Source organism: Jaculus jaculus, chromosome 2, assembly GCF_020740685.1.
Source record: "Jaculus jaculus isolate mJacJac1 chromosome 2, mJacJac1.mat.Y.cur, whole genome shotgun sequence".
Classification (NCBI taxonomy): Eukaryota; Metazoa; Chordata; class Mammalia; order Rodentia; family Dipodidae; genus Jaculus; species Jaculus jaculus.
Genome location: NC_059103.1, coordinates 122,747,070 through 122,817,132, shown reverse-complemented (window position 1 = coordinate 122,817,132; position 70,063 = coordinate 122,747,070). Strand labels below are relative to the sequence as shown.

Sequence of the window (70,063 nt, the reverse complement as noted above, 5' to 3'; positions counted from 1 at the left end):
TGTTAAAAATTACAACAGTCTATTGGTACATCATTCATTCTTCAGTGATTTCAGGGACTTTACATGTCCTCAAGAACTGTTTTCCCAGACTACATATGTCACTTTATCCATTCACAATAGTGTGATAGATAATTAATGGAAATTTACAAAATGTGCATTATTCTAAACTGATCTTAAATCCCTAGGAGTTTAGGAATTTGTGGCATAACATAGGAAAATCCAGCTTTTAAGTAGTAATGTTACCCAAGATCCCAGAATCAATGTAAAATACTTCCTTCCCAATGAAAATCCACCTTTTCATTATGGAAACTTGATATATCCAAAAATCAAGCATTATGGTAAGAATAGGTTCAACCAAACTCAGCTTGTAAATAAATTCAGCCTTCTGCCCTACTAGTAATATAACCACAAACCGTTTTTAAGCATCATATTTGCTCACATAAGGCCAGAGCAGGTTGGAGAGATGGTGTAGTCAATAAACTACTTGCTGTGCAAACACGAGGACCTGCGCTTGAATCCCTGGCAAACACACACAAAAAAAATGTGGGGTATGGTGGCACAGGCCTATAGTCCCAGCAATGGGACAGCACAGACAGAGAATCCCTGTACCTCGCTGGCTAGATAAGTTAGCTGAATTTGTGAGGTCTAGGTTCAGGTGTAAGACACCCTGTCTGAAAGAATAAGGAAGACAGCGACTAAGTAAAACCCCTAATATCAACTCCTGGACTCCACAGGCACATGCTCACACATTCATGTGCACCCATACTCACATATAAAAACCCAGAAACACACACACATACACACAAAGGAAAAAAAAGAAAAAGCAGGCCACAATGGCTCATGCTTATGATCTTAGCACTTGAGAGGTTGAGATACCAGTATCCCAGTGAGTTAACTAACAACTAGTAAGTAATAAAGTCTACTTGCACATATCTGTAGCTATAGCAGTTGGGAAATTGAGGCCAATTTGGACTATGTAGACATAGAGAGATTCTGTTTCAAAAATTCATTAAGGGCTGGAGAGATGGCTTAGCAGTGAAAGCACATGCATGTGAAGCCTAAGGACCCAGGTTTGATTCTCCGGGTCCCATGTAAACCAGATACACATGGTGCATCTGGAGTTTGTTTGCAGTGGCTAGAGGCCCTGGCACACTCATCCTCTCTCTCTCTCTTCCTCCCTCTCTGTCTCTCTCTCTCTCTGTATCTCGTAAATAAATATAAATGAATCTTAAGGGCTGGAGAGATAGCTTAGCATTTGCCTGTGAAACCAAAGGACTCAGGTTTGATTCCCCAGGACCCACCATAAGCCAGATGCACAAGAGGCACATGCATCTGGAGTTTGTTTTCAGTGGCTATAGGCCCTAGTGTGCCCTTCTTTCTCTGTCTCTCCTCTCTCTCTCTTTCTCTCTCTCTTTGATTCAAATAAATAAGTAAACCTTAAAAATCCATTAAAATATAATCATAAAATTTATAGTACTGGGCTGGAGAGATGGCTTAGCAATTAAGGCATTTGTTTGCAAAGCCAAAGGATCCAAGTTTGACTTTCCAGGACCTATGTAAGCCAGATGCACAAAGAGGCACAAACATCTGGAGCTTATTTGCAGTGGCTGGAAGCAAAGAGTTAAAGCAGCTGGTTTGCCACAAATTCATATGTATTGGAAGGGAATCTCACCACCTATGTGGTTAGAGGAAAATAGATGAATGACCTTCTTGTCAACTGGGCTTCTAACAAAAAGTGATTGGCATTTTGTTAAGGAAACCTTATCTACAAAATGTCTTTAGCAGAATGTATACTACTATAATATTACTGATCTTAAACCCATCACCTGTGGGTTTATGGTTTGGGGGAATATAATGTGAATATGATTCATAAATTAAATGCTCCCTTTGCTTTTCAAAGTGACTTGTAACTTCATTAGACCCACAGGTTGTAACTTGAAGTAAGAGAGTCAACAATAGGTCTCTACAAAAGGACCAACAACCCACCCTTAAGACTTCAGGCATCTCTTGACATGCTATAAGATGTATATTTCCTATACCCTTTCAACCAAAAAGTCAGACTAGAAATACACTGTTCAAAGCCTAAAGAATGATTGATTAGAGGAAAGTATTAATAAGGTTCCATATGAGGAAACAGTGTTGCCATTGATAACAATACTTTAAAAAATTATATATTTACTGCTACAGTAGGGTTTCTTTCTATTCTTATGAGAGAAAGTGAGAGAGACAGAGAAAGGGAGAGAGAGAGAGAGAGAGAGAGAGAGAGAGAGAGAGAGAGAATTGGTGTGCCAGTGCCTCCTGTCACTGCAACTGAATTCCAGCAGCATGTGCCACTTTGTGCTCATGTACAGCATTGCATGCTTGCATCACCTTATGAGTCTGGCTTACCAGGGACCTGGAGAGTTGAACATGTGTCCCCTTAGGCTTCTCAGAGAAGCACCTTACATGCTATGCCATCTCTCCAGCCCAGTACATGTTTTATACATGCTAAATTAATACTTGCAATAAGTCTGTGAATTGGTTGTATGAAACTTGTAAATGTCAAATTAATTCCCTCACACCACATATTAAATTGTGGAGGTGGGAAAACATGTTAATTATATGAAAAAGGAAGGGAGTTCTCAAGGTCAGTGTTCAGAGAAGGGTGGTGAACTGCAACAGATGCTTTCTTTATGAGATTGTTTCACTTCATATTTCAGCCCCAGGAAAGATTTGTGTTATATTATATGATGCATTACCTTTCTTGAACTTCAGACTACTTTGTAAAACATTGACAAAAATACCTATGATAGTTGGGTTCATACAACAGCTGTAAAGTGTAAGCCAATGTAATTGTTATTATTCTCAATGAGCCTTACTATAAAAATGCTGGATTTCTATGGTTTCTTCTAATTCTCAACTTGAAAGATCCTGAATTTCTTACTGAAGGATTCATATAATTTGACACAGGAAACCTAATTGGTATTGAAGACACAACTTGTTTCTATTGTCACCTTCTTGACACAAGTAGTTGCAAAATAAGGTTTGAACATTGCCATGAATAAAGTAGGTTTGGAGAAAGAAACAAAGTCCATGGATGAGTCTTCTCATTATGTGGCAAGACCAAAGAGCTAAATTATTCATTCCTAAATTATTCACCTACTTTATTCTGGACAACTGGGATTAGCTTCTCTACACTACTTGGCCCCTCTGGAAATGAGTTTGTATGGGGAAGAGGAAAGTGCTGACCTGGTAATTCACTCATCCAAGGAGGTGGCATCTGGACCCTGGTTCACAGGGCATAGGGTTCCATCTGCAGTGCAGCTTAGGCAGCAGACCGTCTCAGATGTCCAACTTGGATCAATTCAATTGTCAAATGATGATGTCAGGGATGTGTTTATCTCTTTATTCTTTGCTCCAATGTCTTCCTTATTGATTTCATGGCCAGGCTGTCTCTTATTGTGCTTCTAACATCTCTAGACTCTCATGGTCTGTGCAATTTATATTAACTGAGGAACAGAGAAGACTCTATTGTTTGGAACAAAATCTCCAGGGAAGAGATTGTAATTGTCCTTCTCCTGGCCCTGTCATTTCTGGCTGAGGGTACAGTTCTCCTCATGCATTGTGCTTGTGTGTGTGTTATCATAGAGTAGTCAGGAAGGTCTGAATTTCCTTGAGCCAGAAAGAACTGATTTCCATTAGAAAGAGGAATTCTATTACTAGAGGAGAGAAGGGATGCTAGGGAGAGGATACAGATGTTATCATGACACTCACCTATGTAAGCAGTCATCCTTTCCTCAACAACCTTACAGAAGGGAAGCCAAAAAATAAGTCTGATGAGGACCAAAAAAATGGAATTTCATCTTTGACAGGAATATACGTGTAATTAGTAACTTCAAGTGGAGGTAGAGAATAAACTGAAGAGGGGATGTGTGGACAGTAGGAACAGTGGTCTTCTCAGCTGCCATTGACTGGAGGCACATGGATTTATGACACCCACCCAGCCACTTACCTTCTGTTCTGGAAACTAGACTCCTGATTTTTGTATTTCCAAAATGAAAACCCACACTAAAATATTTATACTCCTGATTTTGAATTTCAAGTAGCAATTAATATCCAAATTTATAAATTTCCTATTAATAAAACTGAGCAGAAGTTTCTTAAAATTAGAAGTAAACTCTAGAACATAAGCCATAGAATAAGTAAGGCTTTTGAAGGGTTTTATAATTGACAAGATCTTATAAATAATACACAGTGCCATCTGTTATAATTATTTATGTATTTGTAGGCATATTTATAGGTGTTAGTAATAGAAGCTCTAAAAATGGTACTTCGCCATAAAACATGGTGAACAACAGTTGCTGATCTCTGCTGACTAAATGTTTTTGCTGCTCCTTTTGTAGAGATGGGTTCTTAGGCACATGGAACTTTGTCTTATGATAATTATCTGTCCAGGGTTTGTTATATCATGATCCAGTGTAGATTAGGTGCTATTTTGGAAAACATATGCTGAAATACATTGTTGATGGAAAAGATGCTGTTAGTGAGGAGTAAGACATAAAATTACATGTCTCTAGTTCTCATATAAAGAAGAGGGTTTTAATAACCTACTTGAAACCACACACCAAACTAACCTATGGCAGCTGCAACACTTTTCAGTTTGAGTGAAAATTACAGATATTTGTGGTTTGTGAAGTAAAATAAGAACACCAACAAATACCGGCTAGGTTTCATTGTAGGGATGGTTTTGAAAATATAAACTACCAGGTACTTTTCCAGAGCCTGTCCTCACTGTGTAGTTTTGCGCTGATGACACTAGAACACGGTGACCTTCTCGATGGGTGTGCCAGCAGGGCTGCCTTCACTCCACGGTGCTTTCCCCACAATCACATTTTTAACTATCAACATAGATTTCAGTCTTTAAATCATATATTTGAATATTTCTGTTTATATTGTTTAGATATTAAATATCTCTCAAAGTTCAGTATATGGTGCTGAGCTGTGAAACTTTTAAGAAGGAGGCTTTGTGAGAGAATGTGAAGTCACCGGGTATGTGCGATTGGTGGGGATACTGAGATGCTGTCCCATCCTTTCTCTTTTAGCCTCCCCACTTTATGAGGTAAGTAGCTCTGCTCCACCATTGCACTGCAAGCCATATGTTCCGCCTTCCATAGGGCAATGCCATGAGCCAGGAGACTTGGACTGTTACCTCTAAGACCATAAGCCAAATTATTTGCTTTTTCTTTTAAATTATTTATTACAGGTATTCTGTCTTAACCACAAAACTTATCAATATAATTATCATTCAAATATTTATTCAAACATAATGTCTCCTATCTCCTCAGCACACATGCATGTGCACACACATGTGCACACACACATGCGCGCACGCACACACACACACACACACACACACACACACACTATCTTAGTGTGGATTTTTTTTTTTTTTTAATGAGAGGCAACCTTGTCTTTGCTACTGAGTAGTTTAGGTCAACTTTCAATTATGATTAGCTTCCAGGGACAGTCCATGCCATGATATAGATGGTGTGACTAATAGTCTTAGAACATTAATGCTTTTGTGCTAACTTTTTACATTGAGAAATCCTACTGCTTCTAAAATTATACTTAATATTTTAGGATCTGGGATATTGTATGGTACAGAACCATTATCTTTTGTTGGTGGCAATGTAACTGGTGCAGCAATGATGGAAATAGTTATAGAAGTTTCTGAGACAGCTACACATAGACTTACCATATAATTCAGTTATGCCACACTTGGCAATATGCTCCAAGGACTCCACTTTTCCATAGAGGTACTTGTTCTGCTCATAACAGGAATGAAATCAAATCAGCCTAGAACTTAATCAACAGATGAATGGATAATGAAGATGTGGTACGTATGCATAATGGAGTGCTATTCAGTTATAAAGAAAATATGAAATCACAAAATTCACAAGAAAATGGATGAATCTGAAAAAGAATCATACATCACAGTTTTTCTCTCCTATGTAGATCCTAGCTTTAGCGTTTTAGATTTGTATGTGAGAAGTAATAGTTAGTAGTAGAGACCATGAGACTAGGAGAGGGGAGGGCTTAAGGGAAGAGGATCGTGGATAAATAGAGGGTGGAGTACGGAGGTTTGAATGGACTGAGTGGCATCAGGAGAGGGGGATAATGGAGGAATGAGAGGAGGGTTAATCAAAATAACGATGTTATTAAAAAGCTATATGGAAAACCGCTTCTTTGTAGCTAATTTTATAACTATACATATTTGTAGTTACCTTCTCAGTTGGCAGAAAGCACCTGACTAAAAGCAGCTCATGGGAGGAAAAGGTTTACTTTGGCTTACAGATTTAAGGGGAAACTCCATGATGACAGTGGAAAACAGCATGAGCAGAGACTGGACATCATCTCCTGGCCAACATCTGGTAGACAATAGCAACAAGGTTGTGAGCAAAATACCAGCAAGGGGAAGCTGGCTATAACATAAACCTGACCATACCAACACACCTCCAATGCTCAAATTACCATAATCTTGGGATCAAGCATACAGAACACATAAGTTTATGTGAGATGCCTGAATCAAACCACAACTTGGCCTCCATAAACTGATGAGCATCTAAGAGGTAAAATCAAATGTATTGAGTCTAAGTTTAAAAGTTCCCTTAATTTTTATCAATCCCAATGCTGTTCAAACATCTCCTTAGTAAAGATCTCATTAAAAATAATATTTATTTATTTATTTGCAAGAAGAGAGAGAGAGAAAGACAGAGAGAGAGGAAAGAATGAGTATGTCAGGGCCCATAGCCATTGCAAACCAATTTCTGACATACTCAGCTAGTGCATCTGGCTTTGTGTGGTGACTGGGAATTCAAGTCCCAGTCATTAGGTTTGGCAGGCAAACGCCTTAACTGCTAAGCCATTTCTCCATCCCATATTCCAAGATCTGTTAAGTGAGCCATAAACCCCAAAAGATCCTTTATAGCAGAATACAGAATACAGAATACCCACCACATTGCAAAATATATCAATAAGCATAACAAGGAAAGATTGAACCAATACAAGATTTAAAACAAACAGGGCAAATAATCAAAGTCAGTAGTTCCAAGTATAACATCTCTAACCAGTGACAAGATCTGGAATTCCAATTCTACCACTCCAGTTCAGCTGTTCACATCTGGGGAACAATCATTCCAAGCTAGCAGCTCTCACTGGTGGATGTCTTGCAGTCTTTAGCCTTTCAAAATTTCCTAGGGTTACTACTGCAATCCAGAGTTCATCCTCATGATACTATAGGATCTCCACTCAGGGAGTTCCAACAATCCTGCTTCACATTAACCATAGTTATTTCAAAAAAAAAAAAAGTGTAACATATGTAATGACCCTCTTCCACATTTGTTATACTTCATAGTACCAAGTGGGCTACCAACTTGTTAATCCAGAAGGAAAATAAAGCCAAATTTGAAGATCAGTACACTATTTGAATATTCAGGTCCTTTACATTCAAAGGAATCCTCATTCTCTCTGTTGCCCTAATGCAGAAAAAGTGGCTGAATCTCAGTAGTTATAACCTCTCAAACAATTGCATCTGAACTGAGCTGTTTTCTTTAGTTCAAAGCTTTTATTTCTTTCTGTGCCATCTCTCTGCTCACACCAGTCCATTTCTATACAATACAAGCCTGCTCAAGTTCTCAGGATTAGGCAGGAGAAACACAGCAAGCCTCTCACAGAAGCTGCTTCTATCCTAGTCTCTACAAATTCCTTTCTTCCCCTCATAAGCCAAACTGACCAGAATGGCAAATGAAAATCTGCCTTCATCACTGCAAGGTGTTTCTTAGGGTTCAAGGATTCAAATCTTTCCACATTCCCTGAGCAAATCAATTCTGAAAGGCCAAAACCCCAAGTCAGGTTTCTAGCAGTAATGACTCCACTCTTCTGGTACCAATTAACTGTTGCAGTTGCCTCATTGCTGTTGCAAAGCATCTAGTCAAAAGCAGCTTATGGGAGGAAAGGGTTTATTTTGGCTTACAGACTCTAGGGAAAGCTCCATCATTGCAGAGGAAAACATGGCATGAGCAGAAGCTGGACATCATCTCTTTGCCAACATCAGGTGACAACAATAGCAGGAGAGTATGCTAAGCACTAGCAATAAGAAGCTGGCTATAGAACTCATAAGCCCACCCCAAATAGTGCACTCCTAACAAGTTTCCAACACCAAATGGGCATTAACTGGTGATCTAGCATTCAGAGTACATACATTTATTGGGGACACATGTATCAAACCACCATGGTGTGTGTGTGTGTGTGTGTGTGTGTGTGTAAAAGGAAAGAGTTTTGGTACAAGTGCCCTGTGAGTATAGATAATGTACTCCAAAGCCATAGGTTGGTACACAAAAATTCAGTGTCAGAGGATGGATATCTCACCGTGAGCTCAGCAAGACCAGTGAGACCTTAAAATAATGCATTCTATTGTCAAGACTCTTGATTGTCTAGCAGAACTAGATGGTTATAGCCTATTACTGAAGGCTGCAGAATACTGAGAAATCAAGACCGAGCCACACTGGAAGCTTCCTTACTGTCTAGTAGCCAAAGTGTTATGCAGCCTGCTGGGGAAGAAAAGTTATCAATACTCTTAACCTGAAGTGGACCCTACAAGGTACACAACTAGTCAACTAAGCAAGATGCATTCACTAGTGCAATAGTGACATGTCTGTTATAGGGGTATCCATCTGTACTCTAATTGGTTTTGAGGTCTGTCACACAGGAGAGAATTCATACCCTATACTGAAAACCTAATTCAAAGCCTATGGATGGGAAGATCACAAGCTCTATAGGAGAAGTTACTACTGTTGCTTATTCTTTGGCTACATGGATAGACTGTGCCCACAAAATTTGCAATGGTCTCATTTTTAGTTAGGGAAGTCTCTTCTCAAATGGCTATGACTTCGGAGGGCACTCAAAAGTCATTAAAGTGCTAAGAAGATATGATAGTTGAGTGTTCAGCACTTAATAAAACATCACTACCACACCCTTAGTGGCTCAGGAATATGGCAGAAGAGGTGGCATAAAGAATATAATAGCTGGGGCTGGAGAGATGGCTTAGTGGTTAAGGCACCTGCCTGAGAAGCCCAATAACCCAGATTCAATTACTCAGTACCCATGTAAGCCAGAAGCTCATGGTGCCATGTGCATCTGGAGCTCATTGGCAGTGGCCTCTTATTCTCTCTATCTCTTTCTCTCTCAAAAATAAATAATAATATTTTTTTAAAAAGAATGTAATATCCAAAAGATGGCTAGGGATACTTTAGAATGTCTTCCTGACATGAAGTGGTCATATTCATAATCTCACTGTGGCTGCATAAGTCCTGCAGCCTATTGGGTCCACCAAGTTGTCATAGATGATGGGGGAGGGGGAGAAGGTACAAATATAGAATAGGGAATAGTGGGAAAAAAGTAAGGGTTCATTGAAAGGAAAGCAGTAAGAGGGTATCATTAAAAAATTTAAATAATTTTTATTTAAAAAATTGAAATGAGTACTTTTATTTGATGGCTTGGATTAGAAATCAGAAATACAAATAGATATGTCTTTTTATTGGCACCATGGTAGAATATATTTCCCACTGGCAAATTATAAAGTTTCATAAGTTGAACTAAACATTAAGAGTCCTATAATTATTTCTTCACAGATTAATGGAAATTTGTTCTCCATTAATGGCAGGGATTTTTTTGATTATATGATCAAATACAAGAGAAGTTCTATGAAACTTTCCAGAGGAGGAGGGTGATGGGGGTTAAAGTTAGCTTTATAAAAATCAAATTATAGGATACTTCAAATTTACTCTTTTTTAAGTAAAACTACAAAATAAAGTGTGGGAGTAGGGAGAAGCATTTATTTATAACATTTTTATTTATTAATTTGAGGTAGAATGGGTGTTTCAGGGCCTCATGCCACTGCAAATAAACTCCAGATGCATCCATCACCTTGTGTATCTGTCTTTACATGGGCACTTGGTGCTCCAGCCATCAGGGAGTTGAACAAGGATCCGAGGGGAAGTCAACCTGAATGGGAGAAGGCAAACAAACACAAGGAGGAGCCCATGCTAGGTGTTTTTCAAGGCCTCGAGATTTATTCAGGCAGACATAGCTTATATATAGAAGACAGAACTTTTTTGACAATGCTTATGTGCCTAAGGTCATTTTCACCAGGGTCATATGTTAATCCCTCTATCAGGCACCCACGCCACCTAGGCTGTATACTAAACAATGCTTTAGGATCAGGAGCTTACTTTATTTAGGCTGTACACTAAACAATGCTTTAGGATCAGGAGATTAGAGATCACCCTGTGCTCCCAAGGTCAAAGAGCAGCTGCAGATCACGAGATCTCCTTTGCATTAAGAGATAGAGAACACCCTTAGTTCCCAAGGTCAAAGAGCAGCTGTGGCTCCCAATACTTGGGAATTGAACCCAAGCTATTCTGCTTTGTAAGCATATGCTTTCAAATGTTGAACTGTCTCCCCTCCCAAGCCTTTTATTTTTATTACTCTCCACAGGGTCTATAGTTTACCTATAAACTGATTATCTCTGTTCTCCCTCCCCTTCCCTCTCTCTCCTTCCCTCTCTCTCTCTCTCTCTCTCTCTCTCTCTCTCTCTCTCTCACACACACACACACACACACACACACACACACACACACACTCAAATTGCAGCTGCATTGAAGGGGCAGATAGAAGAATCTGGAAGTCCATGCAAATGAAGGTTGAAGCCAGGTGTGGTGTCACACACCATTAATCCCAGTACTTGGGAGGCAGAGGTAGAAGGATTGCTGTGAGTTTGATGCCAGCCTGGGGCTACAGAGTGATTTCCATGTCAGCCTGGGCTAGAGCAAGTCCCTACCCAGGACAAAAAGAATGAAAGTGGACGTCAGAGGTGTGACACATACAGAGCTGAAAGTAGCAGAAGAGGTATGAGTGTGCACAGGTGATGTGCAAATACACGTTAAACAGCAATAAATAACTTGGAAATGATTAAAATAAGCTAACATATCACTTGGAAAATATTTTTAATATTTATTTATTTATTTATTAGAGACAGAGAGAGGAAGAGGGAGAGAGAGAAAGAGTGAGAGAGAGAATGGGCACACCAGGGCTTCTAGCCATTGAAAACAAGCTCCAGATGCATGCACCACCATGTGTATCTGGCTTACATGGGACCTGGAGAATTGAGCCTGGGTCCTTAGGCTTCACAGGCATGTATTTTAACCACCAAGCCAACTCTCCAGCCCTTGGAAAGTATTTTTAACACTAATACACAGTTTTGTTTCTTTAAAAATGAAAATGAATGTAAGTTTTCATTTAGATATTAAGTTTGGATATAATTTACACTATTTAAAAAATACTTCTCTTCAGTACCTTTTCTTTTTAAAAGTCGTTATTTATTTATTTATTTGAAAGAGAGAAAGAGACAGAGGAGAGAATGAGCATCCCAGGTCCTCTATTACAAACGAACTCCAGATGGATGTGCCACCTTGTGCATCTGGCTTTATGGGGGTACTGGAGAACCAAACTAGGGTCCTTTGGCCTTGTAGGTAAGCACCTTAGCCACTGAACAATCTCTCCAGTCCTACCCTTTCATTTATGTACACAAACCTACATTTTGTACAGATATACACAAAAATAACTGGCATCTCTGTGGTAGCATTGACCAGCAGGTAGTTTGATGTCAAAGTTAATATCAATAGTGCTGAATTTAACTTTGTTTAGTTAAAATTGAGCAAAGATCTCTCCAAGCTAACAAGTTCCTAAAATACCTTAGACTGTATTAGGTACTTTTCCCCTATCAATGTCTCAATTTTATGACACTTCTTTTTTGTTGTTTATTTTATGTATTTATTTGAGAGCTACAGAGAGAGAAAGAGGCATAGAGAGAGAAAGAGAGAGACAGAATGGGTGTGCCAGGGCTTCCAGCCACTGCAAACCAACTCCAGACATGTGCGCCCCCTTGTGAATCTGGCTAATGTGGTTCCTGGGGAATCGAGCCTCGAACCGGGGTCCTTAGGCTTCATAGGCAAGTGTTTAACTGCTAAGCAATCTCTCCAGCCCTCAATGTCTCACTTTTAAGAGCCAAGTTACATATTGCTAGAGTTCATAAACTACAGGGCTGATGTTACGTAATTAATTATATACCATTACATTTTATGACATGAGTCTATCCAATTGAATGCCAGAGATAGGTCAATGAATATATCATGAAGCACTGAAATGGAAAATGACTCAGCCGGAAGCATAACTATGAACTGGAAATCTTTAGGCAGTCTTCATACAGATTGACACCTACTTCTGTATGAGAATTCATCATTAATCCCAAATGATATGGGATTATAAAACATTGGTGCTAGAAATGATTTTGAAAATAATTCCTGTTTTCTTAGAAAACCATATCATAGCATAACCATGCAATACAGCAGCTGTGTACTGAGATGTTAACCAAATGAACTGAAAACTTAAGTCCACACAAAAGTATGTGCATAGGCTGGGTGTGATGGTGCATACCTTTAATCCCAGTACTCAGGGCGTAGAGATAGGAGGATTCTCATGGGTTTGAGTTCAACCTGGGACTACAGAGTAAGGTGCAGGTCAACCTGGGCTGGAGTGAGACCCTATCTCAAAAAAAAAAAGTGTGTATACAAATATTCATAGCAGCCAAGAAGCATAGAAGCATTTACACTTCATAATGACTAAAAGCAGCCATAGTATCCTTCAATAAATAAATAAACTGTGATATGCCAAGATAATGGAATGCAATTCAGTGATGACCAAAGAGCTATCCAGCTGCAAATGCATATGGATAAAACTTCCATGCACATTTATATGTGAAAGAAGTGTCATAAAAATAAATACTATCTTTGATTCAATGTTATATGATGATTCAAATGTTATAATGTTCTGGAAAAGGCAAAATTATAAAGATCATAAAAAACCATTGGTGAAAAAAGAACCAATTTGGAAGAATGGGAGCAGCGGAGTTGGAGGGGAATTAAAAAGGCTAATGGTTTGAATATGGTAAAAGTACATTATATAAGTGTATGAAAATGTCACAATGAAGCCAATTATTGTATATAATTAACATATGCTGATAAAAGAGATCACTGGTAGTCAGCATTTCAAAGAGAGAATGAAAAGGTCTAGTAGGTAAAGTACAAGGGTTTTTAGGGCAGGGAAAATATTTTGTTGATTCTGCAATAATGGGCACATGACATTAGGCAATTAAGCAACTAAGAAAAATATATATGATGTAATTTATGATCCTGAAGCATATCGTACAGATATTAAGGATATGGTTAAAATTAAATAAATAAACCAACAATTCTAGGGTGCTGGCAACAAAGATACAAGATATACTTGAATGGCATCTCAATGTCTGTAAAAATTTGAACAGGAAAATGAATATCATAGTAGTGGGGGCGCTGGAGAGATGGCTTAGCAGTTAAGGCACTTGCCTGCAAAGCCAGAGGATTCATTTCTCTGAGACTCACATAAGCCAGAGGCATGGGGGAGGGGGAAGGGGGCATGCCTCTGCAGTTTATTTGTAAAGGCTAGAGGCCCTGGTGCTCCCATTCTCTCTCTCTCTCTCTCTTTATTTCTCTCAAATAAAAAAATTAAAAAAATATATTTTAAAAAATAGTAGTATGTTAACCTTAAATACAAATGAACCCAGGCTGGCTTAAATAAACTCTTAAATAAAAAAAGAAATTAATTCCAAATATTTAAGGCAAATAGTCCCCTCTTCCTAAAATATCACCTAACTTCCAAATCCTTGGGTATGGACACAATATAGACCATATAATACACATAATTACATATAGTAATTATCTTCTAAAGAGAACAATGTGGAAAGTAAAGCTAATGTGTGACTTTTCAGTAGAGAAACCTGACAAATGATACTTCACACAGGTGACCAAGGCCAGCATCAAGAGTGATGTCATGTTGATTCTCAGTAAGGTAAGAGAATGGCACTTGCTTTGGTCTTCCTCTCCCAAGGCAAGTTTATATCCATCAAGTTTGCATTATGCTAAAAAAAAATGCAGACCTATTCCAGTATAGAACATGCCACAAAATACTCAAATAGTATTCCTTACAACTGTCAGGATCATGAAAAATAAGGAAGTTCTTAGACACTGTAACTTTGACCTATGGCCAAGAAGAGCCTGAGAAGACATGACACCATCTCTTTTTGTGAACTCTTACTTGATGCTGTGTACTTAGAGCAAATGAGTCAACAGAGAGCTCAAAGGACTAAGTAAGCTAGATAGCTGACCTCCTGTGAAAAAATCATGTAAACAGACATATGATCTTTCTTGCACTGTTGACAAAAAGTTTTCTCTAGGCATAAATACACTCATAGACAACAATGGAACATAGTAAGCCAGAGTATTCACAAGAGATGAAACATTTAGCTTGTTTTTATTTTTTCTGACCAATAGAGAGGTTCTGTCAACCTCACAAGATGCTAGTTCAGATGTCCATGAAATTGGAATCCTCGAAGCCACGAGGGAAACGTGGTGCCATCTCTACTCACTGTGTCATTTGAGATTGATTCTGAGCTTTGGCTAAAAGTCAAGAGCAAGGAAGTAAAAAGAAAATGCTTTCTTATAGTAGACATAAACAAATGATCATAATGTCAGTATTACCAACAATCTATGAAAGCTGTCATTCCAAAGGAACATAGGGTTATTTACCAGAGAGACAGTGTCTGCTTCTCTTTGTATAAGAATTAACTATATCCCATGACATTATAACTGGACAATGCATTTGTCTTAGATTCACTCCAGTCTTTTGTATCATATAGTACTTAGAAATACAAGCTAAATGGTTTTAGTTGCTAGAGGCCCTGGCATGCCCATTCTCTCTTCCTGCCCCCTCACAAATAAATAAATAAAATAATATAAATAATATACTATAATAATATAAATAAATAATTTTATAAAATAATCTATAGAGAGATAAACAGAGGGAGAGAGAGACAATTGGTGCACCAGGGACTCCAGATGTTTGTGCCACCTAGTTTTCATGTGTAACCTTGCACTTTTCTCACCTTTGTGCGCCTGGCTTAAGTGGGATCTGGAAGGTCATACATGGATTCTTAGGCTTTGCAAGCAGGTACCTTAACTACTAAGCCATCTCTAGCCCTGAAATACTTTTTAAATGACTTTCAGACTATGATAACCCCTATGTTTTGAACCATTCTAGGGAAAAGTGGTTTCCAAGTGGGTAGGCTACTAAAGTAACGAAGCATAGAACATTTACTGAGTGTTGTCATTTTGAATAGTATGTAATTTTTGGCTGTGGCCAATAGTATGTAAATATTGGATTTTCAGCAACTGAATTTAAATGCTGTGGTAGTTTGAATGTAAAATTTCCCTCATCCCTCATAGCTTCGTGAATATATAATTAAGCCTCATACTTGATTCCCAGCTGGTAGCCATTTGGGTGGTGGAGCCTTGCAAAGGGGGTTTTTAACTGGAGGGCAGACCTTGAGATATAGTAGCCCAGCTACAAACACATTACTGAGACTACTTCTACCCAGAGATGTGATATCTAGTTTTGTCTCTGTAGTGCTTTCCTGAAATAATATAACTTCCTCTTAAGACTGTAAGCAGAAACAAAACATTTCCTCCCATCAGCTGTTTCTGGTTGGGTATTTTGTCCCAGAAATGAGAAGGTAACTATAATCAGTGGTAAAATCATAATTGTAAACATCATGGCAGGAACTGTTGCTTGGTACTAAAGAGACTGTCATAGATCAGAACTACCATTGCTGAAGTACTGTGGTGTGCTGGTTACTATTGTGCTTTCATATACTAATGAGCTCTGAATAATGCTATGAAGTAGGCATTCCCTTTGTTCCCAGTTGACAGGCGATAAAATTAATGCCTCAGGAGATTGGCATCTATGCAATCACATGCTTGTGGTAAGTGGCATGCCAATTTCATGTTGTATAGTTTTGGACTAAGCATTTTTTTTGCAAAGAAATGACTCTATTATTTGAGAATTAATAAATGTAATTTCAGATATAAAGTCTGAGATTTTATTGGAATACATGACACTAGAAGCATATGTAGGAAACTTAATCCCCAGTGCCACAGTGATGGTAAGTGGAATATACTGGTAGGATTTCCATCATAAGGACTTCACTGTCATGAATGGACTAATGAGGGTATGGTGGTTTTATTCAGGTGCCCCGTGTAAACTTAGGTGTTCTGAATGCTAGGTCCCCAGTTGATGGTCATTTGGGAATTGAAGGCTCCTGGAGGCAGTGTATTGTTGGAGGCAGGTTTATGGGTGTTATAGCCAGCTTCCTCTTGCCAGTTTTTGTCACACTCTCCTGTTGCTATTGCCCATCTGATGTTGGCCAGGAGATGATGTCCACCCTCTTCTCATTCCATAATTGTCCTTTGCCATCATGGTGCTACCCCTCAAGTCTGTAAGACAGCATCTTCAACAAGTGATGCGGGACAAATTGGATAACCAGATGTAGGAAATTGAAACTTGATCCACACATCTCACCATGTACAACACTGAAGTCCGAATGGATCAAAGACCTCAATATAAAACCAGAAACTCGGCTCCTACTGGAAGAAAATATAGGAGGAACTTTCCATGATATAGGAATGGAAGAAGATTTCCTGAACAAAGCCCCAATAGCACAGGATCTTTAACAGTCACTCAACCAATGGGATCACATGAAGCTGAAGAGTTTCTTCACAGAGAAGCATATAATAAGCAAAGCCAATAGGTTACCCACAGAATTGGAGAAAATATTTGCTGAATATCCAACTGACAGAGGCCTAATCTCTAGAATCTCCAAAGAACTCAAAAACCTAAACAATAAAAAGTTAAACAACCCACTCACAAAATGGAGCAAAGAGCTGGACAGGCAGTTCACAGAGGAAGAAATACAAATGGTAAACACACACATAAGAAAGAAAATTTTCATCATCCCTAATCATCAAGGAAATAAAAATTAAAACAACTATGAGATTCCTCCTTACCTCAGTAAGGATAGCAAATATCAAAAACTCAAATGAAAATAAATGCTGGTGAGGTATGTGGAGAAATAAGAACCCTCATCCACTGTTTGTAGGAATGTTAGATGGTACAACCACTTTGGAAAGCAATATGGAGACTCCTAAAAAAATGCTGATTATAGAGTTACCAACAGATCCAGTTATTCCCTTACTGGGCATGTATCCTAAAATCATTAAACCTCAGTACAGAGAGATTTGCTCAACCATATTTATAGTGGCTCAATTTGTAATAGCTAAGAGCTGGAATCAACCTAGATGTCCATCACTAGAAGAATGGATAACTAAGATGTGGTAAATCTACACAATGGAATTCTATACAGCAGTAAGAAAAAATGACACAATGAAATTTGAAGAAAAATGTTTGAACCTGGAACAGATCATTCTCAGTGAACTTACCCAATCACAGAAAGAATTGCCACATAGTCTCACTCATCTATAGAACCTAATCTGAATCTACCCAAGATGCTGACATACCCAGCAAGCATCTCAAGGACTAGATAATAGGGTGGGAAGGGAGGAAGGGGAGGGTAAGGGAGGGGGCGGAGGACACAAGTTTAGACCCAAACAGCAATGGTACCATAAAATTGTACATCATAAAAGGCAGACCAAATGGCTGAACCTTCACCAGGCCCTTAGATAGAGCACCTGAGCCACAAGACACTGGAGAGGGTACGATGAAGACTGACCTTAATCTTCTACAACTTCTCTCTCTCTCTCTTGCTCACTCTGTCTCTCTTCTCTCTAACTCTCTTATATTAGTTATCTTTTTCTTTCTTCTCTTAGTGGGCACTGATCTGTACTACCAGTCCCAGGAAGTAGCTATCATTCACAATGAGCTTTTGATCAGAGAGACCTAAAAGGTTTCCTAAAAGAAAGACAGATTTCTGTCACAGTATTTGATGACCCACCAAAGGTTAGTGGTAAGACCCTACTTCTGAAGACACCATAGGCAGTTGACACGCAAAATGGAATAACATGGCTGGACTGGAAGAGAGTCAGTCCCCAGACAGTCGGCATATCTAGTGCCAGAAGGTGCTACATGGGTGACTGGGGGAAAATGAACAATATCTGTCTAAGCAACTCATGGTCTAACCTTCTTAGCAGCAAAAAATCTGTCATAATGCTCACACACAAGTGCAATAGTGGCATGCAGCCATGGTGGGAAACCAACTGATCTTGATTTGGCTGATCCACTCAGTGGAATGTGACCCATAGCTGGTTGTGGGAAACAAGTCAGAACCATATCCAAATATAAGCCCATCTCCATTATCAAGCTACTACCAGTTGTGGGCTACAAGCAGGCCTATACCTATTAAATTCTCTATTAAAAAAATAATAAGGGTTATCTCATTTGTCTGGTGCTACCTTTATTCTCCATTGGAGAATCTGCTTCTCTTTTACAGATAGATGCAGATCCTAAGGATAGGACCACCCCATCATACTTCAAAAGGGCCCCAGCTGAAACTAAGAATGATTGGCAAAATAAGCAAGGGTGCTGTTTTCTTGGTGAACTGGGTACTAGCACAAGGGTGAAGTATAAGAAATCAACTCCTACCAAATCAGATATCTAGAGACACAGAGGCTCCCAACACCTCATCACTGAAGTAGACCCAAAATGAACCAAACATGGCTCAGGGAAATTTTATGGAAGAGGAGACAGAAAGAATGTCAGAGCCACACATTGGGTCATGATATGCAGAGACATTTATCCTACCCATAACTGTGGGCTAACTCCACAATGCACAATCCATATACCTCAACAAGGAGGGGGCGGGGAGGGGGTAGGGCATGGAGGAGCCTAACAATCGTACCAACTTGACTGTATTCACTGAGTACAAAACTATTAATAAAAAATATATTTTAAAAAAAAGAAGCAAGAGGAGGACAAGGAAAAAAAGAAAAGAAAAGAACCTGTCCCCACAATCTTTTTTGTAGGATATCTGGAGAACAAGAAGAGAAACCTATAGCATTTCATACTGACTCTATTTTAAATATTTAGTAATTAGTTTTTCCTACACTAGTTTCCCAGAGCTATCATCACAAATAGAACAAAAAATTGAGTAATTTAAGAAAACAGAAACACTTGTCTCATGTCTTTGAAGGCTAAGTCTGACATCAAGGTGTCAGTGGAGCCATGCTGTCTCAGAGGTGGTAGGGAAGTTTTTGCAAGATCGCAGTGGGTGCTGCTCATCCTTGCTGTCTTCTGCCTTGTAGGCACATCACTCTCGTCTCTGCCTCTGTAATCACACAGCTTCACTATGCATGTCCCCTTTGTTTGATTTCTCATCTCATAAGGATACCACATATACTGTATTTAAGATCCAGTGTGAACTTAATTATATCTTCAAAAATTTTTTTTATCAATTAAGTTACATTTTCAGGTTCTGATAGGGGAGGGATAACATTTGGAAGCTGGATAGTTAACTAAATATTCAAAGTCTTCAAAACTGTTGTGGGACTGGAGAGATGGCTTAGCGGTTAAGCGCTTGCCTGTGAAGCCTAAGGACCCCGGTTCGAGGCTCGGTTCCCCAGGTCCCACGTAAGCCAGATGCACAAGGGGGCGCACACGTCTGGAGTTCGTTTGCAGAGGCTGGAAGCCCTGGCGCGCCCATTCTCTCTCTCCCTCTATCTGTCTTTCTCTTTGTGTCTGTCGCTCTCAAATAAATAAATTAATTAATTAAAAAAAAATACTGTTGTGGTTGAGCTGGGCGTGGTAGTGCACACCTTTAAACCCAGCACTCAGGAGGCAGAGGTAAGAGGGTCACCGTGAGTTTGAGGCCACACTGAGACTACATAGTGAATTCCAGGTCAGCCTGGACTAGAGTGAAACCCTACCTCAAAAAAAAAAGGGTGGGGGGCTGGAGAGATGGCTTAACAATTAAGCGCTTTCCTGTGAAGCCTAAGGACCGCAGTTCGAGGTTCAATTCTCCAGAACCCAAGTTAGCCAGATGCACAGGGGGGGTGCACATGTCTGGAGTTCGTTTACAGTGGCTGGAGGCCCTGGCACATCCATTCTTCCTCTCTCTCTCTGTTGCTCTTAAATAAATAAATAAATTAATTAATTAATTAAAACTTTTGTGGTTGAATACAGCAAAGTGTCTGGGATTTGGCCTTTACTTGACAGTGTGGATAGAACAACATCAAGTCAAACTTGAAAATATATGTGGTTTTAAGAGATTCAGTGACAAATGTTTGCAGACAGAACATTGATGCTGATATAAGTGAAAGACTGAGAGCCATGGTCATCAGAGGCATAACAAAGTGCCAGTGTTCACTCAGACCTGAGTTACAATAGCGTTTTAAAGGTTAAGTGTAAAGAATGAAGTTGCTTGATTTCATTTTGATTCTAGTCATTTAAAAAAAGATCTTGAAATCTAAGATAATTCAGACTCATTAGATGTTTAGAGGTTTTAAGCAGTTAATATTCATCCTATAGAAATCACCAAAGCTTAAGTGATAGATGTGCTAAATACCTCAAGTTCATTTTTACTCATTATATACATGAATCCAAAGCTCACATTGTACCTCATCAATGTGTGCTTTAGTTGCTTTTCTCATTATTATGACCAAATATATCACATGAAGCAACTGAGGGAGGAAATGTTATTTCAGTGTATGGTTTGAGGGTATGGTTCAACATGGCAGAAAAGATGTGATAGTAGGGAAATGAGGGTGCATGCCAACTTCTAGATGGGTAAGGGAAAAGAAAGGGGCATGAATGCCAGAGCTCAGTTTGATTTCCTATTTTTCCTTTTTCCCTTCTTATCCAGCCTGGATTCCTAACCCATGGGATGCAACTGTCTACCTTCAGGGTGGGTCTTACTCTTTGGTTAATCCTTTCTATAAATACTAAAGGTACAGGCACACCAAAGGTACTCCTCACTGATGCTGTAGATGTTTTTAAATTCTGCCAATTTGGCCATTGAAATTCTAATGTATAAAGATTATGTGTCTTTAAAAAACTAAAATAACAAAATGAAAAAAATATTCAGAAACAATACCACCATTCTGTTGCCAACAGTTTGCTAACTACATCTCTACATAAAAATGTAAAGGATCACATGAATTTATTTCCACATTAAGTGATCTGAAACCACATAGTGAACAAGAAACAGAATGCCAATGGCTAAATTTCATTTGCTTCTGCATTTGGTTCACAAGGCTATTTGGTATTGTTGTGTTCCCTATTCTCTTTAACCATGAACTTGGCAGCCTCAATAAACCCCTAAATATAACTCTAAGCTATATGAATCTGGCAGTTAAGAGCCTGATAGTTTAACAGAAGTTCCAACAACACCATGGCAATAGGTCTATATATAAATGTTTCTATTTCCTGCATCTGCACATTAGAAGATCACATGTTGTTCTTTGGGATGCAGTAAATTCATCAACATTCAGCTCAGAAGAACAGCAGAGGTTCATTCTGGTCTCTCCCATATATATTCTGTGTCCTGTAGGCATCTGCTTCATTACACAGTGTTCAGGAAATCAGCCCACATAGAACTCCTCAAAGATTAGTCTGGAAGAAATAAGCTCTTTGTCTGATATTATCACTACTGATAAAGCAGTGATGAGGAGGTTAAGGAAAATAGTTCAGTCTTCTTTATATTTATGGCCGTTCTTGAAACCAGGGATAGAACCAACTAGAAAGCTCAATGTAGCAGATACTCCTTGTTATTATTTACAGGGCAACAGTGTGAACAAGTCAATGATGTTGATTTTTCTACCTTTTTACTCTTTCATTTCTCCCTCTGCTTTGTCTAGGCATTACTGTCTGGTAGCTCACCAAATGGCAGAAATGGCCTGTTAGGCTTGGAATGTAGTTGAATGACCAGCATACTTGGTCATTATTAGTAAAAACCTGCATCTGTATTTTGAAGAATGACTCATTTTCATTGATATCACAGTTCCCATGGAGGTGCTAGACAAACATTGTGTCTGACCTGAACAGGTTGCAAGTAGAAAGGGTTTATTTCTGGCTTACAGAATCCAGGAGGCAACACCATCAATGGCTGAAGAAGCTGTCTCACTTCATCATATATCAGTGTAGCAAACAGGAAAACCAACAGCCATTGAGCATGAACATCCAGTGCTCCAATGCCTCTGAACATACCTAGGACTGAAAAACAAAATCCCCCCATGCTCCTCCTTGACATACCTCATCCCCAACAGGGCTTCTCCTGCTAGAGACTAAAGTTGCAAGTTCAATCAAAAATACTATGGGGAACATACATTCATATTCAAACTACCACTGGGTTATGGCTTTTGCTTACAGAGGAAGCAAACAATTGTTTATTTTATGTTGATGCCTTCAAAGAATAATCTGATTAGTGTAATGGGCACACAGATTCTGAAATAGCATACGTGTGTTGGATTCCAAAGACTATATATCACTGAGCTATCTGACTTGTGGGCAATTTCCTTACACATTAAGCAAGGATATGGATAGTAGCAATAATGGAGAACTGGGCATGAGTCAGAATGGTAGTAGCTAATTTATAGGTATATCACAGATCTCTGTGAGTTACTCAGGATAAGTACATTTCTAGTATAATTCGAACTGGACAAATAAAACCAGGTGTTGGTGGCTCACTCCTTTAATCCCAGCACTTGGGATGTAGAGGTAGGAGGATCCCTGTGAGTTCAAGGCCAGTCTGAGACTACATAGTGAATTCCAGGTCAGCCTGGGCTAGAGAGAGACCTTACCTTGAAAAACAAACAAAAAAAGTACATCACATATAGATATCACATAATTTCCTTTTCATTTAAGAATTTTGTGCTCCAAATGTATTTTACATTTATATTTTCAGGGTTAAAAAGAATAATTAACAACTAAATCCATCTTTGCTATTATTTTTGCATTGAACTTGGTAAAGTGCCTTACAAAAAAAAATTGTGCAATGAACAAACATATAGAATAAAATGGAGTGGATCTTAATTAGAGAATCAGAAAATGCATTTGTAAACTCTGAGGCAGAACAGTTCTTCCAGATTATCCACCTGGGTTTTTCATTTCAAATATATTGTGATGGTGAATCTCTGGTTCTCACCTTGACAGGATTTAGAATCACCATGGAAACAAGACTCTATGACAGTCTATGTGGGAGTTTCTAGACAAGGTTAATTGAAGTGAGAAGCCCCACCTAATAGAGGAGGATACTATTTTATGAACTGAGGCCCTTGACCAAATACATAAGAGAAATTCAGGCTGAGCAGCAGTATTCTTTTCTCTCTGCTTCCTCACTATGGGCTGAATGTGACCATCTGCCTCAAGTTCCTACCACCATGCCTTGCCTTCCCCACTGTGATGGATTGTAACCTCAAACAGTAAGCTGATATAAAGCCTTCCCCCACTTAAACTGTTTTTTTTTTCCTCTCGTATTTTGTCCAAGCAACAAGAAGGTAACTACTAAGACACATACTATAATCATAAATAAGATCCAAGCCTTATCCCATCAACATCTGTGAACCTAACGACCACAAATAAAAATCCATGGGTATACTACTTTGTTCTGCTATAGCAAGTTAATTACATGACTCTATCACCACGAATTTTCCCATGATTGTTTACATTTTAATTTTCAGTTTAGGTGTCTTGCTTACAGATTTATAAGGTGCCTGAGCACACCCAGATCCAGGATGATAAAACTTCTGTGAAACCACATGTCCCATTGGGCCTAACTCATATTTTCTTTGGTTCAAGCTTCTCTGTCCATAGGATTCTTTCAATTACACTCATATCCTAAGTCACCTTAGGAAACCAGAGAATGTTATGTAGCATTGACTTATATTTATTGCCATTCTGTTTCTTGGGAAAATTAGCTGTTCTTACCAGGCTATCATTAGCTTGTTCACACTGTGAGGATAAAGGCAAAGAAAACTGAAGCTATTTGTACAGCAAGGTCTCATAGCACATGCCTCTTGGTATTGTCTCATTTGTACCTAACAAATATTTGTTGAACCAATAAATTGACAAATGAATGAATGATGGAAGGTAGAAAGAATATGTGTTGTGGAAGCAGCAGACTTTGTTTAGAACTATTGAAGAATTGAAAAATCTTAGATAAGCTCCTGTTTTTTTACCTAGAAAATTAAAATAATAATTCCTCCCTAGATGGTTATAAAGAAGTGATGGGATGACTTATATCAACATTATTTTCAAGCAGTAAAACTCTTTTCAAACATGTTTTATAGTATTGTAAGTTGTTGGCCAGGGGCTAGTTGCTTCTCAGAAAGAAACCAGACTTAAACTGGTCTGTATGGCCCAAGGGAAGAAGTTCAGAAATTCTGGTTTCCCAATATTGAGCCTAATCCTAGCAAATGTCTGGCTTGGTCTGTATGTCAGATATTTCTGAATAATGTTCAATCAAAATCTATACGGATTTTATGGGCTAGATTACAAAGGGTTTTTTTTTTTTATAAGTACAAGGTTTCATTCCTGAGCATAAAACATTTCTTAATAACATCATCATCCATGAAAAAAGCAATATTCTGAGAAAAATTTTCTTTGGAGTAATCTTCTGTTCATTGTTAAAGTCTCAAGCCCACTAAATGGTAGAAATGATTGTGCTGAGTGATTTTTCCAGACCATTTTCCTCTAATGTGCCTTCATATGTCATAGAGTTCTTAGACTATGGTTAGCTTTCCTGAGAACAGTTTTACAATGGGATAGATCACTGTAATAAAGAAATTGCTTTGTAATTTCAACTCTGCATAATAGTCCTGGCTTTTACTGCTCACTTGGATTTCATTTTATCACTTTATTGTATTTATTTATGGAATACTATATACATGATGTTTGCATATGCATGCATACATAGTGGAGTGGCTTTAAATCATGCTCATTAACATGCTCTTCATCTCATGAGCATTTCTTTTTCTTTTTTTCCTTTCCATTTTTTCAATATTTTCTCTGCATTTCTTGCTTTTATTGTCTTTCTTTTTTTGTTGCCAAATCACCAGTATATAGTATGATATCATTAACTATAGTCCTTGTCTTGTTTGTTACCTCTCTATATTTATTCACTGTGTTGGTTATGTTCTAGTCAGCATTAACAACTTTTTAATGGAGTGAGAGATTCACCTCTTGTGCAGACCTGTGAGGGCATTTCCTGGCAACTTTAACTGAGGGAGGAAGTCCTTTTTCCAAAGTTGATGGCCTTTTCTCTGGGAGACTATATAAAGGAAGCTCCAGGAGAATCCTAGGCTTTTTCTTCTTCAGTTAGGCTTCCTTTGCTACTTGTGGGTTTGTGTCTTTTGCCTGGCTCCCCTTGCCACTCACTTGTAGGTGCTTCTGACTTTCATGCCTGTGAACTGAGCACCTGCCAGGTCCTATGACTCTTCAACCTGCATCCAGCCTCATGGACTGAGGAGCTGGTTACTTCTCAACTTGCAGCCAGTCTCACTGACTGAGCAGCTATCATATTCTTCCACTTTCTAGGCTATATGGTGATTGTTGAGCTGCCAAGCTTGTATCTTATGATCTAATCCAGTAAATCTCCCATCCCCCCTTTAACATATATTCATTCTGTTCCTCTAGAGAACCCCCAGTAATACATTCACTATATGCCTGTAGCATGGTGCCCTTTGACCTTCATCTTCTCCTTTCATTGGAAGTCACCTGACATATGCAAACACCTGCAGAGTGAATTCATAGCTTGTGAGGAATTTACTATTCTGTAAAATATATAGACAATAAACCAATTTGAGGATACCATTATGAGATTATCTAATAGCTATCATAATTACTCCAAGAGCCATAGTACTAACTTTTTTAAAAAAAATTATTTATTTATTTATTTATTTTTGTTTTTTTGAGGTAGGGTCTCACTCTGGTCCAGGCTGACCTGTAATTAACTATGTAGTCTCAGGGTGACCTTGAACTCTCCATGATCCTCCTACCTCTGCCTCCCAAGTGCTGGGATTAAAGGTGTGCGCCACCACACCAGGCTTAACATTTCTTTATATTCTTTAAAAAGGACTTCTTTGGGGATATAGAGAACAACCCTTGGTCTTGGCTCTCCTATGTGGATTTTATTTGTGATTATGTATTTCATACATATAGTGAAAGGCAGGTTGTAAAATCTTAAAGTAAACTTAGTGAGGAAACAGCTGGGGGATAGCCTGAACTGTATATTCAGGAAGGAGTAAATAAAAAATAGGCTAAAAGATAGGCTGCAGGTGGCCCAAGATATGGGTTGGTCTGGTCAACCTAAACTTTATGTCCCAGGAAGAGGAAAAACAAAAATACAGTTTTGAGAAAAACCAAAATAATAAAATAGTTTCCCAAGACAGCCTGACCAAGGACTTAAACTCTGGTTATGCACAAATAAGATATGTAGACATAACTGTACAAGCTTTGCAAATACCCTTGTGACCCCCCCCCCACTTTCCCTTCCTTGCTAAAAACCCTATAAAAAGAAACACCCAATAGGGCTCGGGGTCCATTCCTCTGTCTCCTGCGTGAGGCAAGTGTCGACCCCAGAGCTCTGGTTTCCTGAATAAAGCCTCATGCTTTTGCAGCAAGTTTGGTTTCCCGTGTGTCTTTGGGTGCGTGCTATCTCAAGACTTGAGTGAAGGTCTCCCTTTGGGGGATCTTTCAATAGCATCCCTCATAAGATTCTTTCATTTATTTTCTTCTGTTGTGACCCTAAAGTTAGCCTGATCTATCTGCCCACCAGAACACAGCACACTACGCTACACTTAGGGCCAATGATCCACTTTCTGGCACATCACCACTTTATAATTTCTTTAATATTAAAAATTCCAAAACTACATTCCTTTATCATACTCTGTAACTCCACACAACTAGCCCCAAAACTCATATTCTCCTCAATGTCCAACAAGAAGAAGGACCCAAGAGGTCATCTAATAATACACTTTCCAACAAGAAGACAGAAGCCTATGTAAGTTGTTTCTTAACAGTCATAATTGTGTGTGCCCAGAACTGCCTTTCCGTGTCTTCTAAAGCCTTTAGATGAGGCTCTGTGTTCCTTCCTCAGTTTTACCTCACCCCAGGCTACAAGTCCCCACCTGAGCCCCTTTGTGCTCTCCCTTGAGTGTTCCTTCCCTCCACCTTTCCTTATCCTGTTAATGTCTCTGGGAGACATTATTGCCTTTCTGCTATTTGGATGAATCCCCAAATTCTACGTGGGTCTTTTACCTTGTCTCTATATTTTTCTTTCAAATCCTGTTATTTCAACCTCTATCAGCTTCTATATGTTGCAAGTCCTGGTTCTTCTGCACAGGTTACCATGACTGTTCTGGGCCTGAGGCTTACACTCTTTGTAGCTGCTCTGTGGTGGATGCTCCTCCAAGACCAGTCTCCAAGTCAGTATGACAAAATTCTCCTGTTTTTATACATGTAAATTCTCTTATGCCTGCCATCTAAAAACTCCACAGCTACTGAAAGTGACCAATAATTTATTGTTCTGAGACTGTCTTAAAAGCCATATTCTTTGGTGATAGTTATATGTGTCTTCAATTAATCTTAACAAAAACATTATTAGTCAGACACTAAGTTCCTGTCTACTAGGAAGGAAATAAGGATCCTAGGGGTTAAGCAACTTGGCCAAGTTTACACAATTAGAGGAGGTGTGGTGGTTTGATTCAGGTGTCCCCAGTAAACTTCGGTGTACTGAGTTCTAGGTTCCTAGCTGATGGAGATTTGGGCATTAATGTCTCCTGAAGTCAGTGCATTGTTGGTGGTGGGGTTATGGATATTTAGCCAGTTTCCCCATGCCAGTGTGTGGCACATTCTCCTGTTCCTATTGTCCACTTTATGTGGGCCAGGAGGTGATGCCCACTCTCTGCTCATGCCATCATTTTCCCCTGCCATTGTGGAGCTTCATCTTGAGCTCATAAGCCAAAATACACCTTTTTTTTTTTCCCCACAAGCTGTTCTTGGTTGGGTGATTTCTACTAGCAATGTGAACCTGACTGCAACAGAAGGTAAAGTGAGGATTCAGAGCAGGCTGTTGCCTGACTGTAGTATATGGCCTGTAATAGGCAGTCCTGGTCCCTTGAGGACACTCTTCATCTGGATCCCTGTCATCTGCCATCCCCCTTGCTACTTCCGGATCCTCCCCACACATTGACTCTGCACTGCTCCGCAGAGGTACAACTCAACACTGGCCTGCCCAAGGGGCCTGCTCTGCTCCTATGCACATAGACTGCAAGACAGAAACCTGGATAGAGCTTTTAATATATTGACCTTGTTTTTTTATTTTTATTTTTATTTTTTGGTTTGTGGCTATTGTTGTGCAGTTGATCGTTCATTTGAGAGTGTCTCCCTGTATAGCCCAGGCTGGCCTTGAACTTGCAATCGTCCTGCTTGAACCTTGTAACCTAGGCTGATCTGGAACTCGTGGTTCTCCTGCTCCAGTATCCTGATTGCTGAGGTGGACAACTGTATATTACACTTAGGACTTGTCACAATTCTTTTGGGGGCTTTTAATTTTCTCATGTCTTAACCAGCTGAGGTATTACCCTAACTAGTACTTAAAATGTTCAATTATGACATCATTTTTCTTGTAAAATGCCAATCACAATCCACATAATCTGTGTTTCTTTTGTTAGCCAAACCAACTAACCCTCTCTCCCTGGGCAGGCATGCCTGGCCCAGACCCAGGGCTGCATTCATTTTCCCGGTCCTATGTCCTGTTTGTTTATGGATGACCTTGCTCTCAGGGTGCTCAAGAGTAGATCTCCCAGAAGCCTTTCCATAGGTCCTTTGTTATCTTGCACACAGTCGAGGCAATGCTATTTTAACCAGGTGAATGTAAGTTCTCATGTTAAAAGATGTGCATTTGTTGTGTGATTTTCAAGCTTGGCTAAGTAGCAGTCACAGAGAGGCACTCAAATACCAATGTTCAAGTCATACTGAATTCACAGCCAAGACCAACAATTTTATTCTCCAGTACTAATATTGTATAATAAAGAATTCATGAGGTCCCTAGTTTCTTTTGTTAGTTCTCCATTGAACTCATAAATTACCACCTGGCCCAGAGCCTGACACATAATAGGCATTCAGGAAATGCTAATTTTTACTGTGTTCTTTATTTAAATTGTCACATCATGTAGCGTTCATTTGTTTAAATATTCTAAATAGATTTATAGTACCTTTATTTCTCCCTGTTCTGAATATTTATAAATTCTTCAAAGGTTCTCTGGCTTATCCTTAACCTTCAATTATCCCTTTAAAATTCTTTCTTTGACCATTTGACATTAAATTTATTAGTCTGCATATTTCTTAACTATCTACATGGTTATATTTTTTGCCACCTACTCTTTTTCTACTTTTAGCTTTGATCCTTGCTTCTTTCTTTCTTTATTTATTTGGCCTTAATTTTCTTCCAGCAAGTAGTAATGTAGACCTTGAAATTCAGAGTCATTGATTTGGTGTGTTATATAATACTTTAATTTATTCAAATTATCATTGTTGAGCAGTAAGGAAGACCTTGGAACTTCCTAAAATTTAAATTTTCTCATTAAGACAGCCTAGGTAGGTAGAAAAGGTGAAGAGAATTGCAAATCTGAAACAGCTTAGATATAAACAGTTCACTTGATGCATTTTACACATGGGGCAGCTAGAGACACACAGGTCTAACCAACTTTATGCTGCTTGTTAGTGGCTGATAAATTTCTAGTGTAGGAAGAACAGCTTATGTTTGTGATGCTATTGTGCAATTGTTTTGAAGTCTGCCCCTTCCAATGCCCACCCAACAATCACAGATATGGTGGATGTAGCCAGTGTATCTCCATAGTTCCTATTCAAAGCTGTCAGTCTGCCTTTGAAACACCAGGCACACTGGGCAGTGGGCAGCAGAAAATGTCCATTTTGCAGCACTGAGAAGTTCATATCTCTAAGCCCTCTGTTGTATGTAATACCACTTGTTCCATAAATGGGAGAAAACATTTTCTCTCTCAAGGAGACAAAATAAAATAGTCCACCAGCACAGCAGACCTGGATGTGTTCTTTCCACTCATGTGATCTCTTTGGTCTTCTCTCTCTCTCTCTCTGGATACATACATATATATATATATATATATATATATATATATATATATATATAATGGTTTGAAACTTTCCTATTGTCTCAGTACAGAGAAATTGGATATTTAATGGTAGTAATCTCTTCAACATTTATAGCAGAAAAGGCTGAAGTTTCTATGCCTGGGACTTTAGTTACATTTAGTCACATTTCTTTCTGTCCATATTTTGCATTTGAATATCTTTCTGATCTATATTTCACACTCTTTCATTATATATGTGAATAAGAGAACTAAGAAAAACTACATGACAGGCTCAATGTTATTCTGCCTTAAAATTTTCTCCACCAAACACATTATTAGTTCATTAATTTTAAATCCAGCTTTGCTCAAGTTCTTAGAATGCAAACAATTTTTATGCCAAAATACCACATGGAGTACCTATGGCCTTGTTCCCAAAAGAGTCCTTATTCTCCTCTGAAACCTTATGAACCAGGTCTCTATAGTTCAGTTCTCTCAGCCTCCAGTCTTCCAAGTTCCCACCACAATGGCTTTGCTTACAGCATTGTAAGGCTTTTCTAGTTCAAAGTTTCAAATCTTTCCACATTCCTTCTGCAAACAAGTTCCAAAAGACTAAGAACCATGTGGTCCATCACATGAGGAAAAGCATGTCAGGAACAGGAAACCGGGACCACAGCACAGGTGTTTGACTATAACCCTCAAGTTCAGACCCTCAGTAACACACATCTCTTTCAGCAATGTTCTAACTCCTAAAGGTTCCACATTCTGGTGGGAATGTCAAGTTCCACAAACTGGGAATTGATATTCAAACAAATTAGTATATTGGGGACATATTACCTTCAAACCACCACACACCCCTTGGATATGGAAAGACCTTTTTCTGACATACAAAAATAAATGTCCTCCCAACTAATATGTCAGAGGCCAGAAAAACTCTATAAAACCAAATGGCATTGACACCTTTGATAGACACAAACAGAAGGAACATGCCAAAAAATGGGAAAATTGCAAAGGCCAGAAATCCAGCTACAACTGCACATTTCCATGTAGAGATGAATTACCAATAACCTGTACTATTCTGGACAGGCACAGCAATATACAGTAACGGTAATGGGAATTTTGAGGCACCTTTGGCATTATACCAATATGCCAATGCACCAGTAATGTAGGGTACCATGGATCTTTGTTTTATGAATTTAAAGAATTTAAAACCATATGCCAGAGGATACGACTTAGGTAAATTTTATTTGACTAAGAGAAGGAATGAAGAAAGAAAGAAGGCACAGAGAGGTGCTGCTCGTGTGGCAGGCAGGAGGGGTAGGGAGCACACAAAGGAGTGGGGTTCCCCTCCCCAATCTAAGCCCAACAAGGCTAGATGAGAGAGGCTTACTAGAGCAGGGACATGTAAGTTCAGATACGGTGAAAAGCCGAAAGGAGACCTTGTCCACTTGGTAATGATCTGTTTATAATCTTGTTGAGGGAGCGCTTTACCATTTACCCTGATTGGTCTCGGCTCAGGGGCTGGCTCAAGAGTAGGGACTGAGAGAACTGATTGGATCAAATGCTAAACTCTGATTCTCCTGAAGCAAACAGAAGCAGTCTTCCTTCTTTAGCCCTCTCTCCAGACTGGCTGCCTAATTCTCCCTCAGTAGCCCAAGAGGAAACCACCAAAATCTGCAGCATTCCATGCACAGCACTGGAAAATTTCACCAGCAATATGTAGATTATTTATTTGCTTTGTTCCATAGCAAACACTCCTTGTTGTAGCAGAATAACAAATGCCCTTTGTTGAACTTGTTCTCCATTTTCCTAGATATCAGCATCTACATTTGAGATGGTACAAATAGCCCAGTTAGAGTCTTCAAGTTCCTAGACAAACAGATTAAGATTTTGATACTACCAACCATCTTTTTTACCTTGCTTCAAATGAGATTTTCTCCAAGCTGCTTTCTCCTACAAATTACTACTTTAGTTTCTTGACATATAAATGTAAAAGATATGCTTATCTTTCTCTCCCATACCATATCCAATCTATGGATATACCATTGTCCCTAATTCTCAAATATTCTTAATATTCAACTTCTACTTCTGATGGAGGGATTGGAACCAGTCATTTGATTTTAGCAAACAGAAATGGGAGTTCAGGGGCTTAGAGGTTAAAGGCACTTGCTAACAAAGCCTCATGGCATGGTTTTGATTCCCCAGTACCCACAGAAAGCCAAATTCACAAAGTGGCACAAGAGTCTGGAGTTCATTTGCAATGGCAGGAGGTCCTGATGCATCCATTCTCTCCAAGTAAATAATAAACAACAACAAAAAAAAAAAACAGTTTTTTTAAAGCAAAAAAAAAAAAAAAGCAGAATCAAATTGTTTTAAAAAAATGAAGTGGGATTTCAGATACATGAACATGCCCAAACATGGCAATCCGTTAGATAAGAGGAAATAGCACAGGAAAAGAGGACCAGGGATTTGCAAATTATGGTAATTTGAATGTATGTCCCTCATATACTCAGATGTTTTATTAAAGCTTGTAACTTGGGTCTCCAGCCAAGTGGCTGGAGGAACTGTCACTGGGCTGGATCCTGGGGTTCAGCTCTAAGGTGTATTTGTGAACAGATCTGGTTTCCAGCCCAAAGGTATGCAGAGCAGTAGGAGCTCCAGCAGACTCCCTGGGCTGGCTGCAGTTCTCTGTGGCTGCTTTTGGTTTTTGAGGACTGTTTGTCTCTCGCTGCTTGGATGTATGGAAGTGGCTTCTTCCACCACTGATGGAACTTCCCCTGGACCTGTAAGCTTGGAATAAACCCTTTTCTCCCATAAATTGTTTGGCTGGATGTTTGTCCCAGCCTGGTGAAACTGTCTACTACACAAAGGCAGAATATTGAGGCTGTGGTGGAGTATTAACCTGTGAATGTAAAAGACAAAACTAAAGTTTATGCTAAGAACAACTGCCGGGAGCAACATGCACAGAAGAGTGAGGGATATTTGAATTCTGAAATCAGTAGCAATATTTAAAGGGTTATATCTCAGCTTTAGATCTAAATGAGTTCTATAGATAAGGGTTTTCTGTGACTTTCCTAATAAGGTTTCATAGTGATCCCTAAAAACCATCAACATAGGTAAAGGAAACTTAATTGCAGTGCAAAGAGAAAAGTAACACTAAATAGTTAAAAAGGAGTCTTCTGGTTAAGATGGGGACGTAGTAGCCACACAAAGCAGCCAGGGACAGGGAGGGGAGGCAGAAAAGCAACACTATGCACTCATCTGCCAAAAGGTGACTGCGTGTAAGGACTTATTAGCCCAAGCAGAGAAGTAGGAGAGACCCAGCACTTCTAACAACCTCAAAAGCAGTCAGAATCGGCTCCAGCCCCAGCTCCTGTGGTCCACTGGGAAGAGCTACACCCATGCCTGGGGCCCTGAAGAGAAAGAGCAGGTAGGGGCAGAACCGCAGTGAAGGGACTCTCCACCCATAGCAGCCTCACAAAGTCAAAAACATGAAGGAGAAGATAGCAGGGACCAGCTGAGCAGCTCCTGACAACTTCAGGGACTCTCTACAGCCTCCCCTCCCCCAACCACCAGCTCCGGGAACCACTGGATAACTCAGGATCCCAAGGGATACCATCCATCCCTCAGCCACACAGCACCCAACACAGCAGAGCATGGATCCAAGCAGCCTGGCAGAGCCCGCAGCACCACAATGAGCACCGGCGTTTCCTCAGATCACGGAGACTCATGAGATTCAGCAAGAAGGAATTTTGCAAAGAAATATTGCTTCCATCCTTATGAACACTCTGTGGAAAACAACATTAAAAACCTTTCTTTCAGGAGTCTCAGCGAAGTGTTCACGGACACCCTGCACAGGCACCCTGCACAGGTAAGGCAAATGCCATTGTCAGCAAGTCACTGGAAGTGTCCACTCAACAAGCAGGGTGCAGCCTCTTGTTGAACGCTCGCTGACATGGCACGGTGCCATTTATCCCACGACTTGGCAATGGATTTTATGATTTGTATGATTCTGATTTTATTGGATATAATCTATGTTATTGCAAATAAAACTGGGGAAATCTGACATCTAAAAAAAAGAGTTAAAAAGTACAATTCAATATCCAAAAATGTAATATAAACAAACTCTGACATCCAATAAAAAGTACTTCTTGTGATTCAAAGAAACAGCAAAGTATGATGAACAATTGGCAGTGGAAAAATTAAAACTTAATCATGGGAGTATCAGGAAAGAACATCAAAATTGCAATTACAAATTTTACGATGTGATTATGGGTTTATAAAACACCAATATATTGAAGATGAAGCTATAATTTCTAAAAGTAAAAATGAAATATATGAAATAAAATATTTATTGAATAAGATGAACAGGTTTAACACTGAAGGGGGAAAACATGAATTTAAGAATAAAGCAACAGGAACTTTTTAGCATTAAGCTTGGTGAGGGACTACCATCTTAACATCCACAGTGAACTGTGAGGTCATATCAGGTGTTGTAATATATATGCCACTAAGATCTTAGAACAATAGGCAAAAGGAAGGAGAAGTGCAGAAAAATGTCTGAAGACATAATTACTGAAAACTGTGTGCGTGCATGCATGCATGTGTGTATGTGTGTGTGTGTGGTCTGTGCCTACATGTGTGCATGCATGTTTATATGTGTGTACATGCATATATAGGAAAGTACATGTGGAGATCAAAGTTTGATATCTAGTGTCTTCCTCAATCACTCTCAGTATAGTTTGGGGTTTCTTTTTAATTTTTTTTTTCCTTTTAAAAAACATTATTTGAGAGAGAGGGGAAAAGGCAGAAATAGACAAGAGAGAGAGAGAGAGAGAGAGAGAGAGAGAGAGAGAGAGAGAGAGAGAATTTGTGCACCAGGGACTTAGGCCACTGCAAACAAACTCCAGACACATGTGCCCCTTTGTGCACATGTGTGATCTTGTGTGCTTGGGTCACTATGGAGATTCAAACATGAGTTCTTAGGCTTGGCAGGCAAGTGCCTTAACTGCTAAGCTCTCTCTCCAGCCCTCCACCATCGCTTCTGAGCCAGGCCTCACACTGGCCTCAGGCTAGTCTCGCTACTCAGAGTGTCCAGCGATCTACTTGTCTCCTCCCAAGTACTAGATTACAGGCTTGTGCCACCTGTTAGTTTCAGAACTTCTTACTTCCTTTTTTTTTCTTTTTGGTTTCCTTCCATCCTACCTGGCCCAAACTGAGGTTTTTCTTCAAAGGGCACACTTGCTTAACTCAACAGGAGATCTAGTCAACCTGTCTCTTTCCCTCAACACTGGCCCACACTGCACAAGCTCCTCACCCACAGGCCAGTTTGCCACACTCGAGGACATGAACATAAAACCCTGGTGCTCTTCTTTAGACCTCTCTTCTTCCGACCTTTCTGATGCAGGTATGTATATTTCCTCCTCACTTTTCTGTCTGTACTTCTCCCTGTTTTCCACCTCAGCTTTCTATTCTGATGTCCCTCATATCTCCCTCTCCCTCCTCCTCATCCTTGTTTCTCAGCTCACACTGGTCCCCTGCCGTTGCCTTTAACCAAATGCGTGCTCCCTCCTGCTGCTTGCTTTGCTGCTCTGAAACTCAGCATCTTCCTTTTTCCCTGGGATAGTGCCTCTTTCTCCCCCCCCCACAGATTCTGGCTCACTTGTTGTGGACCCTCCCCTTGCATGCATTAGCAGCTTCCCGCTCCACCTTCTAAACTCTGTTGCTTGGAGCCAATGTCAAAATATTCTTAATTTATTGACATACTGGTCTCAGAGCCTCTATCACCCCCTCCACTGCCCCCCCCCCCACTTCTGATACTACTATGCCTAGCTTTTTTTTAAGAGTTTTTTTTTTGGGGGGGGGGAGTTTTTATTATTTATTTGAGAGAAAGAGAGAAAGAGACAGAATGGGTGTGCCAGGGCCTCCAGCCACTGTAAACGATCTCCAGATGCATGTGCTCCCTTGTGCATCTGGCTTATGAGGGTCCTGGGGAATCAAACCTGGGTCATTTGACTTTGAAGTCAAAAACCCTAACCACTAAGCAAACTCTCCAGCCATTACTATGCCTAGCTTTTATGTAGATTCTGGGCATGTGAACTCAAGTCCTCAGGCTTTCAAAAGCACTTTACCAATTCCTTACCCTTTGTAAACTTGTCAAACTAGAGGAAAACTGAAAATCCAGGAAATGTAGAAATCAGTAAAACTGAAGCTCCACAAAATCCAAAGGGCTTCAAAGAAAACCTTAATCTATAATTTAATTCCCGGAAAAAGTCCTTAAAATGTATGAAGGAAAAACAGACATTTTAAAATCATTTATTTTATTTATTTGAGAGAAAGAGGAAGATAGAGAATGGGTACACCATAACATTCAGCTGCTGAAGACGAACTCCAGATATATGTGACACCTTGTGAATCTGGCTTTTGTGGGTCCTGGGGAATCAGATCTGGATCCTTTAGGGACCTTAAGAGCTAAGCCATGTCTCCAGTCCAATACAAACAAAATTGAGAGGATGTTGGCAATAAATAAATTCACACTACAAAATGGTTAAGTTTTTCAGAAGGAAGGAAAATATGTGAACACATTCAGAAAAATCCAAATGATATCAAGTGTGGGACTTTTCCTGAAAAGATGTGAACATCTATTCACACCTAACAGAGCACCAATGACAGGCTAAAGAAATAGTTGATTAGGGCTACTTACAGGAGTAAGATGGAAGAGTTGCTGACAGGAGCATAGGTAGCTCAAAGGAAGCTGCTTCTCTACAAAACACATCTTAGCATGGATAGCATCTCACCCAAGCTGTGTATTTGTGGCTTTCTGCCCAATTTGCAAGCAAGTTGGCCAACTGGAGTCTCCTCTTCCCAGCAGTTCTTACTGCATGTGTAGTCTTGGAGAAAAGTCGTGTGAATTTTGTAAGTTTCTGTGCTTCCATAAAAGATGTCAGTTTCATTACCTTCCTGAATCTTATGAGCCTCCCTCCAGGAGGGAATGTTTAGATTAGAGGACACAGTGTCTCTGTGTGTAAAAGGAAAGCATTTTCTTATAAATATATTCATTTCTTTAAAAGATATTTGAATATTTTTCAAATTATTCCTCAGAAAAGCTGGTAAAAGGCTAAAGACAATATTGACTTTTTCAAAGAATAATGTTTTATAAGATTTAAAGTATATGTAGAAATAAAATGCATGGCAATAATAGCCCACTGAAGTGAGAAATGGAAGGTACGCTGAGAATGTTCTACTTACATATGAGAATGGTTGTAACATTGCTTGAAAACAGACTGAAATAAATTAAAGATGCATGCTATAAACCACATAACAATCACCCCGAGTCAATCATAGAAATAAATTAAGAATTTGAAACTATATGTGTTCAATTAATGCATAAACCATTTATCAGAGAGAAAAACAATAAAGAGCAGAAAGGAAAATAGGATACAAATAGCAAGATGACATATGTAAATCAACAACATTGTAGTATACATGGTAGGGGAGATTTGATTGCAAGGGGACAGCATGAGGGGAAATTTGAAGCAAGATATAGTTCTGTGCTTTGATGCAGTTGGTGATTATGGCTCTCCATTTACTAAAATCATAGTGATGCAGGATTATGGAGTTCAACAGTGTTCCCCTGAGTTTATGAACCCCAATTTCAGGTCCTGTTCTATTTTTAGCAAAGAATTGACAAAAAATGAACTCAAGAAGGTAAATTATGAGTTATTACATTTACTTAGGGAGAAATCACAAATTGTGAGGTTTGCTGAAGGGAAATTGGGTCTAGGAAGAGGGCTAGAGCAGAGTTGTAAACATTTGGGGAGTATGAAACACGTACTCATAGGGAAAACACTGTATAGTTCATAAGGTTCGGTTAAGAGAAATTGAGGTTTTTAAGGAAAAACTGGAGTAGAGCCACAGGCAAGTGGAGGATAGAATTTAGGTGCTTATATATGGAGATTTAGGATAAACACACATCACATTCTTATGGTGCTTTCCCATGGAGGGAAGTTGAGGGCAAATGGTGGGAGCTTAAGGAAGAATAGCAGAAGGAAAATATCTAAGGAGAGACCAAGAAATTCAGATGAGAAATAAATAGTAAAGAGAGTTATACCCATGGATACCCTGAGTGATATGCCATTAGGACTTTAATTTAAATTCTCTAATAAGCCATAATTTAGTTGAAGAAACTTGACAGAGAAATCAGACCCAGCTGATGTTCTAAAGCCCCTTGGTCCCAAAGCTATATCCTGCTTTACAGTTTATATTGTGCAATCCTTTACTAGGGAGGCAGCATGACTGTGAGTATCCTCTCAATGTATGCAGCTGCATCCTGCTTGTAATGTGTTGTTGGTTTAGTGCAGCCATAGGCAAGTTCCCTGTACTTCCGTAATTTTCCACTTGTACTTTCCAGTCATATAGTCCAGAAGGTTTGTTATGGGATGTGTGTTGGGAGTTCAGGAAAGCTTAGAACGCAGAGATCCTCAACTATCACAGGAGAAAATGTTGAAAGATGCAGCCACTTTGGAAACACTTAGAAAATTTCTCATAAAACTGAATCTATAGTTGCACCAGGACCAGCAAGCACATTCTCAGCCATTTGCTCAAGAGAAATGAGAGCACATATCCACATAGATTCATGAGTAAGTACCCATTACAGCCTTATCTCTAATAGCTCACATTACAAGTACATCAAATGTCCATAGGCAGGTGAGTGTAATAAAAAATAAATGGCCTATGTATTCAATGGGTTTTCAGTGGCTGGAGGTCCTGGTGTGCCCATTCTCTCTGTCTGTCTGTCTTCTCTCTATGTCTATCTGCTTACAACGAGAAAGAAAGAAAGAAAGAAAGAAAGAAAGAAAGAAAGAAAGAAAGAAAGAAGGAAAGAAAGAAAATGTTACAAAAAAGCATAACCATAAGCTATGCTGGAAAGAGAATTAGCTCAACGTTTGAAACAAAAATCAAGTTGCTGATAAAGGAATTAAGTGTACTGAAAGATTTGTTTCTTGAGCTATGCATAACCTTGCAGACAATGTGCAACCCAGTGAAACTGAAAATAGGGCCACAAATTCTAATAACACAGAATCACTCTTTGTAGACTTCACAGCTTGTGGCCAACTACACCACCCACATCAGTGGCTGAATGCTATGTGTACCAGCCCACTGAGGGTTATTTTCTAGAGTCAGCACTGAAGAGGCAATTAACATGATATTTATTTGATCTCAAATGATAATGGAGTTTTGTGAGTATAAAAAATGAGGTATATGGTAAAAACAATTATGTACTTTAGTGATCTTAATAAATCTTGATTCCCCAGAAATTCTTCTTTTGTTGATGAAAAGCATAGGAAACTCTAGGTCATGTAGAACAGTCTGGGTTTTTTATGTATATGATTAATTGGCTTAAGAAAACCCAGTTCTATCTATGTTCATCAATTTTGGATGTTATCCTAAGTTGTTCATTATAAATCCTAGGGCTATAGCAATAAATGATTTTATAATTGGCATGATTCTATGTTAAGTATAAACCTTAATTTTGCATAATTATTAATAATTTCCCTAACAACTGTAACTTCTTGAATAGTAATATCAGGTTAAGGAAAAAAACTCCCTTCACATTTTAAAAGTAATGAATGTGTAGCTAGCTTATTTTGGTAGCAAAGATTTTTTAAAATTAATTAATTTGAAATTTAATTGAGAAAGAGAGAGAGAGAGAGGAGGAAGAAAAGAAAGAGAATAGGTGTGCCAGGGCTTTCTGCTGCTGTAGACGATCTCCAGACACATATGTGCATGTGTCACTTTGTGCATCTGGCTTTACTTGGGTACTGGAGAACTGAAACCTGTTTGTCAGGACTTGCAAGCAATCACCTTTAACCATTGAGCCTTCTCTTCAGCCCTTGTTTTTATTTTTTAAGCCCATAGATAGTAGGATCATGCTTCTGGTTGTTGGTTTTTTTTGTTGTTGTTGTTGTTTTGGCTTCTTGAACTGGCATTGTCTTGTGGCTTAAATAAAAAGTACCTCAAAATTTTGGTTTCTGTAGGTACTATTAAAGTAAGCACTTTGATACCATTTTGAGATACAAATTAGTAAGTAAAATGTCAATAGTTTGATGGTACAAGCTATTGATTAGAATTTGGAATGCTAATTCACTTCGTTCTTTTGAATGGTGGTTTGAATATAAAGTGTCTCCCATAGCTTCATGTGTTCATGATTAAACCTCATACTTAGCCTCTGCTGGTGCAGCCTTGCAGGTAGAGGTTTGTCACTAGGGGTTAGGACTTGGCATGTTATTATAGTCCAGCCAACCAGGACAGTACAGCTCACTCACTCTCTCCTTTCTCCCCATTGCTGTGAAGATGTGAGGCCTTGCTGTTCTTACTATGCTCCCCTGCCATGATAAAACTTCCCCTCAAAATTGTAAGTGGAAATTAACACTATCCTTCCATAAGCTGCTTCTTGTCAGTGTTTTGTCCCAGAAATGATAAGGTAACTGCTACATTCTGTTCAAAATAACTGCCAACAGCCCTATAGTTTTTGTGAAAATATATTTTGTTATTAATCGGAACCAAATGATTATTAGGAAAAGGTATCAACTACTTTTTTCTCCCAAAACAAAAGTCTAAAAAAAAAATTGAACATATAAGGTTTTAAGCTGTATTTCATCTAAGTCTTAATAGTCTTTGTGATATTTATCTTTATATTTAATGGCCTATTCTTCCAAAATCTATGTTCCACTGCTTCAGTTTCTCCATTTACACACTTTTATGTCCCATATAAATTATTTTAGAAATAAAATGCTGATAAAATTCAGGTTATTAGCCTTTTTGTTGAAACTAAAAACCTGGCAATCACTAATGTAGTGAGTGCATTTCTAGTTTCTATCTTCCCTCAGTGCTGGTAGATTAGATCATCTTTGTTAACTCCCCCTCTTTTTGCATAATTCTAGTTCAAATACATTGGTTCCCATGTATTATTTTGTTCCAGAGATGGTGACTAGACTAGACATAAGTTATGTGTGATTAAAGTTTGTGTCACCAGGTATCTCATTTTAACATGGTTGTTTTGCTAGGACTTGGATAATGTGACTCAGGTTATTTCCTGAGTTTGGTGGAAGAGTGTTGATTCTGCTGTTATTCCTAGTCAGAGTATAGCAATGCTCTGAAACTCAGTAAAGCTTTTCAGGGCCATGTAGCCATTCTACCCCTAAGATAGGATCTCAGTGCTGTTGCATGATGCACTTCTCAGGAAGGCTATTAAATCCCTACAGAGTCAGGAAACAGGGCACGTCTGTTTTAAAAATGGGGACCATTTCATTTGGAATATTCATCAGCTCATAAAGATTGATAGAATTTGGGCTGGAGAGATGGCTTAGCAGTTAAGCACTTGCCTGTGAAGCCTAAGGACCCCAGTTCGAGGCTCGGTTTCCCAGGTCCCACGTTAGCCAGATGCACAAGGGGGCGCACGCACTTGGGTCCTGCAACTGTACCAAGCTGCACATGTGCTTAATTCCACACAATGTATCAGTTTTTGTGTCCCCTTAGTGACTATTCTTTGTGATCAGTTCCCATTCAAATTTATTCTTAGATAGGTACAGTATCAGAACAGCTAAGGGCCATCCAGCCTTAACTACTTTTGGGTGCATGTGTAATAAGTAAATTGTGTTTTTCAAGTAAACATTTGAATAGAAACATCTGTTTACTATTTTAAGTCTGGGCGTAACTATGATTAAAATCAGAAGCGTCATGGGAGGAAAAATATGTGCAGGAAACATTATAGAATCCCAAATCTGTCAAACAAACCAGATGACCAGCCAAACTACACCCTTTCCAACTGGTCCACTCTCCCCTAGAGTACTAGAGAGAAGCGCAGACCGCTTTCTGTTGCCCTTGAATACTCTCCACTCAAGTGGTCTGCTGCTCCTTTGACATTGTATTCAACCTTTACTATCACTTTGCTTTTATTATTGTCTTTTTTCACATCTGCTGTGTGTTGTGCCTTTCTTCAATTTTATGAGTAAGATGCCAAGAACCTCGGAAGCAACCCAGAGACCACTGATAACAATCTGACTTAGCTATCATGAAAATAAAGAAAGAAAAAGAAAAAAAAAGAAGCCAGGGAGAAGCCAGTGCACAGTATTTCAAACCAGAATATAAAAATCATCTTTCCTGCTCCCTTTGCAAATCAAATTGTTATGACCAGCAAACAGCTCTGCACAGAACAAAACTGTTAATCACTGTCTGGGCTATCTTACTAAAATGGTTGAAAAAAAATTTTTTTTCTTTTAGCTTGATAAGACTCGGGTGTATCACTGAGGGAAACTCGGAGTGTGGAGACTGAGAGATTCGGGAATTGTGAAGTGACTTTTGTCGCTTTTGTTCTCCGATAGATACTGGGGAGTCTCCCGGGTGTTCTGTGTTTTGTGGGAAGGTGAGGGGTGAAGAGTGAAGCCGCAGGGGTGCCCCCAAGGCCTTGGGGCCCGGCGCGTGGCGGCCTGGCGGCAGGGCCTGGTGGGCCGCGAGGCCTGCGGCGGCGGCGGGGCGGCCGCGAGGCGCCCGGATGCCAGGCCAGCGCGGCGGCGGCGGCGGCGGCGGCGGCGGCGGCGCGGACCTGAGCCGGTGGGGGTTGGGGCCGGGTCACTGGGCCTAACGGCTGTCCGGAACGGCGGCTCTGTGGGCGGGCGGGGGTTGGGGCGGGGGCGCCGGGCGTTCCACAGGCGGCTGAGGAACCCCGGGCGCCCGCCGCGACGACGACGGCCCGACCCGCGGCACCCACGGGCACGGCGTGGAGGAGAGGCCCGGCGCGGCGCCGAAGGCTGAGGCTCGAGGGAGAGGCCGCCGGCCAGGGCGCTCTCCCCGCGTGTGCGGCGTCGCCCCCGGCAGCCTCCCGCGATGAGCCGCGGAGCATCCCCTCTGTTTTAACACAGGAGCGGTGACTGGTGAGAAGCAATGGCCACGGATGAAGATGGGCTTGAACCACGGCCACAGGCGCCAAACTCGTTTCTTGATGCTCTGACAGGAACTGGTGCTACACACGTGGACGGTGACCAAATTGTAGTGGAAGTACAAGAAACTGTTTTTGTGTCCGATGTTGTGGATTCAGACATAACTGTGCATAACTTTGTTCCTGATGACCAAGAGGTGGGCATAATCCAAGATGTTATTGAGGACATTGTTATAGAAGATGTTCAGTGCCCAGATATGGAAGAAACAGATGTGTCTGAGATGGTCATCATTCCTGAACAAGTGCTAGACTCAAATGTCACCAGAGGAATTTCTTTAACACATTGTACAGTTCCGGATGATGTTTTAGCTCCTCATATTACATCTGCTTCAATGTCTATGGCAGAACATGTCTTGACAAGTGAATCTTGTCAAATACACAAGTCTGACATCGGTCATATCTGCGTTGGACATGTTCATGAGAATGTAGTAGAAGCCGAAATTGTCACTGACCCTTTGACCACCAATGTCATTTCAGAAGAAGTGTTGGTAGCAGACTGTGTCCCCGAGGCAGGCATAAATGCCAACGGGATCCCTGTGGGCCACCAAGATGATGACAGAAATAATGGTGAGGACTACCTTATGATTTCCTCAGATGATGCTGGTAAAATAGAACCTGGTGTCTCATCTGTGATGACCATGAATGCAGAGTCAGAAATAGATCCTTGTAAAGTGGATGGCACTTTCCCTGAAGTCATCAAAGTGTTCATTTTTAAAGGTGGCCCTGGAGAAGATTACTTAGGTGGAACTGTAGATGTTGTGGAGAGCGAGCCTGAGAATGAGCATGGAGTTGAGCTACTTGATCAGAACACTCGTGTTCCCAGGGAAAAGATGGTTTATATGACTGTCAATGACTCTCAACAAGATGAGGATTTAAATGTGGCTAAAATCACTGATGAGGTTTATATGGAAGTGATCGTGGGTGAGGAGGAGACTGCAGCTGCTGCACGTGAACAGCAAATGGATGACAGCGAAATAACCTTCATGCCGATCGCATGGGCAGCTGCTTATGGTAGTAATTCTGATGGAATTGAAAATGGGAATGGCACCGCAATTGCCCTCTTTCACATAGATGAGTCTTCTGGCTTTGGCAGACTGGCTAAACAAAAACCAAGGAAAAGGAGAAGGCCTGATTCTAGGCAGTACCAAACAGCAATAATTATTGGTCCTGATGGACATCCTCTGACTGTCTATCCTTGCATGCTTTGTGGCAAGAAGTTTAAATCAAGAGGTTTCTTGAAAAGGCACATGAAAAACCACCCTGAACACCTCGCCAGGAAGAAGTACTGCTGTACTGACTGTGATTATGCTACCAACAAGAAGATAAGTTTACACAATCACCTGGAGAGCCACAAACTGACCGGCAAGGCGGAAAAGGTCATTGAATGTGATGAGTGTGGGGAACATTTCTCTCACACTCTGGCTTTGTTTACTCACAAAATGGTGCATAAGAAAAAAGAAACCAATATAATGCACAAGTGTAAATTCTGTGAATATGAGACAGCTGAACAAGGGTTATTGAATCGCCACCTTTTGGCAGTCCACAACAAGAACTTTCCTCATGTTTGTGTAGAGTGTGGTAAAGGTTTCCGTCACCCATCAGAGCTCAGAAAACACATGCGAATCCATACTGGGGAGAAGCCGTATGAATGCCAGTACTGCGAATATAGGTCTGCGGATTCCTCTAACCTGAAAACACATGTAAAAACAAAGCATAGTAAAGACATGCCGATCAAATGTGACATTTGTCTTCTGACTTTCTCAGATACCAATGAGGTGCAACAACATGCTTTTATCCACCAGGAAAGCAAAACACATCAGTGTTTGCATTGCGACCACAAGAGTTCAAACTCGAGTGACTTGAAGCGACACATAATTTCAGTTCACACGAAAGACTACCCCCACAAGTGTGACATGTGTGATAAAGGCTTTCACCGGCCTTCAGAACTTAAGAAACATGTGGCTGCCCACAAGGGTAAAAAAATGCACCACTGTAGACACTGTGACTTTAAGATTGCAGATCCTTTTGTGCTAAGTCGCCATATTCTCTCAGTTCACACAAAAGACCTTCCATTTAGGTGTAAAAGATGTATAAAGGGATTTCGACAGCAGAATGAGCTTAAAAAGCATATGAAGACACACAGTGGCCGGAAAGTGTACCAGTGTGAGTACTGTGAGTATAGCACTACGGATGCCTCAGGCTTTAAGCGGCACGTTATCTCCATTCATACGAAAGACTATCCTCACCGCTGTGAGTACTGCAAGAAAGGGTTCCGAAGGCCTTCAGAGAAGAACCAGCACATAATGCGCCATCATAAAGAAACTGGTCTGCCCTAACAATAACTTCTACAGATGTTTGTAGAGGAACCAGCCTTGAAACAGAATGTTCATTTAAAGGCTAATCAGTCTTGTTCACAATCAATATTGTATATTGATTTATGCTGTGTATAAATAGAATTATTGCTCCTAGTTGACTTTTTTTTAACATTTTGTTCAATAGTGTGTTCTGAATTCTGTTCAGTTTGTTTAATAAATGGGGAAAAGCAGCAACAAGCTAGTTGCTTTTAATAAACAGTCCCTGATCCTATACCTAAGTTTTCTATCCTAGAAGTTTTATATTTATTTAAATATTTACCTTGCTTAGCTTGATGGTACTCTTCTAAGACTGTTTAACTTAAGGTAACTTTACATTGGGAACTTTGAGAGCATTCATATTGACTCATTTTTTCCCATAAATTTCTCAAAATAAAATCATCCAAGACATCTAATAATATGAATGGGAAGTTTTACAGAGAAGTCTAATGATCATAACAGGGAAGCCATTTGCTTCTCTTACTTAATATTTTCAGACAATATGACATAAAAATTCCATTTCAGCTTCTGTGACCCTGGCATCACTGAACAAAGAACAGTGATTGGGTTCATGTTTATTTTTTTATTCAGCAGGCAAAATATAGTTCTTTTGCTGTTCTTTAGATTATTTACATTTTTGTCAGTGTAACAAACTGTTAGAAAACCTTTTCAGAAAGTTGCACTTGATCCTTTTGTGTTTTGATTATTCTGTCTGTGCTGCTTTGTCTTGGAATGGTTGTGTGCTACAAAATGAAATTACTGAGAATTGCATTTTGGAATCTCTTTGGGGTAACTTGTGGCTCATAGGATCTTTGGCAATGTACCTTGAATTGCACACACATACACACATCTGTGTGTATTGCCTATTTTACATACCTATACACACAACCCCAAGTAGTGGTTGTTTAAAAATCTATAATGAAAAGTATCATAGAAAGACCAGGGATGCAAGAGAGCATTTGTAAGTCTTGCTCTTCAGAGAGATTACTCAGGTAAAGAATTAAGAGAAAAATAAAAACACTAGTATTTTTAAAGAGTTAAAGGTATTTTCCTTTAAATATCTTTGATAACTGACAAATAATGGGAAAAATAGAGGTTAAGATGTGTATAGTTAGATTGTTTTCATGTGGTTTCAACTCCATGACTTTATGTTTTTCTGAAAAGCTAATTGGTATTCAGACATGAGTCCCTGAGTTCTCTCTGAGAAGCTGGAGAGTTCTTACCTGACCAAGCAAGGAGGACAGAAGGGAAACAGTGGCTCCATGGACCAGTGAATGGGTGCTAATTATGATGTACAGTTGGCAAATTTGGCCTGCTCTTTTATTTTTGTAGACAGTTATAACTTTAAAAATTTAGTAATCAAGTTGGCTTGGATTAGAAGATAAAGGTGTGTTTAAAGTGCATAAGGAAAGTCTGAGGCCTTATTTGGAACCTAGCCAAGCCTTCCACAGTTTTGTTTTGTTTTTCTTTCAGAGTTGACAATTTTTAACATTTAGTTCTGACTCAGTTATAAATCTGTTAAAAGAACCTAGTTAATTATGATCTTGTTAAGATGACTCTTGGAAAACAGTTGTTAGGGTCCCTGGAATTGGTTGTTGGCACACATATCTGGCACATCGTGGGAGAGCCAGAGGTTTTCTTCCCACTCAGTAGCTGCCTTGCCACCTCATTATGTGCTGCATTCCTTTTGTGCCTTTATGTTTTTACCTTCATCTTTCGGTGTGCCATCAATATTTGAATTCAAGAGTTATATTTTTGGGGTTTGATATCCAAGTATTTGGTGTTTGGCAAACCTCTGAAATGCTAGATTGACCTCTAGTTCTACATCAAAGTGCTTTAGGCTGGTATGAACATTATCCTAAAGGCCAAAGCCAAGGTGTGGATTCCCTAGCCTGCCCTGTAAGGAATTCCTTTACCCTTGTAGTCGTCATAATGTGCTTTATAAACATAATAAGTAGTATTTGATTCCCCACCTTCTCTTCTTGAAGGTTCTGTTTTCTGTTTTTGGTTGTTGTTGTTTTGTTTTTGGAGGTAGGGACTCACTTGAGCTCAGGTTGACCTGGGATTCACTTTGTAGTCTCAGGGTGGCCTCGAACTCACAGTGATCCTCCTACCTCTGCCTCCTGCGTGCTGGGATTAAAGGCATGCACCAACACACCTGGCTTCTGTTTTCTTTTTTTAATATAAGAGCTTTATTATTTTCCCAAGAATAATGTAAAATAGTTAAAATTTACTATTTTTAATATACAAAATTTTAACAGCATTGTAAAAATCATTGCAGAAAATATAAATAATTGGGCCAATTAGCTATATATTTTCAAATAAGCTGAAAGATAAAGAACACAACACTTTACACACTTTATGTTTCTCTACATAATCTGGAACCACACACAGTTCTTTTTTTAAAGCACAATATTGAAGCCTTTAAAAGTTACTTAAGGATTTTGTCAAGTGAGTAGAAAATGTATTTGTCTCTACAAAGACAAAAAAGTTGTAGTCACTGTTATGTTCTGACATTAGTTACAACCTAGTTTTAATTTCTAGAACAATTTTGATAAGCAAAGCTAAAAATTGGTGTTTCAGTTAAATGTTTTAAAGAGGTACAGATTTTTACAAGGACATAATATAAGTTATTGTTGTGTACCAATATCCTGTTAAATATTGTATATCCCTCCCTATGTATGCTTTGTAGAAACAGCTAAATACATAAAAAGAAAAAAATCATATAGGGATGTGTGACATTATTGTAATTGTATAATTGAGAATAATGTGCAAAAATAAAAATTCAGAACATTTTTCTTGTTAACAAATGTTTAATCTGTTTGATACCAGTATTGAGTTAATGCTTTTTCTTAAGAAAAATATGTATAGTTATTGTTAAGTTAATAAACAACAAAAAAAAACTAGTGGATTAAAAAAAAGTGAAGCTGTGGGTGTGAGTTTCTAGTTACACCTGCGTCTCCTGGGATGGGTGTGTTGTATATCTGGTTTTGGCTATACATCATACAATGATAGCTCTGTTTGCATTCAGACTCTTCTAGTTACTACAATGTCAGTCCAGGTACTTGGGAGTATTACTAAAAAATAGTAAGATTAAGAACTTATGAAAATAATAAGATTTTACTAAAGTATGGCCATATTTTTGAAATTCAGGTCATGGTTACACTTACTTTACACAATTCACAGTTATATGAAAAGCATACCTTGGGGGTGGAGAGATGCACAGTGGTTAAGGCACTTGCCTACAAAGCCTAGGGATCTAGGTTCAATTCCTCAGTACCCATGTAAAGCCAGATGCACGAGGTGGCACATGTGCCTGGAATTCACTTGCAGTAGCCAGAGAAACTGTGTGCTCATTCTCTCTCTCTCTCTCTCTCTCTCTCTGCCTGCCTCTTTGTCTCTCTCTCCTTAATAAATAAAATATATTTAAAAAAAATTTTTTGTTCATTTTTTATTTATTTATTTGAGAGTGACAGAGAGAGAGAAAGAGACAGAGAGAGATTGAGAAAGGGCACGCCAGGGCTTCCAGCCACTGCAAACGAACTCCAGACGCGTGCGCCCCCTTTTGCATCTGGCTAACGTGGGTCCTGGGGAATCGAGCCTCGAACCGGGGTCCTTAGGCTTCACAGGCAAGTGCTTAACCGCTAAGCCATCTCTCCAGCCCTAAAATATATTTTAATAAATAAATATGTACAGCTGAATTTTAAAAAAGAAACTAGAAGATTTTGGTGTTTTTTAACACCCAGTAGAGCCCTGAAACTTTATGCCAAGACCACCTTAATAAGAATTTTAAAAAACGTAATTAAAAGTGATTTATGATGATTTAGAAATAGGAAAGAAAATAACTTTGGGGGAAAGTTGTGCACTGATTTTCCTAGTGGGTCCATCAGCTTATGCTTCCCCCAATAATTAATAAGTTTTCATCTCTTGCTACAACCTTGCCAGCATTTGCTTTCATTAGTTTTCTTGATGATAGCCGTTTTGACTGGGACTAGATAAAATCTCAGTTGTTTAAATTGGCCTTTCCCTGATGGCTAAGGATATTGGGCATGTTTTTCCACTGTCTGTTGGCTATTTGTGCTTCTTTTTTTGGCACACTTGTCCGTGTATTTCATTGGACCATTTACTGATTGGCAGGGTTGTTTTAGGTATTAAGTTTATATATATTTTTTATTGGCACGATTTCCTGTGTTGTTAGGAACCTGATCATAAAGTCCTTACCTATATCTACAACTTCCAGTGTATTACCTATGGTTTCCTCTACTATTTCCTGTGTATTTTGTTTTACATTAACGTCTTTGATCCTATTGGACTTTCATTCTTCTGCAGGTTGATACATTTTGTGCCAGTAGCATCTGTTGAATAGACTTTTTTTTTCCAGTGTATCTTTTTGATTCCTTTGTTAAAAATTAGGTGGACACAGCTCTATTATTTTATTGGCCTTTATGTCTATTTTGGGCCAGCACCATGCTGTCTATCACTATTGCTGTGGAGCATAAAGTAGCCCTGGAACTATAGTACATCCAGCAGTGTTCTTTCCTAATTTAGGTTTTATTTGGGTATGTGTGGTCTTTTGTGTTTCCATATGAGCTGATGGATTGCTTTTTTTAGTTCTGAGAAGAATGTCATTATGACTTTGATAGGAATTACATTGAATGTTTAGAGTTCTTTTGGTAATATAGCCATTTTCCCAATATTGATTCTACAAACCCAGGAACAGGGAAGGTCTCTTCAATTTCTATCATCTTTTGTTTCATTTTTAAATGTCTTGAACTTTTCTTTGTAGTGGTTTTTCACATCCTTGCTAAGGTTTATAGGTACTTTATTTTTGGAGGGAGCTATTATGAGATTTTCTTTCTTTTTTCTAAACTTATTTATTTATTTATGAGAGAGAGAGAGAAGCAGGTAGAGAATGGGCACACCAGGTCCTCTAGCCACTGCAAATGAACTCCAGATGTATTTGCCACCTTGTGTATCTGGTTTACGCTGCTCCTTGGGAATCAAACCTGGGTCCTTTGGCTTTGCAGGCAAGTGCCTTAACCACTGAGCAATCTTGCCAACCCAGTTTTTCTCCTTTATTTCCCAGCAAGTCCATTGATGAAATATACAAAAGCTATTGGTTTCTGTAGGTTGATTTGTATTCTGCAACTTTGTTAACAGTGTTTACTAAATTTAAGATTTTTCTGGAACTACCATTTGACCTGCCCAACTATACCACTTCTGTGCATATACCTAAATGACTGGATATCCTACCAGAGCTATTGCACATGCATGTTCATTGCTGTTCTCTTCACACTAGCTATAAAACTTAACCAACCTTGAGATCCATCAACTGATGACTGGATAATGAAATCTAGTACATATGCACCATATAATTTCAGTTAGCTGTAAAGAAAATGAAGTTATGAAATTTGTAGCAAAATATGTAGAACTAGAAAATATTCTACTTCATAAAGTAACCCAGGCTAAGAAAGAACAAAAATACACATGTTCTCTTTTATATGTGAGTCTATACTTTTAATGTTTGGATGTAAGTAAATAAGGAGGTGTGAAAATGTGGATGGAATATAAATGAAGATAGGAGACCATGAGAGGGTAGCAACAGGTGATGAGAAGGGAGGAAGAGAACCAAAGGAAACATGGAGCAGGGAAGTAGAAGGGAGACTATGGTAGGGGAGAGGGCAAGGGGTGGGGAGTGGTAGAAGAGAAGGAGGAAAGGATAAATATTAATTGTTTGGAAAACATTATAAGGGAACAATTCTTTTTATAAAAATTATTTCATTTTACTTGTATAGAAATATGTGGGGGGGGTGCCACAGTACACTTGTGAAAGTCAAAGAAAAACTTAGGGCGTAGGTCGTCTCCTTCCACTTCCTTTGAGACAGAGTATCGTTTGTTGTTTTGCCACTGGAAAGTGCATTAGAGCTGAGCAGGGACCATTAGGGAGTTCTTCTGGCTCTTTCTCCCAATGCTGCTGGTGCATTTGGATTACAGACATGTGGCACTTACTGCCTGGATTTAGGTGGGTGCTAGGAATCAAACTTAGGTGGACGGGTTTACAGAGCAAGTACCTTTACGTGCTGACTGCAGAGCCTGAAACCTAGTCTTTGTATGCTAATAAAAAGAATTAGGGCCTGGGGAGATGGCTAAGCAGATGAGAGTACTTACTGCACATGAGATTCACCCCAAGTTCAATTTCCCAGTCCCTATATGAACAGCTGGGTACGCTAGTAACCCTAGTCATGTGTGAAATAGAGCCCTGTGAATTGCTTGGATACACTGGTGGTCATCCAGTCTGACTAAACAGGGCAGCTCTGGGTTCCATGGGAACCTTCATCTCATGAAAACAAGGGGATGAGTGATTTGTACATACCACCACATATATTGTACACACACACACACACACACACACACACACACACACACACACACAAAGAAACAGGCAAAATAATGTTTGTTTGACAAGGTAGGAAGAGGCCATTCTACAGCTAATTAGGTCTGCCTCAGGGCAAATCACTAATGGTTGCTTTTATTCCTGATTTTCGTATTTGCAATTGTTTTAATAGCATCACACCTGGTTTACTTTAGTTGTCAAATATGATTTTTTCCTTTCAATGAATTTAAAATTGAAAAACTTCAGTGGAATAATTAACAAAAGAGAAATAAACAGATGCAACAAAGGGGAGTCATTTCTGGATCCACAGGTATTGCTGGTGAGTTGAACATGGAGCTGATGTATTTGAATTTCATGACTAATAGTGATCTAGAGATGTTACCTGTGATGGTCAATGTTGTCTGTCACCTTGACAGAATCTAGAGTTGCTAAGAAGACAAATCACTGAGCATGTCTGTGAGGAAGCTTTTACACTAGGTTAACTAAGGTGAAAAGACCTACCCTAACTGTGGCTAGAACCATTCTATGGGTGTGGGTCCCTGACTGAATAAAACAGAGAAACAAACATCACCATTCATCCCTCTCTGCTTCCTAACTGTGGACACATGTAACCAACTCCTCCCTCTCCTGCTGCTAAGCCATCCCCACCATGGTGACTATGATCCTTGCAACTGTAAGCCAAAATAATCTCTCCTTCAAGTTGCTTTTGTCAGGCAATTTGTCACAGCAACAAGAAAAGAAACTAATTCACATCCTAATCTTACTTCTCTGTTTTCACATGGCTAGTTGGCTCAAAAGATGCAGTCATACCTGGCAGCTATTAGTGCTTAGACAGAATCGAGAAGACAGAGCAAAACAACTTGCTAAGTAACTTGCCCAAAACCACAGTTTAAGCCCAGATCATCCAACTCTGAATATTGTATTCTTTTCACTGTAATAAAACTCATGTCCCTTTTATTTTGAAAGTCTTTTAAAAATGTAGATGTTGAGATTATTTAGAAACTAAATCATGGGAAAACATTTTATTATAAATACTTTAAATATTTTTTAAATTTTAATTTAAAAAAATTGTTTATTTTTATTTATTTGAGAGTGATAGAGAGAGAGAGAGAGAGAGAGAGAGAGAGAGAGAGAGAGAGAGGGAGAGAGAGAGAGAATGGGCCTGCCAGGGCTTCTGCCACTGCAAATGAACTCCAGATGTGTGTGCCCCTTGTGCATCTGGCTAATGTGGTTCCTGGGGAATCGAGCCTTGAACCATCTCTCAGCTCTATTTTTTAAATTTTTTTTTATTTGCAAAGGGAAGGAGAGAGAGAGAGAGACAGAAAGAATCAGTGTGTGTGTATGGGTGCAGCAGGGCCACTTGCACCATTTTGTGCATCTGGTTTTATATGGGTCTGAGAAATCAAACCCAGATTGCCCAACTTCGTAACCAAGTGCTTTTAACTGCTGAGCCATCCCTCCAGTTCCAAAAATACTTTTAAAACTCACAATAACTTAAAATAATTAGGATACATTTATTTTTTGTGTTAGACTAATGCTTCACTATAATTTGTTTACCCAAGAATGGTGGCCTAAGCCTGTGATCCCAGCACTTTGGAAACTGAGGTAGGAGAATTCAGAGCTGAAATCCAGGCCAGATTATATAGCAAAACACTGTGAAAAGGGGTAAAGAGCTCCTTGGTCCAAAAGTGAGTAAACTGAACTAAAATGTAAACTATATCTATATGAAGACCATATAATTAATTGTTTTAAGTCTTTACCTTGAATACTTATAGGAAAGTGGGTGCTATTTGTAATGAAACAGACTGACTTTTTTGGCATAAATTCTCAATATGTAGTTCAGGCTGCCATCAAATTTTCAATAATCCTGCTTCAATGTCCTGGGTGCTAGAATTACAGACATGTGCCACAATGCCTGGTTAAATAGATTCTTCAAAACAAAACTGAAATAGCTGTTGCATATGAAAGTTTATACTTACATTAGTTCTAAACAAATTAATTTGAATAAATTAACCTTTTCACTAACTTATAAATAAACATAGGCATTTCATTTGCTTAATTCATTTACAAAAACCTCATATGAACAGCAAAGAGAGATTTATAATTTATGTTTGTATCCATTTAGAAAGAAAGCTTAAGTTCAACAATTTTGTCATCAGTTTTTAGTAGGTGGATGCTTTCTTCTGTATGTTTTTAGTATAAGAAGTTTCTTTTTTTGTTTTGTTTTTGTTTTTGTGAGGCAGGGTCTCATCTAGCTCAGGCTGACCTGGAATTCATTATGTAGTCTCAGGGTGGTTTTGAATGCACGGCGATCCTCCTACCTCTGCCTCCCAAGTGCTGGGATTAAAGGCATGCACTACCACGCCCAGCTTAGAAGTTTCATTTTTTAATAGAATTAACATTCAAAATTTCAAATACAAGTGCTCCATTATAGAAACTTTCTCAAGGCTTTACTTAGAAACGTTCTAGTAATATCCTTAATAGAGTCTTTCTTCCTAACAACTGTATGTAAGATTGCTTTGAATCTCTAAGAAAATATTCCAACATCTCTTGAATTCTTACTTGGAAAAAAATAAATTGATAACAATAAACCTTGAAAAAACTAAAGACAAACATGGATGTTAGTTGCATTTGGATTTTCTGATGTAGGTAATAGCGCATTATTATTTTTTTTCTTTCTTCAGTGTTGGAGAAAAATGAAGTATCTTATGCCATGAGCAGGCACTTCCTAAGAAGGGTGGCATTATTTTGCTGATATTAGGTTCTGAAACCAGGACTTGAAATATGACTCAATGTAGAATCCAGAGCTGGTGCAATCATTGTAAACATGACATAGCCTCAGAATATTACAAGGTATTCCAAGGTATTCTTTTTGTTGCTATTGAAAATGGGATAGTGTCACTAATTTCTTTCTCTATGTCACTGTCTTTTGCATATAGAAAGGCTACTGATTTTGTGTGTTGATGTGTATCCTGCTACTTTGCTGAAGAAATTAATTACCTTGAAAAGTTTTGAGATGGAGCTCTTGGGTCACTTCTGTATAGGATCATGTTGTCTACAAATAGGGCTAACTTGACTTCTTACTTTCCAATTTGTATCCCTTTTATTTCTTTGCTTTCTTTCTTTTTTTTTGTTGTGTTGTTGTTTTGAGAAAGGGTCTCACTCTAGCCTTAGCTGAACTGGAATTCACTCTGTATTCTCAGGGTGGCCTTGGAATAACACTAACCAAGGATGTGAAAGATATATATGATGAAAACATAAAAACACTCAAGAAAGAAATTGAAGAGGACTTGAGAAGAAAGAAAGACCTCCCATTATCCTGGATAGGTAGAATTAGCATTGTGAAAAAGGAAATACTACCAAAAGCAATATACAGATTTAATGCAGTACCAATAAAAATCCCAGCATCATTCTTTCAAGAGGTTGATAAATGATCTCAAAATTCAAAATCAATGGCAGCAGGCCTTGGATATTCAAACATATCCTTAGCTAAAGAAACACCTCTTCAGGCTTCACCAAACCTGATCTAAAGATATATTACAAAGCTATAGTAATAAAAACAGCATGGTATTCATATTAAAAACAGGAATATAGGCCAGTGGAACAGAACTGAGGATCCAGTCTTTAGGTCAAGTAACTACAGCTACTTGATATTTAACAAAGGCTCTGATAATGTACACTAGAGAAAAGATAACATCTTTAACAAATGGTGCTGGATAAACTGAATAACCATATGCAGAAAATGAAACTATACCCACTCATCTTGCCATGAATAAAAACCAAGTCCACATAAGTCAAAGACCTCAACATAAGACCAGAAACTCTGCTACTACTGGAAGAAAAAAATAGGAGGAACTTTCCACAATTAGGAGTGGGAAAAGACTTCCTTAACAAAACCCCATTAGCTCAGGAACTTAAACAATCACTCAACCATTGGGTTTTCATGAAGATAAAAAGCTTTTTCACAGACAAACATATAATAAGCAGAACCAACAGATTACCCATGGAATGGGAGAAAGCTTTTGCTGGCTATACAACTGACAGAGGCCTAATTTCTAGAATCTACAAAGAACTCAAAAACCTAAACAATAAAAAAATCAAACAACCCACTCACAAACTGAGGCAGAGAACTAAATAGACAGTTCTTAGAGGAAGAAAGACAAATTGAAAACACACACTTAAGATAATGTTCAACATCCCTAACCAATAGGGAAATGCATATTAAAACAACTATGAGATTCCACCTTACCCCAGTAAGGATAGCAAACATCAAAAAATCAAATAAAAACAAATGTTGACGAGGATATGGAGAAATAGGAAACCCTATTCACTCTTGGTGGGAATGTAGTATGGTAGAACCACTGTGGAAAACAACATGGAGACTCCCAAAAAGGTTGATTATAGAGTTACCAAAAGACCCAGTTATTCCCTTACTGGACATTTACCCTAAAATCTCCACACCTCAGTTCATAGATCTTTGCTTAACAATGTTTATAACTGCTCAATTCATAACAGCTAAGAACTGGAATCAACCCAGGTACCCATCATTGGATGAATGAATAACTAAGATGTAGTATATAAGTATATATACTTATATACTTAGCAGTAAGAAAGAATGTCACAATGAAATTTGTAGCAAAATGGTCAAACTTGGAACAGATCATTGAGAAATCACCCAATCACAGACAATTGTCGCATTGTCTCACTCATCTGCGGCTCCTAACCTGAATCAGCCCAAGATGTTGACATTCCTAATAGTCACCTCGAGGACCAGACAATAGGGAGGGTGGGGCTTGAGGGGAGGCTAAGGGTGTGTGTGTGGGAGACACAAAACTGAACCCAAATGGAACTGGTACCACAAAAACCCTATATCCTGGAAAACAGACTGAAAGGTTGAATCCTCTCTAGGACCTCAGAGGGAGCACATGAATCAAAGGACCCTGGAGAGGGTGAGATGAAGCCTAACCTTAATTTTCTCCTGCTTCTTTTTTTTTTTTTCCTTTTTCTTTTTTTTCCCTTTCTTTCTTTTTAATATTTTCTTTCTTGTTCTTCTTTTTATTCCCGTGGCACTGGCCTGTAATTCCCAGTACCAGTATGTGGTTAGCACATACTGAGAGAGACTTACAAGGTTCTTTTATAAGTTTTTGCACAATAAGAAAGCTAATTATTATGCTTTCTACTACAATTACTTATATTTTAACATTTGTGAATCTCAAATGTTTTCCTTATTCATAGTGGTAAATTAATATTTTATTTGCCAATCTTTTAAAGTATTTATTTGTTTTTTCTGTTATGTATTATTACTATTATTATTATTATTGACAATATATTTCATATGTATAGATCATGTCTTGGTACCTCTTTTACCCATGTCCCTACCTTCATTCTGTTGGGGATGCTCCTCTTTTTTTTAAAAAAAAATATATTTGGGCTTATATCTTTTCTCTGAATAAGTTTGTCTAAAATCAAGAATATTGATGATATTCAGTTATTTATGCACATAAAGATGACAAAAGTTAATATTTATCTTTTTAATGTCTAGAGGACCTTAGTGTTACTTTTTCCTTCTTTATTGGGTAGGTCCTTCACTTCCTTGGTTTGGGGTATTCTGAAGTATTTAAGAAGCTAGGGCCTCAGGAGTAGCCTGATCCAGAAGGACCACATATAGAAATGTTTTATTAGATTTATCCGTCCAGATGTCCAAAGGAGTCTACATCTTGATCTGGCAACAGGACTTAGCATCATCCATGTATTTTTAGTTTTACATGAATACAGAATACAAGGATAACTGCATCATGGGGTTTTGTAGCAAGGTTCTAGGTGGGGAGGGGAGAGGAAGGAACCTGCAAGAACAGGTGATATGTAGCAGAATTGGGTTTCCTGCAGGATGGGCAATGCATGAAGCTATGAGGGTGAAACTCAAGCTTCAGTGGAGACTCCAGGATGTTAGGGATACTAGGATCCTAGAGAGTCTATTGGAGAAAGCTGCAGGTATGGAATATAGCTAGCAAGACAGAGAAATCACATGTGCTACAAGAGCCACAGAAGCAGGAAATGCCCAAGCCTGGTGGAGCCCATATCACAATGCTACCACACTCCCCAAATGCTAGACACGCAGCTGCACTATTTAATACAAGCTGCTGTATTTAATATTGGCACTGCTGGGTTTTAGTGTTATTTTGCTCTGGTCTTGTCATGCTGTTCTTCCATTTATCTCTTTTGAAGTGGATTATTTTATGCTATGTCATTGTATATTGGAAGTATGTGAATGATTTGGTTTTACAGGGGCTCATAGCTAAGAGTTTGCTTTGCACCTGAGAAGAGACATTAGACTTTGGTTTATGAACCTACTGTGAGGACTTTGAAGTTCAACTGAATTTATTTTGCATTATAAGATAACCATGAGCCTTTGGGATATGGGGTAGAAGGTCACAGTTTGAATATGAAATCTATTCCACAGGATCATGGTTTGAACAGTTAGTGCCCAGTGTGTACGACTATTTTGAAGGATGTAGAACCTTCAGCAAATGGGGCCTGGCAGGTGAAGGTTGCTCACTGGGTGTGAGGGTTTGAATGCGTACTTCTGATGTTGGCCTGTTTTCTTGTCTGGTGCCATGTACAAAAGCTGCTACCACATGATGCCATAACCAAGAACTGAGACACTCCATTTAGTCTTCCCTGTCATAATGGGCTGTGATTTGCCTTCCTTCTTTAAGCTGTTTCTGTCAGATATCTTATAACATTGGCAAAAGAAGTAACTAACACAAGAGTGAACAGAAAACTTAATATAACCCATATTATTGAAAAGAAATTAAATTCATTATAAAAAAATCTTTCCATTGAAAGCAGAAACAAAACATTTTCAGAATGGATAGTTTCATTAAGTCAGACGCTTAAAGCAGAGGTAATATGACAAATGTATATATGTGTTCTATGATAGAAGAAGAGCAAACAGTTCAAATGTAGCTTTTATGAGGCTGTTGAACTTATAATATTTTAAACACAAAAACTATGTAGGAAGAGTGCATCCTTCTATTCCTTTTAAATAGATCCAGAAAAAAAAATCCTTAAGAAATATGAATAACCTGGGCATGGTGGTGCATGCCCTTAATCCCAGCACTCAGGAGGCAGTGGTAGGAGAATCATCATGAGTTACAGGCCACCCTGAGATTACCTAGTGAACTCCAGGTCAGCCTGGGCTAGAGTGAGACCCTACCTCGAAAAAAAAAAAAAAAAAAGAATAAACTTGTTTGCTGTATCTCTGCTTCTGCCACATGTGAATCCAGGCACACTGTCCCACTCTACACATTCCCCTTGCCTGTACTACCATGATTTGTGAGGCTGTGCACACTGGCTCCTCTGCCATGTGTCAGCCCAAGTGCATGCACCCTTTTTACCCACACCTCTCCTGTCCACACTGCTGCCACTACACTGAGTTCAGGGGCACACACCTGCTATGGACTCCACTCCTTCACCTATACCACCTTCCACTACTACCAAAGGTGTGCAGTTGCCCACTCCACAATCCCTTCCCAAGCCACCTGCTACTACACTCTCACCTATTAGTTTAAGTTCAACCACCTGGTCAATGCCATCGTCCTCATAGATCTCCCCATAACACATGATTCTAGCTAAAGATGATATCACCTCAACAACCCCATCCACAAATCAGCACTATGGTGGTTTGATTCAGGTGTCCCCATAAATTATTGTGTTTTGAATGCTTAGGTCCCCAGATGGTGGAAATTTGGAAAGTGAATCCTCCTTGAGGCTCTGTATTATTGGGGGTGGGATTATGGGCGTTATAGCCAACTTCCTCTTGCCAGTGTTTAGCACACTCTCCTGCTGTCATTGTCCATGTTATGTTGGCCAGGAGGTGATGTCCACCCTCTGATCATGCCATCCTCTCCCCTTGCCATTGTGGAGCATCCCCTCAAGTCTGTAAACCAAAATAAACCATTTTTTTTCCATAATCTGCTCTCAGTCAGGTGTTTTCTGCCAGCAACGTGAACCTGACTGCAACAGTACTATTTCCACAACTGGATATCAAGCACCATCAAGGCACACAAAGACAAGCTAGGGCCAAAGAACACAAAATGCCATTCCAAACACCCACTTAACATAAGTGTGCCAGAAAGACTTAACTAGTGCAGTATCTCCAGGTGGGAAATCTCAATTAAAAGTGAGGAACATGAAAAAACAAGGCAATATGTCTCCTCCAAGACTGCCTGATATCGTAGTAAAGCCCACCATGAGGAAATTCAGACAAAGAATTCAAAAGCATAATCGTGAACTTGAATCAAGAACTAAAAGAACAAAAATAAATGAATGAAAGCTTACAGAACCCAAATAAATGAATGAATTAAAAGAGGACATGAGCAGATACCCGAATGAATTCCAAAAGAACATAAACAGCTAGTTGAAAAGTAGAGCCAGGCATGGTGGCACCTGTCTTTATTCCCAGTATTTGGGAGATGTAGGTAGGAAGATCTCTGTGAGTTCAAGACTACCCTGAGATTACATAGTGAATTCCAGGTCAGCCTAGACTAGAGTGAAACCCTTCCCTGAAAACAAAACAAAAAATAAATAAATAAATAAATAAATAAATAAAGAAAGAAAGAAAAGAAAAAGAAGAAGAAGAAGAAGAAGAAAAGTGGAAGCCAAACTAGTACATGAAAATGAGATAAATAAGTCTGGTGTGGTGGCACATGCCCTTAATCCCAACACTTGGGAGGCAGAGGTAGGAGGATTGCGCTGAGATTACATAGTGAATTCCAGGTCAACCTGCACTAGAGTGAAGCCCTACCTTGATAAACAAAGAGAGAGAGATAAATAACAGTGCATGACTTTAATACCATACTAACACCAATAGACAGGTCATCTAGACAGAAAACAAGCAGAGAAACAGTGGAGTTAAATGAGAGCATAGACCAAATGGATCTAACAGACATTTGGCAAAGGCTTCGTATAAATATTACAGAATATACAGAATATACATGAAACCTTCTCTAAATTAGGTAACATATAGGACAAAAAGCCAGTGTCAAAAATTTAGAAAAAAAATTGAAATGAAACCTTGTAGCTTATCCAACCACAATGGAATAAAACCAGAAATCAACAATAGCAAAAACTACAGATAATATACACTCTTAAAATTTAACAACACTCTACATTAAATATTGGATGAATCATTGAAGAAATAGAGAATGAAACCAAAAAGTTTCTAGAATGGAAGCCAGGTGTGGTGGTACATGCCTTTAATCCCAGCACTTGGGAGGCAGAACTAGGAGGATTTCCATGAGTTCGAGGCCACCCTGAGACTACATAGTGAGTTCCAGGTCAGCCTGAGCTAGACCAAGAGCCTTTAAAAAAAAAAAGCTCCTAGAATGTAATGAAAATGAAAACAATATATGGGACACAATGAAGGCACTCCAAAGAGGGAAGTTTATAGATCTAAAAAGAGCTTGCTTCACCGATTGTTCTTAGTTTCAGCCGGGGCCTTTTGAGGTATAATGGGGGTGGCTCTCTCCTTAGAATCTATGTCTATCTGAAAAATAGAAGCAGATTCTCTAACAGAGAGTAAGTTAGCATCAGGCAAATGAGAAAACCCTTACTTTTTTTTTTTATAGAGAATTTAATAGGTGTAGGCCCTCTTGTAGACCACAATTGGTAGTAGCTTGTTAATGGAGAGCAGGCTTATGTTTGGATATGGTTCTGACTTGTTTTTCAGCTCCAGCTATGGGTCCTGTACCACTGAGGGGATCAGTTAGCCAAATAAAGAGCAGTTGGTTTCTCACCATGGCTGTGTGCCAGTATTGTACTTGTGCGAGCATCATGACAGGTTATTTGCTGTTACTTAGATTAGACCATGACTTGCTTGGACAGATATTGGTCGTTTTCCCTAGTTGCCCATGTAACACCTTCTGGCACTAGACGAGCTGATTGTTTGGGGACTGACACTCTTCCAGCTTTCAGACATGCCATTCCATTTTATGTGTCAACCACATAAGATGTCTTCAGCAGTAGGGTCTTATCACTAACCTTTGGTGGGTCATCAAGTACTCTGGCAGAAATCTGTCTTTCTTTTAGGAAACCTTGTAGGTCTCTCTGATCAAAAGCTCATGGTGGATGATAGCCACATGGTGGTACTGGGAGATACAGGTCAGTGCCCACTAAGAAAAGAAAGAAAAAGATAACTAATATAAAAGTGTGTTGTGGCTCAGGTGTTCCCTCTAAGCAAGGGTGCTGTTTTCTTGGTGAACCCGGTACCAGCACAAGGGTGAAGGAGATCAACACAGAGAAAAATCAACTCCTACCAAATCAGATATCCAGAGACCCAGAGGCCCCCAGTACCTCATCACTGAAGCAGACCAAAAATGAACCCAACATGGCTCAGGGAAATTCTGCAGAAGGGGCAGAAAGAATGTCAGAGCCAAATGTTGGGTCATGATATGCAGAGACATTTATCCTACCCATAACTGTGGGCTAACTCCAGAATGCATGACCCATATGCCTCAACAAGGAGGGACCAGGGGGAGGGGGTAGGACATGGATGAGCCTAACATTGGTACCAAATTGACGGTATTCACTGAGTACAAAACTAATTAATAAAAAAGTGCTTATATTACAAAAACAGAAATATCTCAAATAAATAACTTAATAATGTATCTGAAAACCTTGTAAAAACAAGAACAAACCAAACCCAAATGTATTATTGAAAAGAAATAGTTAAAATCATGGTAGAAATTTAAAAAAAAAAATAAAAAGAGCTGGGCGTGGTAGCACACGCCTTTAATCCCAGTACTTGGGAGACAGAGGTCGGAGGATCATTGTGAGTTTGAGGCCACCCTGAGACTGCATAATGAATTCCATGTCAGCCTGGGCTACAGTGAAACCCTACCTTGTAAAAAAAATAGTAAAATAATTACAAATAAATAAATAAAAAGAATTAATGAAACGGCAATATGTCAGTTGTTTTTAAAGACAGATAGGTGTCCTCCATAAATTTATGTGTTCTGAATGCTTAGGTCTCAAGCTGGTGGCAATTTGGAAATTGAAGCCTTCTGGTGGCATTGTATTTTTAAGTGTGGGTTGTTTTTAAAGACAGATAGGTGTCCTCCATAAATTTATGTGTTCTGAATGCTTAGGTCTCAAGCTGGTGGCAATTTGGAAATTGAAGCCTTCTGGTGGCAGTGTATTTTTAAGTGTGGGTCTATGGGTATTATAGCCAGTTTCCCCTTGCTAGTATTTCACACTCTCCTGTTGCTATTATCCACTTGATGTTGGCCAGGGGGTGATGTCCAGCCTCTGCTCATGCTATCTTTTTCCCCTGACATCATCAAGCTTCCCTTGGGTATACAAGCCAAAATAAACCCTCTCTTGCCAAAAACTGCTTTTGGTCAGGTGTGGCAGCCACAAGAAGGTAACTGCAAATATGTACATTTGTAAAATTAGCTACAAAGAAGTAGTTTTTCATATATGGCTTATTTATAACATCTTTACTTTTGATTAACTCTCCTCCCCCTCGCTCCTTTATCCCCCTCCACTAAACCCACTCAGACCATTCCAACCTCAATATTCCACCCCTCTACTTATCCACTATCCTCACCTCTCCTAGTCTCATGGCCTCTATTACTAACTCTTACTTCAACTCACATACAAATCTAAAACTTTTGAAGCTAGGATCTGCATATGAGAGATAAAATGTGATGTATGGTTGTCTGAGCTTGGGTTACCTCAGTATATTTTCCAGATTCATCCATTTTCTTATGAATTTTGCAATTTCATGTTTTCTTTAGAGCTGAATAAAACTCCATTCTGCATATGCACTACATCTTCATTAGGCATTCATCTGTTGATGAAGCTCTAGGCTGATTTGACTTCTTAGGCAAGTATTTCTATAGCAAAGTGGAGTCCTTGGGGCATATTGCCAACAGTGGTATAACTGAGTCATGTGGTAACTCTATGTGTAGCTGTCTTAGAAACTTGTATAGTGATTTCCATCATGGCTGCACCAGATTATGTTCTCATTAACAAAGGATAATGGTTCTATGCCATTTTGGAACATACAATATCCCAGTTCCTAAAATATTAAGCATAATTTTAGAAGCTATAGGATTTCTCAAAGTAAAACATTAGCACTAAAAGAACCAATGTTCTACGACTATTCCTCACTCCATTTATATTGTGGCATGGGCTGTTGAAAAGCCAGTGATAATTGATTATATAAACATTCTGTATGATGTTGGATTTTGGTTCCTTTTGTGTTCCTATGATATAAAAAGTATGACATAACAACGTTGATACATTAATCCACCAGTGAATCATTAGGACCAGGGCTACTAACAAGCCTGCTTAAGAAGATGTGGCTGAAAAACCCCATTCAACATGCAACTGAATTGCCAATCATGACAACATAATAATCTCTGAAAGCTGACCAAAACCACTCAGTACCAGAGACATGGTTGCCTCCTATTAAAAAAATAAATCCACACTAAGATGTTTGTGAGTGTGTGTGTACACACACATGCACACCCACACATACATGTATGCTAGGAAGATAAGAGATATTATGTTTGAAGTAGTATTTGAATGAATTATGTAGATAAGGTTTTGTTTCTGTGACAGGACACGTATAATAAATAATTTAAAAGAAAAAAATAATTTGGCTCATGTTCTTAGAGGTATCAGTCAAAAGTCTCCAGGCCTTATTACTTTGTCCTGTGGAAGGCAAAACATGTGGCTGGGAGTATACTGGTGGAGCAGAGCTACTTACCTTATAATGTAAGAAAGCTAAAAGAAAAAGGATGGGCCAGCCTCTCAGTATCCCTTTCAAGGCCACATTCCCAGTGACTTCACATCCTCCCACAGAGCCTCCTACTTAAAAGTTTCACAGCTTCCCAGTAGCACCTTATGCTGACCTTTGAGAGACATTTAGTATCTAAATCATAACAGAAATACTTAAATATATGAGTTAAAGACTGAAATCTATTTTTACAGTTTAAAAGATGCTTGTAGGGAAAGCATCATGGAGAGAAGGCAGCTTAACTGGCATATACCTTGAGAGGGTCACCATGTTCTACTGTACTCATCAAGGCAAAACTCCATACTGAAGGCAGGCTATGGAAAAGTACCTTGTAGTATATATTTAAAAAGTCATCCCTAACATGAAGCCTAGCCAGTATTTGCTGGTGTTCTCATTTTACTTCACAAAGCACAAATATCTGTAATTTTCACTCAGATTGAAAAGTGTTCCTGCTTATAGGTCACAGTTTGGTATGTGGTTACAAGTAGGCTATTAAAGCCCTCTTCTTGATGTGAGAACTGAAGATATATGAGTTTATGTCTTTTCTCCTCACTAATAATTTCTTTTCCATCAGCAATGTGTTTCAGCATATGTTTTTTAAAATAGCACCTAATCTACACTGGATCATGATATAACGAACTCTGGGAGAGATAATTATCATATGACAAAGCCCCATGCGCCTAAGAACCCATCTCTACAGAAGCAGCAGAAAAAAAGCACTTTGTCAGCAGAGATCAGCAATTGTTGTTCAACCATATTTTGTGTCAAAAATGCCATCTTTTGAGCTTCTATTCCTAACAACTATAAATACACAATTAATTATAACACATGGTACCATGTATTATTTATAAGATGTTGTCAGTTTTAAAACTCTTGAGAAGCCTTACTTATTCTATGGCTTACATTATGTATTTTACTTGCTAATTTTAAGTATCTTCTGCTCAGTTGTATTAATAGGAAATTTGTAAATTTGGATATTAATTGCTTCTTAAAATTCATAGTCATGAGTATAAATATTTTAGTGTGGGTTTTCATTCTGGAAATACAAAAATCTGGAGACCAGTTTCCAGAACAGAAGGTGAGAAATGGCTGGGTGGGTGTCATAAATACATGTGTCTCCATTCAATGGCAGCTGAGAAGACCACTGTTCCTACTGTCCACACATCCCCTTGTCAGTTCACTCTCCACCTCCACCTGAAGTTACTTATTACACATACATTCCTATCAAAGATGAAATTCCATGTTTTTGGTCCCCATCAGATTTTTTGGCTTCCTTCCTATAAAGGTGTTGAGGAAAGGACGATTGCTTACATAGGTGAGTGTCATGATAGCATCTGTAAACTCTCCCTAGCATCCCTTCTCTCCTCTAGTAATAGAATTCCTCTTTCTAATGGAAATCAGTTCTTTCAGGCTCAAGGAAATCCAGACCTTCCTGACTACTCTATGATAACACACACACAAGCACAATGCAGAAGGAGAACTGTACCATTAGCCAGAAATGACAGGGCCAGGAAAAGGACAATTAGAATCTCTTCCCTGGAGATTTGGTTTTAAACAATAGAGTCTTCTCTGTTCCTCAGTTAATATAAATTGCATAGACCATGAGAGCCTAGAGATGTCAGAAGCACAGTAAGAGAGCCTGGCCATGAATAAAGAGATAAACACATCCCCTGACATCATCATTTGAGAACTGAATTGATCCAAGTTGAACATCTGAGACCATCTGCTGCCTGAGCTGCATTGCAGATGGAACCCCATGCCTTATGAACCAGGATCCAAATGCCACCTCCTTGGATGAGTGAATCACCAGGTCAGTGTTTTTCCCTTCCCAATACAAACTCACTTCCAGAGGGGCCAAACAGTGTAAAGATGCTAATCCCACTTGTCAGGAGTGAATAATTTAGGAATGAATAACTTAGCTCCTTGGTTGTTACAGGAATATCCCCGTATCAGAGTATGGGGAAATTCCCAGTGAGTTATGAGACACCCCCCCAAAAAAAAACAATGCCAACCATTGCCAATGCTCTTGGTTCCCCACAAGAACTCAAATGTTTCTGAAGACACTCCAAGTGTTAGTTGCTGGACACTAAGAAATCAAGCTGGTACTGAGCTGAAAGCCTCATCTGAATGACTAGTTGTCACAGTGTTGGAAAGTGCTATGAAGGATGCTGGGAGGAAACAGTCATCAACACTCTTAAACAGTAGTGTACCCTGTGAACTATACAACTGGCTAGCCAGGCAAGGTGAGCCTACTGGTACAATAATGCCATGACTTTTAAGAGTAACCAAGTACTCTCTGAGTGGGTTTAAGGATGTTCCACAGGAACTAAGTCTCTCTAATACAAATCAAAAGCTCATGTTGCTGGGCATGGTGGCAGTGTATACCTTTAATCCCAGCACTCCAGAGGCAGAGGTAGGAGGATCACTGTGAGTTTGAGGCCAGCCTGAGACTACATAGTAAATTCCAGGTCAGCCTGGGCAAGAATGAGATCCTACCTGGGGGTGGGTGGGTGGGTGGGACATGACTGGGAAGCTCATACTCATAGGCCACAGAAGGGAAATTACTAGTGTTATTTGGCCAAGTGGATATGGCATGCTCATTAAATTACCCTCCACATATTTATATTTATGACCATACATTAATGCGTTATTTGGCCAAGTGGATATGGCATGCTCATTAAATTACCCTCCACATATTTATATTTATGACCATACATTAATGTTGCTGTCATCTTTGATCAGTGAACCTATCTTTTTTAACCCAAAGATGGTGGTGACTCCTGGGACAATGAAAACTCATCAAAGTGCTGGAAAAAAGTGACAATTTAAATGTTCAACATTAAGTGATTCATCTTTATTATCACTTCTAAGGCTCAAGGAACATTGTGGAAGAGGTGGTGGAAAGAATGTAAGAGCCTGAGGATAAGGAGTGCTTTGGAATGGAAGTTCTTGCTACCTCCATAATGTTCAATCCATCAAATATGATGTCATGGATAATGATGGAAAGTGGGGGGTGTGGGTACAAAGATGTCAAAAAGTAGAGGGGTTGTTGGATGATGGAAGAGTTTCAGTGGAAAGGCTATGGGGATGTGGTACAAGAAAGAGTGATGCCAGGGGATTATGACCAAAATAATGTACCTATGTAAAAATTGTCAATAAAATAGTCATTAAAAAGAAAGAAAAATAGAGCCCAGAAAGACTAAGGAATCTTCCTAACATTATCTAGCTTAGGAGTCAAGATCACAGATAAAAAAATCAGATCTTTCTTGATGACTCACCTAGCACTACACATCATTCGACATTGACTTTTGTTTCTTTTTCTGGAACATAATAGAGTTTCTTCCAGCTTCATGGCTTTTATGCTTCTGATCCCTTACCTTGTATGTGCTATACATATCTTTTATTATTTGCATCTCTGCTCAAATGTCACACTTTACAGAGGCATGTCATGATACTTTCTAAAACAACCAATGAGAGCTATTTAGACATTGCCCTACTTATGCTTCATTGTGGCCATTACCAGTGCTGCAGTGATTTCATGTGTAACATCCTTATCCACTAGGCTATGCTTCCACTGAAGCTTGTAGAGGAAGGATCCTTCCTACACCAGTGTCATTCTCATGTTTCCATGGCATCCTATCTGTATTCACACCGTGTTCACATGATCTTCCCTGTGTGCAGTTTTGTCTTTGTGTCTAAAATCCCCTTGGTATAAAGGATGCAGTCATATTGGATCAAGATATAACCTAATTACTTTGTCCTCTTGTGATTTCGTCTGCAAAGATTCCATTTCCAAATATGGTCACATTTTGAGGCATTGGAGGTTAGGACTTCAAGCCACATTTGGGAGGTGTCACAATTAACACATAATCTGATGGCTATCGAACCTGAATTCCTGTTGGGTACATGGAGAAGCTAGTATCTTAATTTTGCTTGCTGGTAGCAAGAGTTTGGAAAATCAAGTGCAAATTCCAACAGAATTCCAGAAATACCATATTATGAATGAATGACTATTTCTTCTTGTTCTGTATTCTCCAGCCAAATTTCTGAAACTTTATGAGAAGGCATGAAATATTTGGAAAACAATACAGTTTCCTCTGCCTGAACTGGTTTCCTGATGTGAGAATTGTCTATAACTGCAGACTATTTACCCATTTCCAGGGCTTAATAATGTCTCCCAAGAATAGTCCATCAGAGAAGCAGTTTTATTCTGACATTTATGATGAGGAACCATCTGACTTTTAATTATAAAGTAATTGCTATTGTATAGGCTCTAAGCTCCACTGCAGCTTAAAAATCTTACTTTTAAAAATTCAAGTCAATATGCTAGAGAAACAGTGAAAGGAAACTATCTAGTGCCTAAAATGTGGGTAGAGACATTTTGTATTTTTAAAATGCATTGTCAGTCTCAGTAGCCATTCTGCTATAATTAGTTCAGAAAACATTTACAAACAACACAATTCTAAGTCCAGGAGGCATATTCAGAAAGTCATTAAGTCCTTTTCTCTGCCTTTAGGCAGGGTCATGCTGGTTAAACGCCATCACTATGACTCATGATTTTTAAGGTCAAAATGCAAAATCAAACTGCAGGGCAAATGAACAGTCTGATTGAAGAGCCTTGGTCTTCTGTGTGAGGGAACAGCTGTCCTTGACATGGCTCTGTGGCTATGCCTCCAACTGTCAGGAAGTAATGAAAATTTTGGCTTTGGGGCTTGCGACTGTTATGCAGAGATGAGGCATCTTTATGTTACTTCCTTTAGATTCACTGCCTCTGATTCTCAAAAATAAGATACAAGTGAAAAAAACAAATGCATTGCTTATTTTGTGTTGCAAAAGACCTCCTTTATCATAAGGTAATAAGGTCTTCAGAACTTCACAACTCGCAAAGCACTTTTGGGTATACCATGTTATTTGACACTTACCTATTTCCTGTTTGAAATAAATAGGGAGGACATCAGTCATGTTTGTTTTGGAGAGGAAGTCACTGTGGTTCATACTGATAAACATAGTTTTGAAAAGCTCACAAGGATCACAAATAGACTGGGCGTAGTGGCATGCACCTGTGATCCCAGCAATTGAGAGAATGAGGCAAGAGAGTTGTAAGTTCAAGACCAGACCACATAACATAGAAGGACTATTTCATTAAAAACAAATCAGAGTTAATACCAGGAACTAGATACTATATTCATGGAATTGTTCTGTGATACCAATCTGATTCACATTCACCTTAATGAAGCTGGATTGAAAACTTCAGATGTATCCCAGAACCTAAAACATGACTGCTATCAAGTAGGTTCTCATTAAATGTTTGTTGAATAATGAACTGATTAATAAATAAATGTTTTTCCCAGTGCCTAGTTTAGAGTGTATAGTTAATAAATGTGAGTAATGAGTGAATTTCCATAGACATTTTCCTCTTCTAGTGCTTAACTTATCTTT

General features: G+C 39.0%; 1 protein-coding gene across 1 annotated transcript; it reads left to right on the top strand.

Annotated features, from left to right (window-relative positions):
* The first annotated feature begins 43,019 nt into the window (after positions 1–43,019).
* Positions 43,020–45,410, top strand: LOC101610505 (zinc finger X-chromosomal protein-like). Its single transcript, XM_045143540.1, has one exon. It carries the CDS (start codon positions 43,020–43,022, stop codon positions 45,408–45,410), a length of 2,391 nt encoding a protein of 796 aa, XP_044999475.1.
* The last annotated feature ends 24,653 nt before the right edge of the window (positions 45,411–70,063 follow it).

Bases quoted from the DNA above. Each gene is read 5' to 3' on its own strand.
- LOC101610505 (XM_045143540.1), top strand. From the start codon at position 43,020: ATGGCCACGGATGAAGATGGGCTTGAACCACGGCCACAGGCGCCAAAC.